Here is a 61,981-nt window from a genome sequence, read left to right on the forward strand (position 1 = left end):
TAACTGGTGATAATAATGAAATTACCCTGACAGCAGAGGCATTTTTTCACTATTCTCAAAATTATCTGCAGTTACAGAGTTTGTTTCAGTGACAGGAAATATCAGCCAAGACTGGAGGCGTTTGCTTTCATGTGTGTAGATCTGCGCATGCACCATTGCTTTAGCTTCTACATTCTCTCTGTCCCTTTTGCACTGCTTTCCTTTAAGGTGTAATAAGATCTTCACTTTCTCCTTAGGTAGCCACGAGCACTGCAGTAAACCTTCAAGTAAACATACAATGCTGCAGTGAAATGTTGGTGACTCTTCAGAAAAAAATACATGCTTTTTCATCAATTGTGTATACTTAGAGCACCGTCTTCCTCCCTGTCATCTGTTGACACAGTGTTCCTGCCAAAAAAAGATTAAAAAGTAGTGTTTTCAGCAAGCCAGAAACCCCAGTAGGCAGTGTCTGCTGTCTCATCCTGCCTTTCTGACCACAAAATGTGGCTTTTTTGGAGAACATGACCTCTGACACAGCGAGGAGTAATGCTTCGCTGGTGAGCAGATGTCTCCGCTGAGATGCCACTCCACAGCTTTTCAGTGTGGACAAGATGGGAGTGTTTTGGGAGTTCTTAAGGAGAAAATTTTGTGCCCAGAAAGGATAGCCTCAGTCCTGGCTTGTGGTGCTGGAAGAGGGAAGTTTTAAGGCTGGGGAAGGCATCCTGACTGTGCTTCCCAGCTGTGTTCTCTCTCAGTGGAAAGGCAGAGGAAGCCCAGAGCAGCTGCGTGTGCGTATGTGTGTGCGTGAGTGTGCAACACCTACTCCCACTGTTTTGCATCATGCTAAAAATGTTTTCCTCCCCTTGCCTTTGCCTGCGGTGACTCTTGCCGACTGTCTCCTCTGTCTTCTCACCGTATCAGCCCTGGCACATGCTGATTTTCTTCCTTGGTTCAGATACCTCTCTACTGTTTGAGCTTTTATCTTCCTCCCTTCCTAGCTGGATGGAAAGAGCTGAGGCTATAAAAATCTCCTGTGAGCAGAAAAGATACTAAATTGAAGAGCTTATGGTCATACTCTTAATCAATTTTGCCAGAGTTAACTTTTAAAGATATTTGTGTTACATGAACGTGATAACAGTTTTGTGGTGAACTGGTGAAAGAAATGGAGAGGAAGTGCTCCTTTATAGCTATTACATCAGTCGAAGTCTTTTGTACCACTGAGGCAGTAGTGATGTGAGTTTACAGCGATTAAGGATATCTAATCTGGCTGCCACTCCCTTAGCTAAATTGTCCAAAGTGGAATGTTTCACTGACAGTTCCCCACTCACCAAGAAGCTATTCAGAATTATTTTATTTCTAGCTTGGAGAAGAGGAGACTGAGGGGTGACCTCATTAATGTTTATAAATTTGTAAAGGGCGAGTGTCAGGAGGAAGGAGCCAGGCTTTGCTCAGTGTTAGCCAATGACAGGACAAGGGGCAGTGGTCACAAGCTGGAGCATAGGAGGTTCAATCTGAACATGAGGAAAAACTTCTTTACTGTGAGGGTGCCAGAGCATGGCCCAGGCTGCCCAGAGAGGTTGTGGAGTCTCCTTCTCTGCAGACATTCAAAACCCGCCTGGCTGTGTTCCTGTGTGACCTGGTCTGGGTGATCCTGCTCTGGCAGGGGTTGGACTGGATGAGCTTTTGAGGTCCCTTCTAACTCTTAATGTTCTGTGATTCTGTGAAAAGAAAAATAGTTTGACTTTTATATTATTAAAAAAAAAAGTCTCAAGCAGATATGGAAGTCAGGTAAACTTAAGTGCTTATCCTTGATTTTAATTCTTTTTTCCAGTGGGTCTCGAATCCTGGGATGCCTGTACATCAAGCTGTTTAAGGTGGATCGTAGCAACTCACACTGTGCTGTTCTATCTCGTGTGTAAAGCTTAAGCCCAGACATGTATCAGCTTCTCTGCATGGCAGTGCCCCTACCTTTCCTTTTCCCCTAGAGACTTCTGGATCTATTGACCGATCCCAAAAACTGCTGCCTAGCTCTGCATTCTCAAAGCTGGGGCTGGTAAGGGTCATGCTGAGCCCCCTCGCACCCGCATTGAGGCAGCCAAGATGGCTGGGCTTCTCACTGCTGGCATGCAGTTGTTGGAGGGGTTTGCTCATTAATCATAGAAGACTTGAACCTGGAGAGGTGCTGGATGTCCTCAATTCCTTCTGAGTCAATGAGAGTTCATGGCACTCAGTTTCTTGAAAAATTAGACCATCTGGAAGTCGGGGCATGTAAAATGTTTGTGCTTTTACCTCATAAAGCCACAAAACTCTTCAGAAAAGGGCATGGAGCATACTATAAATGAAGTATTCCAAGGGGAAAACAAAAATTTCCTGACTTATTCTTGGCACCAAATATTTAATCATGACATTTGGTCTAAGAAAATGTACAAACTCTCAACATTGCCAATTTATTTTACCCACAAACCAACAACAGACTGATGATGTGCACACAAAGGTTATTTATTTTGAGTGCAGCCAGGGAATGTGAGTATTCCACATGCTTCCTTGTATCTCCCCATGGGATCTCCTTAATAATTGCATAATATTTTCCTGTATTAGAGGATTGTAAGATAGACATGGTAGGTCTCTTCTTTGCTTAAATACACTGGTTATGTTTTCTCTTTCCTCCTTCGAAGGAAAAGTAAGCAGAGAATAAATAGTTTGTGAACAGTGTTAAATTAAAAAGCCCAACTTCAAAGGCCTTTCTAACAATTTATTCTGAAACTATCAAGCCAGCAGATGATGTTCCAAGTGAAATAACTAATTATGTGGGAGATTAGGCAAGTGCTGATTTAGTTTTTGATTTCTTGGACTGGTAGATAATTCTTAATAGCAAGAAAAAGAATATATGACTTAAATCTCTGGACATAAGTCCAGGTAGACCTTCTTCTGAGGACAAGTTTATACATAACCTGTAAAAAGTTTCTTGGAAAATGCGAAAGCCACTTGGATATTTTTTGTGGACCTTGGCTGACTCTAAGATGCTCCCCATTAGAGACTGAAAGCAAGGCTAAAGAAGGATAAGGGAGTGCCGCAATGAAAGTATTTTAGTTCTTGCAAACTTATTTTAATTGAGATTAGCATTGCTCTTCCAGAATGTAAGGGTATTTATCTGGAATATCAGACAGAGTTTGACAGTAATCATGTTACCAGGAAAGACCAATGGGGCTTAGTTGACCAAACATCATTACTGTATATCATCAGCACATGACAAGGTAAGACTCCAAATGCCCGACTTCAGCATTTAACATGTGGAGACGTGGAGATAAAATTCCTTTCTGTGCACTAAAGCACCGAACCCTTTCTCATTTTGGCAAAAAAGTTAGAAAATGGAGAGCTCTCTGTGGTTACTTGTTTTCTGTTTCTTCAGACCTAGTGTAGCTTTGTGATAATGTTTCTGCTTTGCCTGTTTTGTGCATTTGCTTGTGGCAAGTGATTGTGCCAATTCTAAATTTCTTCGGCTAAGCTGTGCTTTTGGCTCTAGCCTGTGCCATGGGAGAATAGTCCCTCGAATAGTGTTGACTTTTGGCTGCAGGTTTCTAAAAATTCTTAAGACCAAAACGTTACCAGAGGTGTACTTGCTGTGTCACAAAATTCTGCTTGGGAAAAGTGTCTGGACGTTTGGGTTTTCTTCATGTGTTATCTAGCACATGTCTGTCTTCCTGTGTATCTGTCAGGCTCTCGGTGAAACTGGTTGTTTTTGAAGCAGTAGGCTTGAGTTTGTAGGGTTTTTATGACAGTCTTTGTGAAGTATATGTCATGACAGCACAAGTATGTTATGTTTACTTGTAGCACTTATCTTGGATGCCACTACTAACTTTTTGTACCTGGTTATGCAGTTGCCATATGCTGTGTTTTTATGTTCATATTGGATATAAAGTTTGTGGGTTTAATTCTGTTAGGCAGAACCTACTTTAACATGACCCGTGTTTGCCTTTTCTAGGAATAACATGCTTTGAAGTACTTGGTAGTGTTGATCACCTGTACCCCAGCACAAGAGCTCCAGCCTAATCTTTTTCAAACACGTCTGTCAGAACATGGGGGAAAACGATGATGAAAAATACGGTCAAGCTGGCCAGATATTTGAAAACTTTGTACAAGCATCAACATGCAAAGGTACCATTCAGGCCTTTAATATTCTCACTCGCCAACTTGAATTAGATCCTTTGGACAATAGAAACTTTTACACCAAATTGAAGTCAAGAGTGACCACGTGGAAGGCCAAAGCTTTGTGGAACAAGCTTGATAAAAGAGCAAGTCACAAAGAGTATAAACGTGGAAAATCTTGTATGAACACTAAGGTAAGTGAAGAAGTTCAGTTTTGGATTTCATAGTTTAGAATCTATTAAACTTGCTGTTCTACAAAAGCAAGGTTTAAACCATGACTTGCAATGTGTCTGTTCATTTAACCCTCCCTTTAATGTACTTTTTGAAATTGACCGATACCAACTGATTTTGACAATTTTTCAGGTATTTTTTTTCTGCAAGTTTTGTGGGAATTCACAGCATGTAAGTGGTCCTAAAAGCACCCTGCTTTACAGTCTGCCTCAGTTGTGACAGAAGGGTTTTCTGCCCTCTTTAGACATCAGTGTCTATCAGGCATAAGATGTAAACTCCTGAGGCAATGGGCTTCATTCATTCCAGGCTTACAAGAACTACTTGCTTTATTAGAAAGGGTTTTGCAAGGTGCAAATCATAGTGTATTCAGCAGGCTCCTCTGTTTGCTGCTTGGTGCACGCTTTAAGAGAACAAGGCTGGCCAAATGTGTTTCAACAGCAGTTCCTACACTGCTCTCTGGAAGGTGCTCCTTGGAGGCCTGAGGATCTGTCTTTGTCACATAGCATTGGCTCTAGTGGCTAAATGACAGCAAAAGAAAATCCTGCACTATTTGGGGATTTAAATACTTTCCTAGAACCACGTTTTTGCAAGCAGAATGTGGGTAATTGCTATGTAGACATTACTGAAGGAGTCTGCTTGTTTGTGGAAAGGACAAGGAATTTTCTCTTCAGCAGAGCATGCGGTAACGTATTTTGGTAGAACCACTGAACATTCGTGTAAGTCTTAATGATAAAACAATACAAAATACAAAGTTCACGCCACGTGTTTCATCTAGCTATCACAGAATATTTGTAATAGCTTTGTCTGAGAGCAATTAACTTCTTTACTGCAAGTGATACCTTAAAGTTGCCCCAAGAAGGGTAAATTTTAAGAAGCTACTTGACTTGTACAGAAGTAGAACAGAGAGGAGGGGCACCCTGAGGATTAACTAGACACCAAACTGTGGGAAGACTTCTTAGTTAAACCTATCACTGAAGTATTATTTTATGGGCTAAGTAGACGGTCAGTGTTGAAGGGCTCTTCCTTCTCATTTGTATCATTGCGTTGGAACTCCTTAAAAGTGCCAGAGAGAAGAACACCATGTTACCTTCAATACATATAGAGGCCTCTTCTATTATTTATTAATTTTTAATAAGCTTCCAATTATTATTAACTTTTCCTACAATAATAAATGCACTTATTACGATTTTCTTTAGAAAATGGAGGAGTGCCATTACAGCTATTTGCACTGCTTTCCTGACAGCCTCTGTTTTTCTCCTTTCCTTTTTCCCGTCATTTCCCTCTTTGACCTGTGCTTCCATTCTCCTCTTTTTTCTTTTGAAAAAGCCTTGAACATACGTCATTGAGCATCTTTGTGATGAAAACAGACAGGAAAGGGAAGGAATGAGAACGTGTCTGATGATTAACAAATTGCAGGAGATATTCCACATACACCTCACCTACACACACAGCCTCGGGTCCAATCTCCATGTTTGTTTGAGGAAGGATTTGCAACACAAAAAAGCAGTTTTAAGAGCCATGTGAAATGTAAAAATGAAGTACTTCTCTCTCAATTGTGACATAACAAAGCAAAAGCCTGGTTCTGCAAAGTTCTTAAGGAAAGTGATTAACTTTTATATATGATGAAAAAACTCATGGAAATCAGTTGGTACATAAAATACAGCCTGTGTATGCTTTACAAGGTTGCTAAGAGGAGGCAAATCCACACCTTCTGCAGTGTTAAAGGTATGGTATTACTGCTCTTTGAGAGTAAAGACTTATTTTTAGTGGCATGGTGTAAGTATTTGAGAAATTAATGGAGGAGGGGCACAAAGTTGATTGGAGGGCTGGAGCACCTCTTCTGTGAAGCGAGGTTGAGAGTGTTGGGGTTGTTCAGCCTGGAGAAGAGAAAGCTTCAGGAGACCTTATAGCAACCTTCCAGTACCTGAAGGGGGCCTATGAGAAAGCTGGAGAGGGACTTCTTACAAGGGCAGGTAGTGATAGGACAAAGGGTAATGGTTTCAAACTGTAAGGGAGTAGATTTAGATTAGACATTAGGAAGAAATTGTTTACTCTAAGAATAATGAGACTCTGGCACAGGTTGCCCAGGGAAGTTGTGGATGCCCCCTCCCTGGAAGTGTTCAAGGCCAAGTTGGATGGGGCTTTGAGCAACCTGGTCTGGTGGGAGGTGTCCCTGCCCATGGCAGGGGGGTTAGAAAAAGATGGTCTTTAAGGTCCCTTCCAACCCAAACCATTCTGTGATTCTGTATCTATGAGGGGCATATGATCAAATTGCAAATGAATATAGAATGTCTGTATATGATCAGTGTGTGTATAGATATACTGTGAAATACTTGCAGATTCTTATTATGAACCTGGACCATGTTCAGACCTGCACTTCACTGTGTCATCACTGATTTAATGAGAGAAACATGAATCTTCAGATTGCTGCAAATGAAAGCAGTAACCACAGTCTGCAGGGATATCTACCAAACATTCCTCACACGTGAATCACAGTCTGCTGTGAAAGCCTATCTTTGCAACATGAATGAGAGAAGACACTTTGCGAGAAGGCTGCAGGCTCCCTGGTCGTTTCGGTGGTGCACTCTGGCAGCCCCACTTACTGATAAGGAATTCTCAGAAATCTTGTCAGTCCAACCAAAATGCCAATACAGAGAGATGAGGCTACAGTATACGTACCACAATATTCCTTCTGTGCAACTTGTGATTTTAAGTTTGTCTTTCTTGCATGTTATGCCAGCTGCTGTTTTTAGTAGTGAAGCAGGCAAACAGCAGTTAGCAGGCTAAATCCTGGCAGCAGTGCCCAGCACTCACCTCTGGAGTTACCTGAGGACTGCTTGAAGTAGATCAGCCTGGAGTAAAAATCTTACTTGTTAAAGCAGGATCAGAAAATGAGCTAATTGGCTTTTTGCAATTGCAGATCTGTGAACAGAGCCAAGGTTGCTAGTAGGCATCACTAAAAAAATACATGACTTGAAGGCTTTATATGAGGTTGCGGCCATGAGCTCTGTAGCTGAGCTTGCAGCTCACAGTACTCAGATACAGCTTTGCAATCTGTCTGGCTTCTTGCAATCATCTCCATCTTTGAAGGAGATAAAGGAGATAAAACACAAGCAGGATCTAAACTACTTATGTTTATTTTTTTTTCTTTCAAACCAAGAACCTGCTGGCTCACCCAAAAGCTGTACTTTTTTTGCAGTGTATTTAAAAGCTGAATGCTGTAGTTGTTGATTATTGTGCTTGTAAACTCTTCAGCCATGTAAGTTACTCATTACAATATACACAAGTTTTATGCATACAAAACATTCCACTCCAACTAAATAACAATAATCCTGTGTCTTAGCTGCTCTTGAAGAACATTGCCAAATATGGCTTTCAGAGTTTCTTCTATGATATGATTTTAAGCTGGATGAATAAAACCAGTTGAACAATTTTCAAGAAGTTCAAACCCACTGCTATTTTGGAGTTGCCTTACTGTGGACTTTGTTTTTCCTTTAATGCTTTGTAGAAGGAAAAAAAAACAAAAAAACCCCAAACAACAAATGAACCCAAACCAAAACCAAAGTGCTGCAGAAAAACATGAACAAACTTGGGGCAGAAGTGAACTTTTTTTTGAAACTGGAGGAGTCCATCTGTATGTATGTTAAATCTGTATCAAACATACTTCCTTTCAACACAAACTTGTAAAATGGGAATGCATACTGCTCAGAATAGCTGTTTCTGGAGCTGGCATTTGCTCAGCTCACAGTATTAGAGAAAAACAGAAGTCTGTCCTAAGTAGCCAAAACTCTAGAAATCATACTGTGATTTCTTGCAAATATGTCTAGAAGAAGAGCACAACTTTATTATCCTGGCAGTTTCTCCTTAATTTTCATCTTTTACTAATCAGTGCAGAGTAGCATGCTTGGAATCTGTGATGATCATTTGTTTCTTCATGGAATGAGAGATAGCTAGACAATTGGAGAGGATTAAAGGTTTAACATATGCTGTTCACCATACTAGGGTTTTGAATGTCTCTTTAAGTTTTTGAACATGCAAAACATAATACGATGATGAACAATAATTCATCCAGCTAATTGCAGAGTGTTTTCAAAGCCCTTTTAAGACATGTGAGTGTTATCTAAACATTTATTTTAACCTCTCTGTATGGAGTAGGTGCTTCACTTGCCCTTTATTTACTGGCAGTTTACCTGTGTAAATAATGCAGATATGTACATGCACATATAAATAAGGCTCCCACTGATGTTTGAGGTATTTATGTATATGTATTAGAGGGCAGGACTGGCTCATGCCATGCAGCTGAAATTCTGGCTCTACCATGACTGCAGGTTGATGCTGGAGGAGAGCAGATGTTGCTGCACATGAAAACATCCCAGGCTTACTCTGAAGGGAGATGTTGATTCTCTAAAGCGTGCAAATGTGGTGGAGTCTTCCCCCTCAAAACATGTATGCTGTTTTTTCAAAGCACACATTTACACCTGAGGAAAGCTAAGGAAGCTTTTTTAAAGTGTTAATGTGTAATTATCAGCTGCCTTGGTAGACTCTGGCATTTCGCTCTGGATGCTGGATGTTGTGTATTGTGGGGAGGACAGTGGCAAATTCCAGTGCACAGCTTTGGTCATCTACCGTAGACCCCACCTTGGGCACGGTTCCTGGGCAGAGGACTTGTACAGTCTGAGCTGGGGTTTTAAGGCCTAACTGGACAGCATTAGCATAAAGCAAGTAAAGGTGAGCTAAGAATTTTTGAGTGCTGTGTATATAAATGCATACATATATGCATTTGTAGGTATATGTGCGTGTGTGTGTGCGTGTGAAACAAATGAAATGAACTTTGATCCCTGTTAGCCTCTCTAGTTTTCCTCATTCTGGGACTTGGTCTTTGAAAGGTTAGGTTGCTTTGCGTAAACTCCTGTGGGGAAACTTACTGCAAGAGAATGACTAAAATTTATGTCCACATTTCCAGGGCTTGCATAAAAACACGATGGCTCATTTCTGTAGCATCATACTCTGTCAGTCCTATCTGGACTCAGTGGCATTGGCGTCTCTGCTGTTGGGCAGGCTCCACGGGCATCTCTGGTGGGGTTCTGCTTTAGCTGAGGCAGCATTACAGAGAGCGTGTGGCTTGAGAGGGGATGGGAGCAGAGGAGAGACAGGGGCCAGGGTGTGAGTCAGCCAAAGAGGAGCCCTGGGTCAGAAATGGGGATGGAGGCTGGAGGCTTTGTGGCTGGCTCAGCACTGGCTCTGGGCCTTGTCTGCCACTATTAACCACACTGGTGTACCCACGAATGATAAAGCAAGATGGTCTCTATCTGCCAAACCCTTTCCGTTCCTTTTAATTTTTTCTGCTTCTAATGACTGTCAAATGAATGCTTTGAAAGTTAGTAAAACTTACTTCATCTTCTGCTCTCCTTTCCACAGACTTGAGAAAGGGAGAGGTACTCCTGGGCCGTGCTGTGCGCTGGCATGTTACGTAGTCGTAAGGTAATCAGGAAGATGAGTGATGGATACCAGGTCTCTATCCTTGTTATTAGGTAGAAATTGGCTTCCTACCAGTCCTCAGTTGTTTACAAACATCCTGATCTGCAGTCTTGCCCCTCATAGTAAATGAGGCAAGTTGGCTTCTAGCTTCCTCTCCCCTCTCTCCACCTTTCTCTGTAGCACTAAACAAATACTTCTCTTAATTAAGCAAATAATCCAGCATGTATAAACCTGCTGGTATTGTGGCTAAATTTCTTCTGAAGCGCTGGCATTTGTTGATCCTTCACAGGCAACTTGGGTTTTCAGCCAGTTTCTTATGCTGTATATACTAGCATAAAAGTCAGTGAGTTCATGAATTCAGGTGTTGTGAGAGACAAATATTTTTTTGGAACAGAGTAATTGAATTGTAAGATGAAAGAAGGGAATGCCAGTTGTGCTCCAACTCAGAAATATCCTTATTATAACGAAAAACATTAACCTGTTTCTTCTATAAAAAGTGAATATCCAGATGACATGTCCCTTTTGCTGGACATACTAATTTCTTCAAAATAATAATTGAAATGGGGAGATTTCCAAACCTGATTATCGGGGTTTATAATGAACACGCCAAACTTATCTTAGATGTATTAGATAGCATTGCTGACTCTCTTATTGTGATAAAAATGCATTTCTGTGAAGGTCATAAAACTTGAAGCTAGAAGGTGCCTACCATATTTATAGCAAGTTGAGTGAATGAAAGTGTTTGACTTTTCACAAAAAGAGATTCAGCTGCTTTTTATTTTTTTTTCTTTAATCGAATCACGTAGGGCTTGGACAGCAGAATCCAGGAGCTATAGAGGTACTGGGGGTATTAAGGGCCACCACATGTTCTGCTGACTTTTTAAAGTGGCACCTAGATGTGTTTGGTGCAGTTGAAAGATAAGCTGTTTATTTTGGTATCCATGCTGCTTTGCTTTTGTCTTTTAGGACAGAGCACCTAAAGCCTTGTAGTGGATTTCCATTGCAGATTTATTTTTAAGAATTTTAATTAGTAACTTCTACAGAGTTATTTCAAACTAGTAGAAGATATGAGACTAATAGGACTGAGTAGTAAGGAAGACTTGCTTGAGATGAGAGAAAAAGAAACAAGTCACCTATGAACGTTCAGTGAAACCGTTTCAGGGGCTTTAGATAGGGGATGGGAAGAAGCTCGGGTGGTGACAGGACACACAGCAGACGGGCTTCTTAGAAAAGAAAACAAAGTCTTTGACTCTTTGAGCAGTGTTTTAAACTGATTGGGCCAAATTACGTCAGCAAAAGCAAATGTTTGGCATGTGATTTGGTAATGAAATCACTTTATTTTTATTATCCTACGGACATTTCCACAAACACACAATTTTTCAGCTTTATCAGTCATGAAAAGCAATGATGCCCAGCCAAAGTAACATAATCAGACAGCCTAAATAAGACTTTCAGGCATTTGGGATTTTTAAAATTTTTGGTTTGCAAGATAACAGTAGCTTTACATCAGTACTTTTAGCAGAACTGTGCTGTTTCTCTGTCCCTTGCTTAATGACTTTGCAAGTAATGGACAGAAGGGAACTGTCCCACCCTGACCCGATTTCCTAGATATTTTGTAAAGATTCCCACAGGGAGTGATACCCAGTTACTTTCACACGAAACACTGCTATTGTCACCACGAGTGGCTTAATTAAGTCTGAATGAAACAAAAGGTTGTGACAGGACGTGTTGCCCCAACTCTGTAGTGCTTTTGGTTGGGACTGTGTGAAGCAGCAAGGCTGTGTCCATCCACTAGGCAGGATGGTGTGTGCATGGTGAGGGGTGCTCTCACCTGGCCCCTGCCACACCGCTTGGGTCAGGCCTTTCTCCTGGCCTCAGCCTGGCCTCGACAGTGCCAGATGTAGTTGTTACGGGTTTGTTGTTAGCTACGTTTCCAGCTCTGCTCTGGTAATGTTTGTGTACTGATAAGTGAGGAAGTACATAACTTTTGCTACCAAGAAGTGATTAAACACTTGGCTGCTAAAAAACAGATTTCAGACAATAAGGCAATTTCCTGTCTCCTACAGTTCAGGTCCTTCCCGAGGTTCCCATGTCTGTCCTGAGAACTGGGGATGTGGGGAAGTGTTTTGGGGATGTGGTTGCTCTCTTTTCTCTTTGTGCTGACATTGAATTTCTGGTTTAGGCATTGATGCAGATCACTTCTAATACATTTTCAGTAAAATGTAAAATATCACAGTTCTAAGAGATGCTGTGTGATAACTGGAAATGTAAAATGTTTTAGTAGATGCTGATTGTCTTAAACAAAGAACCGAATTTCTATTTGTATTTTCCCTTTTAAAAGCCTTAACCATGATGGAATTGTGGTAAGAAAAAAACGTTTAACTGGGATCTGTTGTCATGACAAAGTGGAAATTCACCTTTAATGCCCTTGAAATGGGGTTAATTTGCCTTGCTTTCTCTGCTATGGTGTTTAAAGGTGGCTTATTTTGTCAGTCAGTTCTCTAAACTCCCACATTCCCTAACATGTCTACATTTATGCACAAAATCTGTTTGTATCTGCAAACAGCCAGGTTTCTGCAAACTAGTGTAGACACCTGTTTGCCATTTCTAGGATACTTCTGTCTTAACCTGTGTATCTGACAAAGATTATTTCTCAATAAGCACTTTTGAGTTTATACCATAATGTGATGTTATTGCAGTTTTCTAATTCTCTGGTATTTTAACCTTCTCCTCAGATCAGGAATGTTTGGGTGAGTTTAAGCTGTATTTTGAAATAAACCTGGCGGTGGGAGAAAACCACGTATTTCTGTGGTGAAAAGGCCTTTGAAACACAACTGTTGTCCTGACAGCTGGCCGCGTTTTGCTTCAAATCTTCTTGACCTGTGAGAGTCTGGCACGTACCCAAGTGGGCCTTGGTTTTTTCTGGATCCTGGGTGATGGCAGAGAGAAGGACAAGCCTTGTGTAATTTCAGCTAACATAAGAGCTATACTTCATATCTACAGATGCTTTAAATTAAAAATACGTATGAGCTGTGGGCCTTGTTATACCATATACTGGGAGATGAGGCTTGAGGGATGAAGTGAGTAATGGTAATGTCTTGCATTGATCTTGAGCACTACAGCCAGATACCTGTATCTTCCTCCTTTATGGAGAAGTTGGCCCAGCATGTCTGAGGGAAGCAGAAGTTGCAATACTGACTTGACCCTCGTAGGGCACTTGCTTTAATGGGCAAACTTGTGAATACATTTTACATTAAATTATGTCACACAGGCAGCTAAAAACCTGTACTTACAGTGATGCTAGCAATAGTTTCTGCTGGACTGGAGAAATGTATTAAGTGAAATTTCAGTGATTCATATTGTAGGCTGGTACTTGTCATACTTATTAAAAATTTGGGTGCTGGATTGAGGAGGTGCGGATATAACTAAACTGGAATGAGCTGCAAGTGCTTTGAAATGCAGGGTTAGAATTTTTAAAGAATCTTTAAAAGATTAAGAAATAGTCTGAGATCAAGAGGATAAAATTTCTAAAAGCTACTAGAAAATTGTGATCCATCTAACAGAGGAGTGCAACACCTATAGAAAATTTGAAATATGCTACGGAAAATGATCTGGTGCTTATAATGGACCACACAGCAAGCTTGAGTCCATAGGGCGTAGTGCTGACGCAAGGTGAACCGATCTTGGGAGCCTGTCCGAGGAGGCCTGTGGTGTGTCGGGGATTGGGGTGGTTTCCTTCCCACCTACTTAGTGCAGGTGAAAACCCTGGTAAAGTCTTTTGCCCAGTTTGAAGTACATGTTATAGGCAAGGGGCAGATAAACTGGAGCAGAGCAGCAAGAATGGTCAGAACTTTAGAGAATGTGACCTGCAGGAGAGGCTGAAACACCTTTATCTAATCTATGTTAGAGAAGACCCAGAGGAGCACTACATCGTTGCTTGGAACACAACCAGAACTGTTATTCATTTCTCTTTCTCTGGCTAACACTGCTAGATCAAATTCTGATTAGCTTTTCAAAGTTTGCATTTTGCCTTGGACATTTGCTGCTCCTAAAGAGCTGAAGCTCTGAAGAACAGCCTGCATTTCCCAAGGTCATGCCTGTTTCTGCTTAGGAAACCAAGAGATGCTGCCTTGCTTGTCTTGCATCACTCTCTGGATTTGTACATTTGACTAAGATGCTAATTTGGGAAGAACCATGTGGTTATGCCACACTCTGGATTAGCCTTGTGTTGCTACTTCCACTGCCCCTTTGGGTGAGTTACAACAGCAGCTTTAACAGGACCTGTGCAACAGCAAAAACTCCCCTCTGGCTGGTGCTCGCCTTCCCATCCTTCCTGTACTCTCTGCCATCCTCCCTGGATTTATAATTCAGATAAAACAACTGCCCCAGGGTAGCTTGCAACTGAGATTAGCAAACATTGCAAGGGATGGCCGGGAGCTTCCTGCCAAGGACTCCACGCCCACATAATTAATAATGAGTTATGGTGATCAGCAAGTGCTCAGTGGAAGGCAAACGCATTTCTCTCAGATTTTCTTTTTACTTTTTTCTCTCATTTGTATGTTTTTTACTGACATAGGAAATAATTGCATAGGTAGGAAGCCTTTCCTGCCAGGTGAGGGCTGCTGTGGGGCTGCGCACTGCCTGCCTGGCTGACGGCCAGGCTGCAAGGGCTGGGCTGGGCTGGGTTGGGTTGGGCTGGCTCCTGCTTGACTGTAGGCACCTGGGGTAGGAAGTTCACTGCCTGTCAGCCCAGATACAGCCCTGATAGTGGCAGAACGAGCGCAGTCGGTGTTGTTCAGGCAGGTGCCTCCATCTTAATTTCACCCTGGCTGGAATGTCAAAACAGAGTCATTAACATGTGGCTGTGTAAATAAACACTGATCTTCTATGTGTGTTTATCTCCCTTGTGTTGCATCGGATGTTGGTGTAGAAGAGACTGTTACACCTCGTGATGTGCAATTTGCAGCCTAATTTTATGCCTTCAGCTCTCTTTGAAGCATGTTCCTGTTCATATCTTTTCACCTTTATTATATTTACTTTTATTTTTCAAGACTATTTCTTTCAGTAGTAAGGGCTGTTATGTACCTTTTTTGTTTTCAGCCAAAAAGGCTTTGGAAATAAGAACTAGAGGTGCTGAATTCTGATTTTTTGTTGTGTGACATGCTGCCAGCAGCCTGGTTTGTTGCTTCAGTATGAGTGCTGTCAACTTTCCCTGCTATCAGAAAGCTCCTAAAAAAAGTTACACTCAAGATACATTTTCTAATTCTAGTTGTCTGAACTGTTCATGTCCATCTTGCTGCTTGATGCTACCAGATGCTGTATAGCGAAGAGGTGCTGGTTGGTCAATTACTAGTGTTTTCAAATTCTAAATAAAAATGTAAAAAGTATTGTCTACCTATGGTAAACTGCTCTGTGCAAGTGACCAGTTAAATAAACTGGAAAAAAGTCAGGTTATTGCTCCTTGGAGTGATATCTGGTTTTACTAGTAAGTGGCTGTGAATGCTAACCCTGGAAAATGCAGTGGGTTTGAAGATTGCATGATGACCTGGAAGAAAACAGAAGCCCAAGAATTGCTGCCTGCTTGTATGGCATTGAATTTTGAGCTCAGCTGTAGCTGCCATACACTGCTGTACAGTCATTCTGCTTAGGAAAGTTAGAAATTATGGGATTAAATGATTCATTTCTTTAAAAATAAAGAAATAGTAAATTAAAAACCTGGATTCTGACTCAGACCTGATGGCTAGTTCTGTATAAATTTTTTTACTCAGTACTGGCTTCTAAAAGTCAAGTCTTACTTAATTGGGTGTTGGTTAATAATTCACCTAATATAAAATGTATTTTAGAACATATTTCAAAATATGTTCTGAAATGGCCTTGAAATAACTCATCAGCTACTTTAAAAAGCCAGTCTCTGAGTGGAAGCTTAACTGATTTATTAGGTTGTTGTAATTGTTGTTTAGCCAAAAATGTTAGCTTCAGTGTAGTAGTTCATCTCTGTAGACAGACCAGGCTGTAGCAACAGTGCTGTTGGGTGTTTTGGTTGGTTTTTTTGTTGGTTTTGTTTGTTTGTGATTTTTTTTATTTGTGTGTTGGTTTTTTATTGGCTTGTTTTAAAAGCATATTGCCAACTTCTTCCTGGAGCAAAGCTATGGTTGTTGACCAACTTGCCTGCATGCTCTGGATGCCATAAAGCTTGAGAAATCCCTTTCTCTGGATCTGTAGACAAGTCCTTTATTGGCTGGTCAACCCCTCACCCTGAAACCATGTAGAGGATTAATTATTTTCTTGCAATCTCATGAGTATCACTTACTCATAAGACTCCCAGTACTCAAGGCTTGGTCTCTGCTGTGCTTGGAGGCGAGGCTCTTGCTGCCTGTGTTTCTCCATCTCTGTTCACCAGTTCTCTGTTTCTGTATGAATTGGTTTGTTTCATGGGGTTTTTTTGCTAGATTTTTAAGGATAGCCTTAAAGCATTATCTTACTATGACAGGTGTAAGCCTGCAAAAAAAAAATTAAAGTACTTAAATGCTGCCAACCATATTCATGACCGGGATAGTCAGGCAACATTCTTTCTGCAAGGTTTATCTTATTTTCCTTTTGATTGTTTAAGCAACTGGCCCCAAAAAAAGAAAGCAATCTCTTCTGTGTTTTGGGTGTGGGTTTTTTTTCCATTTTGATTACAATGAGAGACAGGTAAGAAAACAGCAAACATGCTCTTAATTCCAAAGGCTCTTACAAGGTTTAATTTGTGGTTTATTTGATGAGATTTTTGGACTAAAGCACTTGCCTGATTTCTGGTGGATAATCTGTTTATTGAAAACAGTATGACATTTCTTGTCAGATGATGTGTAGATTTTCTTCAGATAACTGTAACTGGGGTGCAGGGGAACTGAAAGTCTCTGGAGATAGTTGTCTGTATTACGTCTACCAACTGCCATTTTAAAAAAAATTAGTTTTGCAAACTGTTACACAAGCTCTGAGATCAAGTCCACATATTTAAATATGGCCCATGCCTCCTGAAAGAGCTCTTCAGAAAAGCTTCAAATAACGAAGTGCATCAGTGAAGGATCTTTTGACCTTCTAGCACACTGAATGCATATAGCCTTTCTTTAATGTGCTGCATAGCAGACTATAAGTTTCAGATATCTTTCATTCCATTGTTTTAATTTCAAAAGATGGAAAGGGTTTTATACATAAATCTAATATTAGTACATGTATCTGCGAGACAGGGAGGATGGATGGACGAGTGTGTCCAAATTCATCCTGGAAAAATGAAGGCACGTGTCTTTTTCCATGCAGAAGCTTATCTTCCAAACAAGAGAAAAACATGCCAGTGAAGATGAGCCAAATGAATGCAATAAATGTACTAATATTTCACTTCTGGCATTTTGACCCAATAAAACAGGAGGTGAGTAAAGATAGATCCTCTGATCCCTGGATTGTGCCTCGTCCAGCTGCGAGTGCAGCAACTGCAGGGCGCAGTGCTGGGGAAAGAGCTCTGTCCAAAATCGGCCTAGATAAGGTACCCTCAAATCCACATTGCAGTGTTTTAAGAAGAAAAATAGCAATGTCTCTGTTTTAGCCAATTGCTGATATGGGTGCTTTTTGTAGGAGATGACAAAACTGTATATTTCTGAGGTGCTCAGCGGGGCTACAAAGGGTGAAATACCGGTGGGATCGAAAGCAGAAATGGACTCGGGTTGCGTTTCCTGCACTGGGACAGGGTTTTGTTGCTGTGGTTGGTGGCAATTAGGGGTACGTGAGCCTTGTTGTTGCTGCCTTTGAACTTCTCCAACAGTGGCATTTATGTGGTGTTCACTTTCCAAAAATGTCCATTCAGCAAGATCCAACTAGTCTTAATAATATTTTAAGGTAGATTTTGAAACTATCTGTAGTGCATTTAACTAGTGTTTGCATAACACTTTGGAGAGTTAGGACCTCTTATTAAGATATATCTAACTGAATATTATTTATGTCAAATGAAACAATTTTAACCTTACTATTTATAAAGAGCTCATAAAACATAGTATAATAGAGGAAAATACGTCTTTAAAGATTATAGAGTGAGTTTAATTAGCTCCTATAGCTTTTCCTCCCCCTTCCTTTGATGGAAGAATTAGTTTTGTTTATTTTATTTTAGTATTTGCATGTAGTATAGGTCTGTTAACCACAGAAATTTTGGATATATATGTTGTTATATGGCCACTTTCTGAAAATCAGGGAAAGAATTCTTGGTTTAGGTCAGCACTGTCCCTTTTCCATATATGTATGTAGTTGACTGGACATCTTCCAAATCATTGTCATATTTAGCTACAGTTGCCATCACTGTTCTTGCTAAGGTCATATTCTGTGGCCTTTTAGTGGAATAAGTTGTACAGGTGTGGCGGCATTCAACAAGTTGTGCGACAAGCAATGAGTGCAAGCATCTCGTGCGATGCAGGGCACGTTACTGTCAGGAGAGTGCTCTACTTGCATAGCTCTGGTGTGTCTGGTAGCCGAGCTATCTTACAGCTACACATACCTCATTGGTGCCAGTGGCTGGGCTGGTTTGGAGAAAAGGAGATGATGAGCACTTTGTATGGGGGCTTTATTTAGAGTGAGTGCTTGAATAGAGTTGTTGAGTTTAGGGGAGCAACCATATAGTGAAGTGCTTTGGTAAACCAGGACTGTAGCAAGACTAGACTCGCTTCTTGGATTGACAAAACATGTCATTCCTATTGTGAGCTTAGCCATTTTTTTCTTTTTCCTATTTTTTTAAAATAAAGCTTTAGCTCTTGGCATTTTTAATGTTGTCAGAAGTGGCATATGGAATCTCGTCGGTGATTTCAATTATAATGTTTCAAACTTTAGAAACTATTGGCTATTCAGCAGATTCAGGGTACATTTGACTGCACTGTTGTATCCAGTGGCTGTCAATGAATTTGTGGTAAAATCATAGACTACAAATGTGAGATGAACTGTAAGTCAGGAATGTCCCACTGAGCAGTCCTATTTTTGCCAGAAGCATTTTCATGTCTAGTAAAGGGGCTGAAGTAAAAAGCATTGTGGTGAAGAGAGCTTCCCGCTGCAGCTTCTGGTAGCAGTCTGCCTTAGCTGCTTGTGCAGCTGTTTCTCTTTGGAGCCTTTCCAGGGAAACTGTCATTGCCAATCCAGAAAATGTGTTGTTTCATTACATTTTGTGCGTATCTCGTGTTGCATCACATTTAGTTCTATCACGAATAAACACTTGCCCAAACCCATGTAGGATATAATCCTGTGGAGTCAGTCAGATTAATCTTTGGTGCACCCCTGTTGCTTCGGATGTTGTACAAAGGCCAGGTCTGCTGTGAAGTCTCAAATCTGGTGATTACGGAAATGAACAAACCTGAGGTCCACAGCAAATGATGGAAGAGAGTTTGCCATGGAAAGGCAAAGCGTTCTGTCTCTGTGTCCTAGGAGCTGTTTGGGCATGGGCATAGCCTCCTACCACTGTGTGGGGAGGCCCACAGCCACTGGGGTACCTGCAGCACCAGGCAACGGCTTTGAGGTACCTGGGGGAAGCCCATCCCTTGGTGCTCATTTCTAGCATCATGATCCATTCCTATAGTTTTTGATTTCCAATTGGTGATTTGGATAAATATTACATATAAGCTAAAGACAGTTAAATAATTTAGGCAGATGGTTTTCACTATTTTTTTCAGTAGTATATGTGTGCATTTCCCCTGAAGAGTGTAAGTGGTGCATGCCTTAGGACAGTGAAGGGTGTCCCTGTGTCTTTCCAGTTCCTGTTGAGCTGGAATCTAAAATCAATCTTTTTTTTACCTCTGAAACAACTGAAAGACAGAAATGATAAAATCTTGACTTTTTGGAGTGATTTTACTTTCTGTCTTCATGTCAAGAATACAGGGGGGTGGATCATAACTGAACACACTCTTATTTTCCAGGATTAATTTAATGATTGGATACCTTAGGCAGGAGAGGAGTGAGGGATTTGGACTCTGACAATAACAGTGTACTGCATCGAGCTACAGTGGGATTTGTTCATTCTTAACTGTGCCAAGAGATGCTGTTTGGTTGCATCCCCCACCCACATGCTACTACCAACTGGTAGATTCCTTGACTGTGAGCATGTGAATGCCAATAGCTGGTTTTTTTTCACATTGTTCAAGGTAAATTAGTAGATTCTGCCTTTCAGTTATTAAAGTGGATGTGATTTTTGTGACTTGGTCATTGTGGAGTGTTATTTTGGTTTTTGTTAAACATAGTGCTTGTATTCTTGCTCTCTCCCTCCTTTCTCTCAAAACCTCTGTTGTTTCTGTAAGCTTGCTTTACTATGTGAAAACTAGTGAAGGCATTCTGCAAATTCTCAGCTGTTAAACTGCATACGGTTTTTCCAGAATGGGATATAGGTGCCTGGATTCACAGGCTGCTGATTTAATAGTGGGGTACAAGAGGGGTTGCAAGAGGCCTCTACTTTGTATCTCTCTCTCCCTTTCCTCTCTTCTTATTTTGTAAGTCATATATTTGTACATGATATACAGGAGATCATATTAAAAAATCCATGCCTGGTACAAAAGTGGTTTTGCTTTTGAAGAGGTAACTTGTGCTGCCAATTAGCTCAGCACTAAGTGGTCTTATTCAGTGCAGAAATATTTACAAGAAGGGTAGATGAATGTAGCGCACTTAAAATTAATGAAAAGTACTTGTGGTGACCATTGCTTGTAGGAGTTAGTGTTTATGGGCAGTCTCTTCAGCACTACTAGTTACTGTGTAGCTGGAGTCTGGCGCAGGAAATGTCAAAGAATCATAGAATGCCAGGTTGGAAGGGACCACAAGGATCATCCAGTCCAACCTCTCAAAGTAAAAGTATCATTTAAATGAGATGCGTCAGCAACATGTCAAGCTGACTCCTAAAACTGACCAATGTAGGGGAATTTACCACTTCCCCTGGGAGATTGTTCCAATGTCTGATTGATCTCATGGTAGAAAAAATTCTTCTGGAGTTCAATCGAAATGTAGCTTTACTTGGCGCTGTTGCTGATGCAGTGATGGAGCAGAGGTGTGCCTGTGCCGGGCAAGCCTGTGTCTGGGTGTGTGCAGGGCATTTGCTGTGCCCAGCTTTTCTCCTCTTGGCTGTGGAGCTCATGGGCTCAGCGCTGGGCTATGGGGCCAGGACCAGGGAATGGCTGGGTGGGAGTCCTTGTCACAGCTCCCTTTCTCAGTGTCTGCATGTCCTTTTCTAGAGGAGGTGTGCTCAATATTTCAAGCATTTAGAAGATCTTTGGATGAAGTTTCTCCAGCCTGAACAAGAAACAGGCAAAAGCTCCTTGTCAGTCCTCTTCAGCAACTGTAACTTTGATTAATTTGTGGAAGATGCTTTGAAAAGTCAAGTTACCCTTTATGTTTTTAGGAGATGGTCTGGCACCATTAAGATAGTTGAGCTGTGAAAGGGAGTGTGGATGTCAAGAAATTGTTGGTGTTTGTCTGACTCTGTTTGTTAGATTTCAGGATTGATTATTCAAGACTTCCTCATGTGATGTCAGTTGTCACAATCTATGTTAAATTGCAAGAAATTAATTTCAAAAGCAGCCTCTGATGAGCCAAGAAACTGGGGTAACAGGAGGTGAAGCCATTCAGGGTTCATTCTAGGCTGACTGCAAGAAGGTTTCTCCTGTGACATTGTTTGCAAGCAGAGAGCTGGGGAGGAAGAGCAGGGACAGGACAGCGGTACGGTTCCTTTCCTTACTTAGTAAAGGTAGGAACATAATCACAGTAAGAATTACCTTTGCAAGCATTTTGACTGCAGAAGTTTTAGAGAAGATAACAAAGTGCCAAGAGCAAGCTCTACACCAGCAGGAAGTGTCCTTAATAAATCAAAGAACAAATGGTTCTGAGACATAGATAAATATGTTTATGGAAGGTAACCATGGATGATAGCAAATATACAACCATTTTTCACAGAGTCTCTAGGCAATTAGAAAGAAAGATATTTTGTCAATGGTGATAGGAGGATGAGAGAGGGCAGAATCCTCCTTAAAATTTTAACATAATGTGTTGCAGAGCATCAGGAGGAACTAACGGCATTTTCTGTGTGGGTTTTATTACTTGGCAGAATCCACTATGACTAAATCTCTAAAGACTGTTTTTTTAAAAAGCTGCATTAATTTATATATAATATGATTTGTTAGCCAAAAAACCAGCCCCACCTCATCAAACCATGTATGGTCTCTATTTGTAAGATGTTTCTAACTGTTTGCTAAACATTACTGGAAGACTGTGTAACTGTGAAGGCAGCCACTTACTTGTCAGAGCTCAGAGTTCCCATGTTAATCACAACAAGCATGTGCAGAAAAGAGCTGACCCAGACTCCGCCAGTGATCCTCTTCAGTTGGGATAACATCTGCACTCTATTTTCTTCCTTTATATAATTACATCTGTTGATCTTTTCTTAATATTTAGCATGCAGTGAGGAGCTTTATCTGAAATTATGAAATAAATATGTTCTTTCAGGAGGAAGAAAGCCAAGTGGGTAATGCAACAAACTTATTTAATATCTGTAGTTAACAAAACACTTGCCTAAAGCAAAGCAAAAGCACCTCACAGGAGCTCTTCTTTCAGTGGGAATGTATTTGAATTATTTATTCCATTTAAAAGAAATTTTTACACTTTTACAACTAGGTTGGACAAAAGTCATGGACAAAAGTCAGCACCAGATAATTTTTGCTTAAGTTGTTAAATTTGAAAACATACGATGAACAAACCAAAATAAATAAATGACTCTATTTTACGAAATTGAAATGTAATGGGAACCAGACTCGTATCCAACGGGCCTCCAGATACAGCCCATGCTTGCTTTGAAACTGTAATCACTGTCTAGCTATGTGTGCGGGACACACAGGAGCATGTCTGGCGGCTGAGATAATGGCTCTGGTTTTGCAACGCGGCACAGCTCGGCCTTGCAGCCAGAGCTCTCCCCGCCACACAGGCCCACCTCAGCCCTCCCTGCCTGAGCTCGGTGCTTGAACCCATGGCATAGATTTTGTGAAGCCTGTGTAGGTTTTGGGGGGGTCGGTATGGGTGGGTGGGTTTTGGGAGGAGGTGTGGAACAGCAGGGTTGTCCAGCTATATAAGACTGTTTCTAATCAGTTCTTAGTAATCAGGCAGGGAAATATATGCATTAGATATGTTTGCATTTTAATTAGTTTGCTTTCTGGAAATCCTTTGCCTGTTAGTCTGTGAAAACTTACAGCTGTCAGCTAAAGTTTGGATGAGAATTCTCTGTAATAATTTCTGAAGTGTTTTTTCTGAGGATGCCTAAACTTAGATTTAAGGTCCTAAAATGAGATTGTCCTGAAGATAAGGGTGTTGACCACTGGGTGAATTGGAATAGCACAGGCCAACTACCCTGAATCTGGTGAAGCAGGACACATTTGCTGATTTCTCCTGACGTGCCTTGCTTTACAGCAGTTGGTGAACTAGGCTGTTATATTCAGGATACTCCCTTGCTTGAAAGAGAGAGTAACTAATAGTGTCAAACTGCTGGCTTATCACAGACTTGTTTTAGAAGTCTAGCAAATCTACACCAATTTTCTCTTTAAAACAAAAAAAGCCTACACCAAGGTCAGTTATTGCCTTTCCTCTCCCTTTTATGTAGCTGTAATTCTGTTTACTGCAAGCACTCTTCAAATACTAAATGTGAGTTAGAAACGTACAAGCAGATGTTCAAAAGTGCTTGGCTTTTTGCTGTTTCTTCTGTTACATCTTTTTATCAGATGCTTCAATGTCTGCATGAAGCACAGTTTATCCTTGTGTTTAAATTGACTGAACACCACATGTGAACAAAATTTGAATTTTTATTGAACTAAATAGATTACTTGAATACTTTCAGTGACATCAGTCTGATTGAATATCAAGTCATACCAATACAGTAAGTAAGAAACCATGCAGAAGTCAATACAAAACCCTGTGTAAGACTCCTCCTTTTGTCTGCTAGTGTTTAATTATTGGAGGTGGCCCATGTGGCTTGCGGACTGCCATAGAACTTGCCTTCCTGGGAGCCAAAGTTGTCGTTGTGGAGAAGCGGGACACTTTTTCAAGAAATAATGTGTTGCATCTCTGGCCATTTACAATCCACGACCTTCGGGGACTGGGAGCAAAGAAATTTTATGGAAAATTCTGCGCAGGATCTATTGATCATATCAGTAAGTATCTGAGAGCATGGGCACTTTTTGGGTACGAGGTGTACTGGAAAGTCAGAAGATCTGCCTTAAACGTGCAGGAGTGCATGTGTGTGCACACATGGAGGAAAAAAAATGATCTCATTTAAGCAAAATGGTAATTGAAAAAATAGTCTTATGGAGCAGTATTTTTGTTAGTCTGGATTTGTTAAAAAATAGGTTTTTGTTATGAAGTATGAAGAATATTTATATTAATTCAGTTATGTTGAAGGTAGACACAACCCTTAATCTAATGAGAAAATACGCAAAAGTGGGATTTTTTTACAAGGAAATAGGCTGTAAAATTTTTTATCCTAAAATGGTCAACATATTAGTTAGGAGTTCCTGTAAATATCATTACAAAAGCTCTAAAAAAAGTAGTCTAAGAAACTCACTGAAACTCATTTTGTTGCCTACGAGATTGTGCAGCAAGGGGGAAGTGAGATGGAAGAGAACAACATCCTGTGGTGGTTGCTACATTTGCATTCATCGCAGTATGGGAAATGATAGCGCTAGATGCTTGTGTTAACAATGAGTATCAGTTATGTGGCGTGCTGCTTACATATTAAATACATCTTTGTTACTCACTGTCTACAGGTATTCGACAACTTCAACTTATCCTCTTCAAAGTTGCACTTATGCTAGGAGTTGAAATCCATGTGAATCTAGAATTTGTGAAAGTCCTGGAACCTCCTGAAGATCAAGAAAACCAAAGTATTGTTTATCATAATGTGGTTCTGTACACAGTAAATTCTTTTTATGTCAGGCCTTATATGTGAAATCATTCAAGGTAGTTCAATTCTGTTTAAAGAAATTGGAGTCTTTTCCCCTTCTTCTTTAGCTAGATTAACTTCATGCAGTCGTATTCATGATAAGTATCATTGTGACAGCACTGATAATTCTTAAAATATGACCCACTTTGAGAAGTTGAGGTTTTGCACTATGCTTTCTGGCATGCATTTGAGACTTTGTAGGGAGTCTGGTGTGGCTTTTTAGTATCTTCTTGCTAAAACAATTTTTGATTGATAATATAAATATTGAGGATGGATTAAGCTCTCTGGGCCTCATTTTGGTTTCACATTTTGTATAACTTCCACTGGCACACAGAGTCTAATCAGCCACCTTATGCAAGATTTTAAAAGAAAATAAAGAAATATTAATTTTTTTTTCCTTTTTTTTCCCTTTAAGATTAGTATTCAGGGTGTAGTAGCAATGGAATATTTCAAAATTTTAATTTAATTAAAATACTAGGCTAATCTCTCTTTAAATGTTCATACGGTGACAGTAGAATAGAAACATTGTTTTAAGGAGTTAAAGCATATATAGTTTTTAAACATGGACAATACAAACACTTCTACATAATCAGCTTTGTGTTAATGCAAAGATTGCATTTACTATATGAGTGCGTTTCTATTTAGAAGACAGTTAAAAGTATTGACAGTGGAATGCTATGTTTCTTCTTTAATTACCCAGCCCTTCCTTGCTGTAACCACATAGATGTCCTATCCTGATAAGATCATTGTGGGGCTGTTTTTGTGAGAGTGAAGTGCTTAAGCATATTGGTGTGATCGGCGTCTGAGGGGAAGTTTAGTGCATTAGGTGATCCAAATTAAGGCTTCCATTTTTTTGTATTGTCAGTTTACAAGCTTGACACCTTGCAAATACAACCTGAACGCAGCTTTGAGTGCAACAGAACTTCCCTCCACCAGACCAAGGCAGAATTCAGCTTTGTTTGAATGAGAAATGGACCATTTGTTTTTATGCCCTTTCTTGAGACTCTGAAAGCTCTTCTCTATTGTATTACTGAAGAATGAATAAATATTATTCTTCATGTTTTTAGAAATAGGTTGGAGGGCTGAATTTCTCCCCATGGATCACCCTTTGTCAGAGTATGAGTTTGATGTTATTATTGGTGCAGATGGCCGCAGGAACACATTAGAAGGTAGGTGAATGTGTTTTTAGCCTTATTAATACTCTTTAGCGTATTTTGGAAGGCATGAAAGTCAGAGGAGAACACAAAGCAAAAGGCTGCCTTTTCAGTCAACTGAAGTATGTGTGGAAACTAATTTTTTTTTATGTGATATCTTGCTTTTTTTTTTTTTAAAGCTGAAGCTCAGAATAAAGACATTTAATGTCATTACTGATTTCCAGAATGGTGTATTTGCATTGCCTACGAAATGCATCATAATGTCATTGGGCTTGCTTCAAGGTTAAGTAATTATATGATGATTTAACTTTAAGGAGGCTGACAAGATACATGTCAGGAATTGCATAGTCTTTGCTACTGTGCTGTAAATTTGCACTGTGTGTTTGAACTGATGACCAACATGTGACTGCTAGATACCTATTGGAGTCATCGGAGGTATCACTCTACAAAAGAGGCACTTTAATTTTGGAAGCAGTTACTTTGGAAACGATATCAAAAGATAATAAATAACTCTTAAGGTGGTAGAAGAGAGGGGGAAAATGCTTAATGAGCTTGAGCCACTGCTGAGAGTTCAGAGCACCTGAGCTGGCCTGTCTTTCCAAGACACTAAGTTGCTCCTGTATCACATGAACAGACTTTAATTGTATATTCTCCTTGTAGCTTTGATTATGTCCACGTTATTTTTAGTTCACTAAGTGCACTATTTCCTTTTTTTCTGGCTTCATAGTTTGTCTACTTATATCTACCAAGCACAATATTCTTACAGTTAATTCCTTATAATGCTCTATGAGAAATTTCCCTACGCTATTGTCTGGCTGTCCCCCATAAGAGACTATTTAAGTAGTCCGGTATCAGCAAAACAAAATTAATATTATTTATTATTGCAGTTACCTCTAATGGTTATCGTGCTCCCAGGATCTAAGGGAATATTTGGTGCATTGAAGATTGTTTACATACAGAAGCTGCTATTGTCATACTAAATTTATCTAAATGAAATAATGAGAGCATATTGAGAAGCACAGAGACAAAAATACATAGCCAATTTATTTCTTCTTACAAAATACATGTATTCACTGAAAGTCATCTGCCATTGGCTAAAAGTACTCTAAGGACTCTCTGTCCTACTTCAGAATTTACAGATAAGGGCAATATGCAGAGGGAAAAAATGAAGTGTGTGTGATTGCAAGATTGTGGCTTAGCAGGCTTTTTTGTGAAAGGAGGGAGCTAGGATGAAGCAAAAGAACAAGTAACTTTGCAGTCTGTCTCATCTTGGAAATAAAACAGCTAAGCCACTGCGTGTTTTCCAACCTTTAATATATTTGGAAAACCTCATTAGCAGGTATTGTGTGGACCTCACTGTTACAGAGGTTTTTATTTTTCGGATCTTTCTCTGCTGCTTTTGACCACTGATCTCTTGCATGTTTTTTCATAAGCTGTTTACCAACTATAAACAAAAATCTTATTTGCTATTTAGCATGGTAAAAATGTTTCCCTGCATTATATTTGATCTACTCTATTTCCAGTCTGTTTTTCTTCAGTCATCATTTGTCCTTAGCTTCTGCCCATGTTCAGCTTCATCACATAGTTCCCCTCCAGACCTTTTTTTTTTTAATGAGACTTTATCTTGAATGCCGTACAGCTCCAGTTTTGCAGCTGGGAATGGGAAGAAAAGACACTCTTAGTTCAAGGGATTTTTGAAGGAATGATGGAATCTGCTGATGTGTTGTTTGATGAAGTGTAGGACTTGACATAGGAAGGAAACTGAGCTGCTGTGTGCAGACCCTCCCTGAAAGTCCAATGTGAAGTTTCCAGTGGTTTTAATTCTTTTCTTTGCTTACCAGGTTTCAGGAGGAAGGAGTTTCGTGGAAAGCTGGCTATAGCAATCACTGCCAATTTTATAAACAGGAATACAACTGCAGAAGCCAAGGTAGAAGAAATTAGTGGTGTTGCTTTCATCTTCAATCAGAAGTTCTTCCAGGACCTTAAAGAGGAAACGGGTGGGTGGATCGTCATTTTTTTGCACAACCAATACGAGAGGCAGTAGAGTCACTCTTTATCTGCCAGACCACCCTCCTATTCCTATGAACATCAGTTTAGATATATTGTATAAAAAACCCAAGTGATAAAATGCTGTTGATGTCAGAATCCTGCAGATGGAAGTGTCCATTTATGGTATAGTGGGATTTTCTTTTAGCTTGGGTGTTGCCACAACATAGCTTGTTTTAATGTTTACATTTTTCTTGACTGTAAAAATGTCCGCTATGTTGAACAAATTTAGGAGAGCATTTTCAGTGCCCAGAGATTTCCCTTAAGACATGGTTTGTTTTGTTTGTATCCAGTCACATACTGAACAGCTAAAACCCTGTGAAAAAGGCTCTGCCCTTTTGGGAGGAGTTTATTCTTGCTTTTTTGATCTGTAGATCTGAAAAACTGGAAAGAACTAGAAAGGAATCTGCCATAAATACTTAAAAGATAAACTGTGAAAAACATCTGTGTGAAAAACATCTGTATGAGAAGGGGTTTTGGAATAGTTTCATCCACTGTCAGTACAACAATTCCAGTCTTGATTTACAGATTCTTAAACTTTGTTTTTCATTATAATAGAACCCAAAACTCCTGTTAGACTTAATGCCAGAGCCCTAGTAACCTAAAAAGCACTTTGTTTCCTTGGCTCCCCTTTTCTACCTCTGAAGATTGTTAAGGATTGTTAAGATTTAACTGGCTGCTCCTTAAAAGGATGTTAAATAGCTTTAAATTATGCTGAGACAAACTCCTGTGGGTAAGGCCAATCTCCTCTCTTGTTTTGTTTTATAGCATCTTATCCACTAATGCTTCATCCCAGCTGGGGAAGTGAACATAGACCAGGAAGGAAATGCATCTCTGGGGATCAGTCACGCATTGTCAGTAAACGACACAGCCAATGCACTGTACTTCGTAACAAATGTATTATCTCTTTTCAGGAATTGACCTGGAGAATATTGTTTACTATAAAGATAGCACTCATTATTTTGTGATGACAGCAAAAAAGCAGAGTCTTCTGGACAAAAGAGTGATTATTAATGTATGTAAAAATGCTGGAACCCTATTTTATTTATGGGGCTCATAATAAGTGTGAACATCTGCATAAATGTTGTTACACATTATAGATAGTGTTTATAGACTTATTAGATCACTTCATTAAATCTCAGGTCACTTAGATCTTACTCTGACTCTTTTTTGTTTGGTTGTTTTTTTTGTGCCAGTCAGCACCAAGTTTCTGTAGGGAACCGAAAACAATACTTCCTAAATTTGTCTGTTCTGAAAGTGGCTGAAATGGGATCTTGACTTACCTTGGAAATACGTAGTGTGGTCATCACACCAGAAAATAAAAACCTCGTTTATTTAAAGGAGAACTTAGCACAGCTATGTCCAGTTTTATCAGACAAATAAGGAAGTGTTAAATCCAGGCTAAATTGCAAGTTCTCTAAAGTGGTGAAACATAATAGAAGGAGGTTATAAACATGATGGCCTGAACTTTCAAAGGTACTTGAGACTTCAGGGCCTTTTTTAAATTTTTTTTTTCTTCTTCTGTAAAGTATGAGGGTTTGCTTTCTTTGTTTCTAGAAAGTCTTTTGGCACCATTTAAATTTCTCTTCCTGGAAACCCTAGAGAGGTAATTTTTTTCTTGCAAAGTAAGACAGTGCCAAAATAGTTGAGTATAATTTCCCGAAGGAAGTACTTGTGGTGAGCTATCAGAAGGTTTCTTTGCTCTCTGATGGGACCTCTCAGCTTGGTGCCATGATTTCCTGCCTTTTGGAGGACAGGGGCTCCCAGGGCAGAGCAGGGGGCCTTGCCTCACTGGAGCGGGAGAGGGGAAGGGTGTCAGCCCCCAGCAGTGTGTGACAGGAGCTGGGGGTGGGCCCTGGGGTTGAGGGATGGTGTTTGTAGGTGGGGGCAGTTCGAGGGGACCTGTGGGGAGTTTGGAGAAGAGGAGCAGCAGTTGTGGCCCATCAGAGCTGTTTTCCTGACCTACTTGGGTCTGAGTGGAAAAAACAAACAGTCTGTCTAAAACAATAGGGCTAATAGCGGTTCTGTGGTATCGTCCCTGTGATTAGGGGTCTCATCCATGATTAAGCTGTAAATAGAAACTGCCTTATTAATAATCACTGGCTTTAAGTAGGATGACCTATAAAGGCAAGGTCCTTCACCACACTGGCCAAAAAAAATACCCAACCCAGTCCAAAACAGAACAACAGAAAAGCTTCAATGATCCACGTTTGAATGTGTTGTTACTGAGATGTTAAATCAAACCTTCGGGCTGAGATCCACGTGTTACATCACCAATACATCGGTATTTCTGCTCTTCTGTGGTTCAGATGTGGGGTGCACACATGCAGAAAAGCATTGCAGTGATGATAATAATGTCTTTTGATGGGATGGAAGTATTGTTATGAAAATAACACATAACTGAGGAACTCGGAGGCACTGTAATATTCTATTGCAAATAGGCTGCTTATTCAGTGTTAGCACAGAGGGTTCCTGTTTGGGGCAGTGCAGTATCCTATGTTTGTGTATTAACTTTTTGGAGGAGATGACAGATCTCACTTGCTTCTTTGTGCTGTGAGATGTGTAGTTGCTACTGATGTTACGAGACTGCAATGCTCCAGGATAGTTGGAGTCTAAGCCTGCATGCTTCTCTCCTTGCAGGACTATATTGATACTGAGTTGCTCCTCTGTGGAGAAAATGTGAACCAGAGCAATTTGCTGTCCTATGCCAGAGAAGCTGCTGATTTTGCAACCAATTACCAGCTGCCTTCCTTGGATTTTGCAATTAATCACTATGGGCAACCAGATGTAGCAATGTTTGACTTTACTTCCATGTATGCATCTGAAAATGCTGCACTGGTGAGAGAGAGGCACAGACATCAGCTCCTGGTGGCGCTTGTTGGAGACAGTTTGCTTGAGGTATATCTTGGAATATATATATTTTTTCTTTTCTTTTTTTTTTTCTCTCCTTCTTAATCCTGCCATTCAGTCGACCCTCTAAAAAAAACTGTTTTCTCTTACATGTCCTGAAACAATGATACCTTCTTTGGAATAGTCTTTTTTTCTTTTCCCTTTTTTTTTAGTGACATAGTTTATGTCATAACTAATGCTTGGCTGGTAGTTTCTGGCTGAGATACTGTTTTGCTTTATGCAATTTGTATTTCTGTCTGAAAACTGTGAGCTGTGTGTCCTCAGCTTGGGTGCATGGCATGATCTTCCTGACTTCTATCACAGGGAAAAACTTGGTCTAAATTTTTATTGCAGTCTCTTTCCCTTAGTATGTTTTAATTTTCTCTTTCTGCAGTGAAACGTGTATGTTGCAACTAATATTAAATCAAACAAACAAGCAAACCCCAACAAAAACTCATGCTGACAGCCTGAAGTGTTTGAAAAGATCAGTCTGAAGCAAAATGAGGAGATGAGAAGAAAGGCATCTTCCCCCTTTTTTTCCTTGACTAATTCTTGAGCATTGAGTCCTTTTTTTTTTTTCCTCTGTCATTACCTTTTGAGGTTAAGAAATTAGTTTTTCAATATAGACGTTTAAAAAAAGAAAAAGTGAAAGCAGTCTTTTTCACTGCGTAAGACTTGGAGGAAAGAAACACCTAAAAACTACAAGAGTTAGTTATGATTTATTTTAACTCTTTCTGGGCTACTTTTCTAAGACAGTATGAAACCCGAGACTCCAAATTCACATTGCAAATTACTTTTGTAATAAGGCCTTTATTAAGAAATGCAAGGCATTAAAATGTTAATGCTTCTTACAGCCCTTCTGGCCAATGGGTACTGGCTGTGCGAGAGGCTTCTTAGCTGCTTTTGATACTGCATGGATGGTGCGGAGCTGGGCTCAAGGAAAACCCCCATTAGAAATCCTTGCTGAACGGTGAGTGCTGCTTTTGTCTTCTCCATCGTTTCCAGTGTATCAAAGCATTGTAGTATTGGTGGAAGGCAGTGGAATTCAGAATCACAACAGGAGAAATATTTTTCCTTACTGTGTTGGGTTGAAATTACCCATTCCTTCAGGTTACTGAACAGTTTACAATTGCAATAGACTGTTGCTCTAAGCTCCTGTGTGCTAATACAGAGATGTACATGACGTTGGTTTAATTCACTAATGACTAGGATTAAGTGTGATCCTTAAGGAAATAAACCAAGGATACCTTATGTCAAAAGACTAACCCTTCAACCATCTCAGCTCCTGGTTTGTTTGGTTTGGTTTTTTTTTATTAAATATATTCCTTAAACAAGTCTAAATAAATATTTTAACACTAACAGCTTTCATAGTTGGTGTCTGTGATTTTAAGTCTGTATTTTAGCTTAGTAACCCTGATGCCCTCTTTACTTAGACTAATAAATGAGTGGCAATGGAGAATTGTTATAATGCTGCATTGTAAGATTCCCTATGTAATCTCTTTTTGACCAGACCAAAAAAATCTGTGAAGTGCACCAGCAGTCCCAGTGTCACATGGTGTGATGGTCGAAGTTGCTGACTTTGGTCCTGATGGCAACTGCTCTGCTCAGCTACAGCTGCCCAGGCTGTTGTGGGGCAGATACATAATAGAAATAGTCATCATTGTGGTAATGCAAGTAGAAGGACCAAGTATAGTGCTTTGAGATGTTTTAAGATAGAATCCCTTGGGATGACTCAAACATGGCATAGTCCCAGATGGAAAATTGAGCAGCATAATAAAAAAGGCCGTGGTGGTTATAGGAATTGCAGAATGTCGGGATTTAGAGTTGTTATGTGGTAAAGAAGTTACTCCTTGGGTGGAGGTTAAAGCAAAACCAGATGACTGAATGAGGTAACCTCCTTTTTATTTTTTTTTCTTCTTTTTCTTGCTCACTTCCTGCCTCAGGAAAATACAGGCATAAGTTCTAAGAGTCTGTCTTTTTGTTGTCCTTTTTCTGCCTGGTACCCTTCTCCTGCTGCGTGGGGGTAAGAAATGAGATGGATGCATTATGCATTTAGTGCATAACACTTGTCCTGGCAGAATCAAAGTAAGGTGCAGGTATCTGCAAAAAAACACAAACTAACAAAAAACCAAAACCAAACCAAAACAAAAACCAACTCTTTATATAATAAATATTATTTTAATCAATGTCTTTTGCATCTATTTTTCTTTATAAGGGAGAGCATTTATCGACTCTTGCCTCAGACTACCCCTGAAAATATAAACAAAAACTTTGACCAGTATACCATTGACCCAGGAACAAGATACCCCAACTTGAACTCAAGCTGTGTTCGACCTCACCAGGTCAGTATTTAAAAGGCTTCCTTGTGAAATCACAGTTGATATTTTGTCCAGGAGAAATAGGGCCACAAGTAGTGCATAAACAAAATCTTCAGGAGGCTTCTTAATTAAGATTCAGCTGTTGATAAAGTTAACATAAGAAGGAAACTTTTCTTCTCCAAGCAATTCTAACATTATTCTGCCAATTGCTTTTCCTTGTAGGTGAGACAGTTATATGTTACCAATGAGTTACAACAGTGTCCTCTTGAAAGAGTAAGCTCCATTAGAAGATCAGTGAATCTCTCAAGACGTGGTATGTGACATCTCATGCTTGCTGTGGCTTAATATTTGGAGTCTTCTCAGCATACAAAAACGATCAAAATGTTTACTTTCCACTGTAACTGCAGAGTCAGATATTCGACCTAACAAGCTTTTGACCTGGTGTCAGAAACAGACAGAAGGGTACCGTAATGTTAGCGTCACAGACCTGACTGCCTCCTGGAAAAGTGGCCTTGCATTATGTGCAATTATTCATCGCTTCAGACCTGACCTCATGTAAGTGACATCTGTAGATCTTGTTGAGTGCAGCATTTATGAAAGTATAGTGTAAGACCAACCAGAACAACACTGGTAGTCTACAGTCCCTTTCTATTGCTGGTTTTTACAATGAGGTGCATACCATTGCCAGGTTTGGGGGGTGAAGAGGGTGGGGTTGGTTTTGCTTTGTTTTTTCTGTATGTCCTTGCATGCTTTTTAAAATGAAATATATATGCTTTCAAAGAGCTAAGAAGGCTTTGAACCTTGTAACTTACGATCATGTTTGTGGGAGTCACATGGCTATTTAAAACAAAAATTGCAGTGCTTGGATAATGTGAGAATTGTGTTCCCAGGTCCCTGGAGACAAGTTTTTAGTGTATGTTTAAAACCATAGCCATAATGGCGCTGTCGTGAGTTACAGAAATACCTGGATGAGCCTTAAATGAGCCATCCTCGGTGTGCTGTAGTGGCTGCACACCTTGTAGGGGAAGACTGGGCCACAGAGGTGCACAGGAGGTGGTCGTTTTGCACAAGTCTTTGTCCAGAAGAGTGCGGTGCCCTTGTAACAAGGGCTGGCCCTTGAAAATTTACTGCTTTACAGGTTGAATGTAAGCCAGCATTCCCCTTTTGACAATGTTTCTGGTGTCCTAACACTACAAGAGCCAACTTTTTATGTATTAATGTTTTGTGAGGTTTCAGGGTTAGATACAAGAGGGTCAGTGTGTAATAGCTGTCAGGAAATGGGTTACTGGGCGAGCACTGGGTTACTGGACCTGCTTGATGTGTTCTGTGATGGGGCGACTCTTCTGTCCTCTCTCCGGTCTCCAAAATGCAGCAGATGCAATCTCTTGCTTTCCTACACGGATTAGGAGTAACGAATGAATTACTGTCAGCCTCACTTTATTGTAGATAAGTTAAATGCTTGAGCTCTTTTATGAGGTGTGATAAATTGGAAAAAATAGGAGTGATACCCAGGGTGCTTGTTTGTACAGCTTTGCCAGAGGAAGAGCTGTAAGAATAAGATATGTTTTGCCTTGGGTTAGTTTAAAAAAAAATGGAATTATGGATGGTTTTGTGGATCTGAAGTGAGGAGAGAGAGTATAGAAAGCAAAGTAATCTTTGCTGTCTGTGGAAAGCATGTCTCTTAAGCACTACTCTCTCAAGAAGGTTGATAGATTTATCTTCCTGAGCTAACAGACCTCCTGCTGTTTAATTAACATTGTGTTTGGATCTTGTTGGATTTTTGCAGTAAACGGGACTGCTGAAAGACTTGGCCAGATGAAACCCGGGCAGGCAGGAGAGGCGGCTGCCTGTGTGCTGCAGACAGGGCTGAGGCAGAGCACTGCCTGCAGCCCCCTGGCTCCAGAAATAGGCAATATGTGGGTGAGGGGAGAGAGAGAAATTGTTTGGGGGTTCAAAAACTCACAATCCTTATGAGGAGAAAGAGACTACTCTGCCTGGAGCTTTGTAATTTATTCACGTGTTTATTTTAATCTTAAATTTTGGAAGCTGTTCAAGGGATCAGAGTCTTAGAATAGGTCCCATATAAAAGGGATTAGAGAATGGATAGTGCAGTTCCAGATGTGTGATGTACTTATTTAGTGCGCTTCTAAATCCAGTTATGACAAGGACAAGAGGTCCTCATTCAAACTGTGTCTGTAACATTTTAAAATGAAAGGTAGTGCCTGTGCCATGTGTGTTTGCACACATAAAACATGCTTGTTTCATAAAATGCTAGCCTAAATTTACTCCTCTTGGCTTTGATGATTTTATAGGACTAATGGAAACTAAAAAGTCAATGGCTAACAGGTGAAATTTGTAGTACCACAGCCGTATTTGGAGAGGAAAAAGGATTCTTAGCACTTCTGAGGAGGAATTGCATTTCTTCATAAATAAGGGAATCCTTTTCCATGGAAATATATCAAATTCAGTGAAATAGCTTTTAAATAACGTTTCTGGCAAAGCCAGGATTTGTAATAATGGTATTTGTATGAGACTTTTACCTTTGGCATTGTGTAGACTCTGTAGCTTCGACCCAGTGAAATGTGGTGCTGTTCTGCACCCCTGCAATGCCAAGGGAGCACCCTGTGTTTCCAAGGGGAAACCACCACTGATGCCAGTGCCTTGTACCCACAGTGACTTCGATGCTTTGAACGAAGAGGACGTTGTCAAAAACAACCAGCTGGCCTTCGATGTTGCTGAGCAGGAGTTTGGGATCCCCCCTGTGACCACGGGGAAGGAGGTGGGGTCGGCCGGGGAGCCCGACAAGCTCAGCATGGTCATGTACCTCTCCAAGTTTTACGAACTGTTCAGGGGCACACCTCTGCAGGCAGTAGGTAAGCCAGATCCACTGCTCCTAATTCTTACAAGTTTGGAGAGCACTTTATCCATGCTGCTTATGAGCACAGCTCCTGAGCCAAGAGTCCTTTCCCAGCTGAGCTGTTTGGCATGAGAGCATGCCTGCTTCTGTCTGCAATAGTTACCTTGTGCTTAAAAAAAGGAACGAGGGGGAAACTTGATCGAAGACCAAGGTTTTGTGGGTCCTTGGTGGTTTCAGGGAACAGGAGCAGCTGGATAACTGCTGCTTGACATCATGAAGTTCATATATCAGGTCATTAGTGATTCTATGGTAAGGATGACTGCATACAGCATGTCTATTCCTGAGTGCTTTCTCCTCCTTTTTTAAAAAGTCACCCTATATTGCATGTATTTACTGTTCTTTGCCTGGATTTCTTATATGTAATTGTTACCAGCACTCAACTGGCAAGTTCTGGCTTAGTCAAAATATTTAAAAACCGAATCTGAATAGATATCCTAAGCAGTCATTTATTTTTTAACAGATGCTGGGGACAAGCAAAATGGAGAAAATAATGATCTTTGTTCAGCAAAATCATCAAATTTCATCTTTAATAGTTACAATTTAACTTTACCAAGGAAACGAGTACCAAAGGTAAGTTGTGAAGGAAGACTTACCTTATAAATCTTTCTCTTTTAAAAATATGAAAATAACCCATCAGACTCAGAAATAAGGGTTTGGTGTATATCCTACTATTAAAAGACCTGTAGAAGGAGATTTTTTGACAATAGTAAAAAAGTAAAATAAGATTTCACAGAAAACAAAGGTCACACACATGTACACTTGATCATTATGACATTTGTAATGATGAAACTGAACCACTGTCAAATTGCTGAAGCATTACTACTAGTCCCAGTTTAGGTGTTCTGTGTAATTGCAAAATTTCAAATCACAGTGAGAATTTGTGTGTACTTGGGAAATATGCATGTCCATTGTCCACGTCAGTTGTCTTCAGTGTAGGTGAAAGTGAGGTAAGGAAAATGGTTTTTTTGGTAAGTTCTTAAGTTGCAGTTTTCAAATTGAAATATTTGAGATCCTGACTCCATTACCTATATTGTCTTCTATGATTTGTTTTTGGAAATTTTCTGAAAAAGTGTTTTTAGGAGGTTTTTTGCAATGCTAGATGATGAGTTTTTTTGGTTTTTGAGAGAAAAAGATGGGAAAGTTTGGAATTTTTCTGGGCTATTTTTGCCTCTAAGGAAAATAGTACTATAGTTCTGTTCTCCTACAGTTAAATACGCAGCTGTAATACTACATATCAGTATGCTAGAATGCTGCTTTTTCGGGCAAGGGTTGCTGTTTTTTAACTAAAGGGGTGATTTGAACAGTTTATGGATGCTGTCAAGGTTCTGGAGGGAAGCTTTCAAACCCTTATAGATGTATAAAGCCTGAAATGGTGACAAACAGTGGGCAGTCTGACTAACATGACTCTGCAATGATGATCTTTTAGTCATACCCATATACTTTTCTCTCTTGTTCACTTATTAATGAAAACTTATTGACATGCCCTGTTTATGTCCCTGTATAATACACATCCATGCCCATACATGCCCATAAAGACTCCAGAGCCTGTAAGGGTATGTCCATCTGACTTAGGATTGTCTGCAGTGAGAGTATTGTCTATGTCTTTCTGAATGGATTAGAACTTGAAAAGTTTTATATAATTTAATTTTAAAGTTACTTTGAAATTATTCGGTAATGAACTGTTTAACTTTCTGCCTATTCATTAACTTGGTCCTCTTTTGAAAGAAGACCTTGAGGAGACACTTTGCTTTCACAGCCAAGCCTACCTTCATTTTAATTTCAATTTAAATGGAGAGTATCTGCACAGCCTGGCTCAGAGGCAACAGTCTCTAGTACAGCTGTTGCAGATTAACCAGCACAAGTTAGACAGCAGCGTGTACTCCTCCACCAAAATGAATTTCATTTCTGCATTTTCTGAAACAGCTTAATGCAAAACTGTTCGAGGTTTTGAGTATCCTGGGCTAGCCAGATACTTAATGCTTAACTGTATTGCTTCATTTACACCTATGCAAGTTTTGCCTGCAAAAGTACAGATTTCCTGCTTCTCTTGGAGTTCAGTGTTCTTAACAAAAGTTCAAGTGTATGTATGTACTGTATTTCTCAGTATTTTAATATATTACTTTTAAAATTTGTTGCTATCTTACCTTCTCAGCTTTGGTAGAAATGTAATTTTTTTTCACCTGAAGAATTACTCCAGAATTTCCAATGTTTCCTAGACTGACTTACATCTTGAGTATTTTTTATCCACAAACATATTTTTGAAACCTGTAGACAGTCAGTTGCCCACTAACCTCATATGTCCTTGTTAGGAAATAACTTTTCCCTGCCACCCACATATACACAAAACCAAGTGACATGGATCCCAGCTAAACAAGCAGTGGGAAACCAAATAGGCAAAATAAACATTGCTTTTTCTTGTGGGTGACTACTTCAGAAGAAAACCCTTTTTCATAACCACAATGTTGTTGTTTTTCCATGAGTTATTTGCAGAAGTAAATAGACTTTTAGTAGTGGAGACATTTCCACTGCGAAGCTGTATAGCCCTCTGACTAACCTCCTGTCATGAAATAAGCCTTCTGTCAAAATAGGAGGTATATTTCTTGGCGCTACATGAAAGCATGAGGTGATTTGCTTGATGGGCACCTTTGGTTTCACACTACAGGGGCTTGTTTGAAAGGAGAAGCGAAAGTGATGTTTTCCAAATCAGCTTGGGGAGCGGGACTGTCAAGACTTTCTTTTGTATGAGGCTCTGTGGCCTTGTCATGGCTGGGACATGAAACTTAGCAAGAAACAGTAATCTGGTTAGGACAGAGAGACTTGTGAGTGTCGTAACTGTCTGAAACTAGCTGGGAAATTAAGCTATTTGGAAAGCAACTGCTTGAGTTAAGGGTTTGGCCATAGTTTTATGGTGCTTTCCCCTGCAAAACGTGGTGCTAAGCATTATCCCGGTATGACTGTAGGAGAACAGTTGCACATCAGAGTCAAAAACCAGCCAGGGTAACAGTGTGCCACTTATTAAACCTTCCATATCGTCTAGTTTGTCCTTTTCTTTGGCTGGAAGAGGGATCCTTATCTGGGCACAGGTTGTGAGAGACCAGGAAGTGGGGGCCGGGTGCTGGTGTGGTGGTGGCTGTTCTGGCAGCATGTGCTGCGCTGGGTCATGTTTTCCATTCTCCTACGGGCTGGAGAGGAACTGAGATTTCCTGTGCTCCAGACTAATGAGTGAATGGAGGTGTTTACACAATAAAGGGCACAGTCGTTTTTCTTGGAGTTTTGCTAGGCAATTAAATTGCTTTGTCTATCACTTCTTTGTAAATATGTTAATGAAAGTCCTTTATGTAAGATTTTTGAAAGGCAACATCTTGTTTTCTCCTCCAGTCACTTAGGCAAATTCTGCTTTTATGTGGTACCTATTATTATGCAGAGTACCTTGTGCTGTTACTTGTTCACTCTTCCTTGGTATATTACTGGTAGTGTAAAGCTAGGTTACTGAGAGCTGGGACTTGAGATACAATGTACCAAAGCACACAGAGTAATCAGAGTATTGTCATCTGATTCTTTTGGTGTTTGCCCAGAAGTTGTTTGGGATTACTTCTATTCACTGCATAATGATTTATTATAAACAGTGTATATGTAAAAAGGAAGCCTGTATTCTTTGATCTTTCTCTCATTATTCTTTTTTTTTTGAGTTGGCTGAGCAATCACTAAGTTACAGCGTAAGCAAATGCAAATAAGTGAAATGTAGTTTATTGTTCATAAAATAACATGACATCAAATTAAAAAAAACAACTCAGTTTTATCAGTTCTTCAAGACTGAACTTAATAAGAACTGAAAAAATTTTTAAGCTTTGACTATTTTGCAAGTTTGTGCAGACTGAGTATGAAGTACTAATTATTGTTTCTGTAGTCTCTAGTTGAGTAAAATAATTAAACGTGTACATAGCTTGAGCGCAAAATAGGCAATTTGGTTCCTTAAGTATTGTCATTTAAAGCTGTAGTCTGGGAGATGAACCTTAAAATGGAGGCAGACCTTTAAGGCAGGCAATAATTGCTCCAAAAAGGGAGATATATCTGCACCTTGAACACATAATCTGCATGCAGATATCTAGGTTGAGAGTTGTGGAGCCTATAGTGAAAGAGTGAGGAGGTTTCGATTTTGTTATCTATATGGAAACCAGTGTAGTCTAGATGAAAATTCACAGAGGAACTGGTGTTGTAATACCTTTTTCTCAAGGATGCACTGGTGCTTTGTGAACTATAAACTCTTCAGTACTGAAAGAGGAAAAGGTAAACACCAACACTGTAGGGTCTGTATTCAACAAAGTGTACAAGCCGGTATTTTCACCTGTCAGAGTTCAGTGGCAGCTCCCATTCGGGGATTACAGGGCACCTTTCACATACATGATGACTGCCACGAGGGCCACCAGGCTCCTCATGCCAAGGAGGATCCTGCTGAGCTGGGAAGGCCTAATGAGGTGCACCAGTGCAGTCGGGACCACCTTGCACTGGTGCTGCTCACCTGTGTTTGCCTTCTTTAACACAGGCCAGACCACACTTTCCTGGTTATGAAAGTTAATATCCTGGGAGGAACTGCTTGGGTAAATTTGGTAACTGCTGCAGGTATCCATAGAATTTCTTTTGGCTTTACCGTTTCAGGTTGAAGGGAAACCGGAAGAAAATGAGACTAACAAAAGACGTCGAAAAGGTCTTTTTGGTGTCTTCGAGGAGGTTGGTGTTCAGTGGTGTCCACACGTATCCAGATCCTTGATGAGCACCAGAGCTGAGGAAGCAGTGGGAGTCAGGGAGCCACAGCTTGTTCTCTTGTGCTTGGCAAGAACAAAAAGCCTCTTCCCTTAAAACTGTGAATTTACTGTGGTGTGCTCTAAAGAGCTAAATTTATTTCAGTCATTTGGTAGGGAAGAAAGTGTTACCTAAATGGCACTGATTTTCTGACCCAAGGACATTTAAGTCTGAGGTTTTTTATTTAAACAAATTTTTGTTTCAAGAGTTTGTATTGCAGCTTGGTTTCTTAGACCTTCTCTGATTAGTTACCTTTGTGACTCTGCTTTATCATCACCAGCACCAGTTTGTGTTCCCTATTTTACTGTGCTCTGGGACCAAAGAAAATATTTTTTGGTGACTTCTGCACGCTAAACAGTGTCACTTTTACTACACTGTAGACCCTTTCACCCTTTGCTGATAAGGATGTTCTCTCTCTCTTCATGAGTGTCATAGGTGAACTCAAGAAAAACATAGTTTGTTGTTTCCTTGCAGGCTTCAGGCTTTTCAAGCCAAGGAACAAACGCCGGGAAAGACCAAAGTGATAGCAGAGAAGGAATGAACCAGAATAAAGTTAAATCAATGGCAACTCAACTGTTGGCAAAGATGGAAGAGAATGCTCCAAATACAATTTTGCGGAGGCAGGTAGGTCATAGATGAACATAAAAGTAATCTCTGAAATTAAACTGTAGTCCCTCTGTGTGAATGTGATGCAGATTTCCAAGGGAAAAATGGATCTGCTATGTGTTTGCAGTGTTGTCTTTTTTACACCTTATGCAAATTAAAGGTACTCCTCTCAATACTTAGCAAGCAAATATGACTATTATGTAGACTGACCAATGCATATTAATACAATGTATTAATATATGTTATAATAATAAAGTGTTGTGGAATTGCAATATCTAGAAATCTCTTGTAACCCAGTCTGTTTTGCTTTGAGTGGAAGTCTAAGCTGGCTGCGTATGGTATTGCGAAAGGTAAGTATTTCTGTAAATAAAGGATAGTACATATCCAGTGGAATCTTTCTTTGCGGAAGATTTAGAAAGCATAAGAAGGGAACCTAATCTTTTGAAGATGTGTCCAGCTGCCGTTTCCCTTCCTAAAGTAGGCATAATGGAATATATTTGTACATTCCACAGCATTTTCGCAGTTTGTTGTCAGTGGGACTGGTGGTGTTTTAAAAATAATCTTGTGCTGTCAAGGTAGGGACGAGAAGATCAAAACTTTAGCCAGTGAGAGTTTTGAGTCAGCTGAGTTCAGATCTGTCACCTAAGAGATCTGAAGCAAGGATGAGTAAGGTGTCGAGGTTCTGTCGAAGGTGGTGGCTTTCTTAATTCTTTGTATTTGTATCCACTTGTTTATTTACGTATTCAAATTCTCCAGAAGTGTAAGCTTTATAGATGTCGAGTGACTCAGTCCATCATTGTCATTTGCACTCTACCTGGCTACTTGTCAATGCCCTGAGCTTTCTGCATGTGATACCTGTGCAGAGGTTTGCTTGGCTGTGTGGAAGGAAGCCTCGATGTGTTACCTTGTGATCATAACCTCTCTTGAACAATACTGAACGTGCTGAATTTCAAGCATATGTTTGATGGCAGAAGGGGTTAATAAAATCAGTAGGTGTCAAAAATACGCAAAACATGTTGTTAAGCTCCATAGTAATGTGTCTTTAGAAGCAGCTTTCTGCCTCAAAAGAGCTTTGAATCCTATTTACTGTCTTCTTTTTTTTTTCCACTCTGTCTTTATAATTTTAAAAACCCTTTACAAGGAGCTAATAGATAGACCAGCCCTGCTCTCTTCTGACCCTCCTGTTAATCCTCGCTTTGCTAAACCTAAGGATCCAAGTCTTCTTCCACCTCAACCAAAAAGGCAGGTAGGTACTCATAAGGGTGACGTCTGACAAGCACGCCATTTCTCTTACTGCTGGAACTCAATGTTATTGTGTAACTGCAGAATATATAAAATGATGTCTGGATGTAATCTGCGGAGTTAACAGATACATATTTAGATGATAATTGTGAAAACCACATTGAGGTTTAAGTTTACTTTATACCTGCTTGACCGGATGAGAAAACTATTTGAAAGAATTAGTGACTGTGTGGAAAAAAAATGAAAAACATAGGTGTTGCTTTCTGCGTTATCACATACAAAATCCAAATGGTATAAATATCATTACATAGCTGCATTTATCATATGAGGAAACTACAGCAGTACCTGAAAATTTGTCTGTGTATGTACTTGATACTTTGGGTTGTTGTAATGATAAAGCAAAGGGAGTTTTCCACCCTGAGAAACTTGCCAAAAATGTCTAAGATAAAAGACTGAGCATTGAAAAGCTGATATTGATGCCTAGGGTTTTTTAATCTCTTTAAGTAGAATTTCTGGTAAGAATTTCTGCTGGAAGCTCTTTTGCAGCACCATATATATAGGGCAACATTTTTTAATAGATTGTCTAAACTTTAGTACTTCCAATGAAAGCAATTTCGTATCAAATAATACTGACTTTTACTTTACATTAGTTTTAAATGAAAGTAAAAATCCTATTGTGGCATTTCAAGAGTAGTCTGCAGTGAAATGAGATCTGCATTGCATGTGGAAATATGCAGATCAGCTTAATGAAAAATGCAGATTCATAAACCAGTTGAGAACTGTTGTTTTAAAGGCAGCTATGCTACCCTGAAACATCAGGAGCACACTGCAAGTTGATTAGGTTTTTAAATTTTAATTCCAAGAAATTTGGAACATTTGTGTATTTATTTGAATTGGACAGATAGGATGAAGTAGAAAACTGTCACAAAAAGGCCATTTGGAAACTAATTTTTAAGACTAAATTTGAATAAAGTGGAACTGGTTCAAATGTTTCATTTACTTCAAAAGCTATTTTATATGAAGATTCAAATTCAGAGACCTATTGTGAAGTCCTCAGAAAATACTTTAAATCTGAAATACATTATAGCTTGACTTGGGTCAGACTAGATCTAGATTTATACCAAGAACTGCTGTTGACATTCGTACAATTTGATTGTAAGCTAAGTTTCAGACAGATGTGATGCTTAAAAAATCCACAATGCAAAACTTTTGTGAAAAACCCTAGAAGATGTAGTGTCATGTTCTGCACTGATACTATCTGGGATTATTCACAAAACCTGAGACAAACCTTGAGAATGATGTTAAGAACCTGCATAAGTTACGTAGGACTATTTTCTTTCAGTTCATGGACACAAGCGTCAGAAGTGCAGTAGACAGTGTGCAAGGAATGCTGCGAGAACATTTTATTCCTAGTTACGTGCATGACTGTGCTGCGCTTTTGGAAGCACCTTTAAAAGCTGCATATACTGCATGGTAGCGCAGAAAGCGGATTTTTTCACTTCAAGTGTTTCCCAGTTTCAGGTGGTAGCTAGGAGTGAACACGAGGTCAGGGAACCCAAACAGTCTTTAAATGGTTCTGATCATGTGGCCAGGAGAGCAAGGACTGTACAAAAACCAGATACTCAGCCCAGTCTGTCAGAAACCTCTGAAAATCTCTCATCTGCCTGTTCTGCTGCATTTGTACTTTCTGGAGTGCTTGAGCGTCTTCAGCACCTGGAGGAAAAAATGAAACAGGTGACAAGCAATTTCTTTTCCTTTCTTCTCTCTGAACTGCATATATTAACTTGTATACTGTATTTTCCCTGGATATGCTGGCTTTGTATCTGTTGGCTTTAGGTTATGTTAAGACAACAAAAAGACTTTCTACAAACTTGCTGTATTCTGATAACGCACATGACACTAACTGAAATCTCTCTCTTTTTCTTTCTTTTCTTGGCTTTCCTTCCCTGGCCCTTATTGCAGAAAAAAGCTCAGAGCATAGCCAATAGGGAATTCCATAAAAAGAATATTAAAGAGAAAGCAGCACATCTTGCCTCAATGTTTGGATACAGGGAGTTTCCAAAGGTGAATATTATGTTTTGCACCTGAAGAAGTGCTGAGTTAGAAGACATAAAAAAATCATGGTGGGGGGGGAATTGCAGTGGTTTTGTTTTTAACTTTCATCCTGGGTGGATCTGAGAAGTAATTTAGATTCCACTGAAACTGGTAAAAGCCTTTGTTTAAATATTATGGTGTAATTTAATTGAGGCATACACAGTCTGAATCATAAAGCCTAGAAGTAGTACTTCAGCACGAGATGTCTTAGAAGAAACCCTATCTTGTGCTTAAGTATGCACTGGTAGCTCACAGTTTCTAATGAACTGGTGAGCGGTAGCAATCAGTCAGTGCAATCTGATATTTCTTATGTTTCATTATGCTTTATCCCAGTGCTATCTTACCTTACTGTGCACTGTAAATACTTTTTAAGAAGAAAACTGAGTACAAAAATCTCATTTGACGTGAAGGTTTTGCCATGATGATTTCCAGGGTGCCTCACCGTGTGGAAATAGTGAATAGAGCAGAATTGTAGTTAATATCTTTCTATGGTTTGGGGTTGGTTTTTTTGATGCATGACTGCGAAATTATTTTCTTAACCTGTGCTAATGTCACTGTCTCTTGAATAACTCTCCTGTTTCTGCTCTACACAGAATAAGCTACCTACTAAAGGCTTATCCCATTCTCAGCCCCCAACTCCTTCTTGCCCTCCACCTCATGATTCAGCTGCTGCCTCTTCTGCATCATCTGTTGTTTCAACTTCCCCTGCTGTTCCTTCTAGACAGGTACTCTATTAACAGATTTTTTTTTTTTTCCTGTAAAATCCAAACTTGCACTAAAGCTGCTTGAGAAATGGCTGGGATGGAAGGCACTGCCAGCAGATCTGTTGTATGGGTCGTATTTCACATTGAATCAAACTTTACTTTGCTCACTGTTGTTAATTCTGCATGTTTGTAAGAGGAAAGTTGTCTTTAAAAAAAGGTTAAGTATAAAGCTGAAGAAAAGAGCAAATAGTTCACCAAGTTTTTGCTTCAATTCTGAAAGTCTGCATTGCTGCTTATTTAATCATTCCATTATTGGATAATTCCACAGACATGCATAGCAGAGAGAGCTTCCCATTGTATGGCTAACCAGTTGGTACAGGATCGGTTCTTCTTGGGTGGCATTTGTTCTTCCTTTCATGAGAATATCCATCAGGACTGGAGGGAAGAACCTGCGCAATAATAGTTATTTTAACTGGAGGATAAGTCTTAGAATTGTATGAGCACTTGTTCATGCAGAGAGATTTTATTGCTGTTTTGTTTGTTTACTTATTTGTACTTTACACTTTCTTCTGCACATTAATTGCTAGAATACAGTTGTATTCTGTATAATTACAGTTTGTAACAGCAAAGAGATAACAGCAGACACAGAGAAAACTATCATCAATGTAAGCAATTAGATACCCTTTAATTGGAGATTTTCAGCTCTTACTACTGATGCTGATGTTACAATGGGCTGTGCTTTTACCTGTGGAAGATAAGATGAGATTATTTTCTAACTCTCCTTGTTTTAGAAGGATTTTAATTGAGGGAATTTTGATACTTTTCGGGGCAGGTAAAGGCCTGGGTTCCCTTTCTTATACCCACAGATTATGTAGTAGCAGTCTGGGAACACTGCAGTATTGAATAGGGCTGGTGTGGAATTAAAGGTGGAAAAATCAAGTTTCTAAAAGTACTGATTGCTACTGCTGTGACCTAAGGCAGATGCTGCTGGAGCTGGTGGCCCTGCTGCCTGACGTGTGAAAGAAGTGCTATTCAACAAAATTGGGTATTGTCTCCTTTTACTGTAAGGAGGGGCAAAGCATTCTGCCTGATTTTCTTTATTTAGATAACAGTAGATTTAATAAATACTCATGAGTATTGCCCAACTTCAGGTAAGCCATGGCTGAAGGTAATTTCCCATCTGGTGGATGTTCAGCAGGATCATTTAGTGGAATTGGGCTAGATCTTTTTAGGTTATTGTGCACCATATTGTTGATGCTGGTTGGGAAGTGGCCTCACAGCCTCAGCAGTAACTGTACAGGTAGATGCTGAGCTAACCTGCAGTTTGCTAGTCATGTTCCTTGGTTGAGGTAGAGCTGTGTCGAAAAGATGCCCTTCCTCTCGTTGCCCAGGAAAATACAGGCTACGCAGCCCTTCAGGGACACTGCAAGCCCAGCATGCGCTTTACTGCAGTAATCTCCTAATTCCCTTCACCTTCAAAATAATTCCTTTGCCTGGATTTATCTCTTACATTATGTGACCTAGGAGGTAGGGCAAGTGATGGGTTTTAAGCTAAGTAATGATTTCCAAAATACTTGCTTATTTTATTTGGAGAACTATTACAGAATCACAGAATCATTAAGGTTGGAAGAGACCTCTATGATCATCAAGTCCAGCCATGACAGTATTATCAGAAAGCAGAAAAGCTTTGTGGAGTAGGGGAGGGTGCCTGCCCCCTGTCAGCACAGTAAGGGGTGATAGATGGTCACTGTGAAAATGGAGACTCAGGTCAAGCCTTGGGAATGGGGATAAGGGACCCTTGAATGGTAAGAAGTAGGGTGCTGCGAGAGGCCTGCAGCCTGTAGCACCGGGTGCCTTTTGGAGCTGATTATGCTAGTGTGCACTTCACACAAGTAAAGTGGATCCTGCCCTTAGGATAGGGAATGGACTTAGTTGCCCACTGGACCTGTTCCCAGAATGGTTACTTGCATTGGTGATGTACCAGTAAGTTGTTAATGGGTGTGCAAGACCTTTGTTCTTCATACTATTTATGTGCTACGAGGTCAGATCAGTCCTGTGATACCCCTGTTACTTTATCTTTACCTCTCTTTGACAACTTAAGTTCTGTTCATCTTCAAGCTACACAGGCCATGTTTTGGCTTACCTTTGGTAATTTGTCAAGCAATATTTTTCCAAGAAGCAGATTTCTTACTGGTTTTTTTACTGTAAGAGTAAACAGCGAACACCTGCAGCAGCCTTGATTTCATAACAGGAAATCTGTCCATACCCTTCCATGGTTAAATTGTTGTCCCTGTGTTTTAAGATTGCACACTTTTCAGAACACAAAAATTTTACCATATTCTATAAAACACTGGCTAAATGTGCAGCACTATATAAATTTCTGTGGGCATAAGATGCACAGTGGGCATTTCCATGTACTGTGCATGATAATTTAAGACTATGGACCTCTCTGCTGTGAATGTAGAATCATAGAATCATTAAGGTTGGAAAAGACCTCCAAGATCATCAAGTCCAACCATCAACCCAACACCACCATGCCCACTAAATCATGTCCTGAGGTGCCACATCTACATTTTTTTAACACCTCCAGGTATGGTGACTCCACTGCTTCCCTGGGCAGCCTGTTCCAATGCTTGACACATGTACTGGGAATTAGGCGCCTGTTTGTGTTATCTTGAGGATGGGGTTATAGGACTCTGTGCTCTATGTTTTGAGAGGTATCAGTAGGTAAGTCTAGACTTCAGTATGAAAAAGGGCTTCAGCACTGGTAAACCAACAGAAAGAGCTCCCTCATGTTGCTCTCAGTGTCTCTGCTTTTTGCCAGCAGAAAAACAGAAGATGAGTGTCTGAGTTTTGTAAGACTTAATGTGACCTATAAATATTAGCACTCTCCTATCCTTTAAATAGTACTGTCACTTAAACTTCTAGTGAGTACTAAGAGTGTTATCAGACATGACGATCCTTTACATCTGTTAAATTTACAGTATTAGTTGTGGTGGCATATCTCTTGAAAATGGTGGCTAAGAAGTCTTACTGTCTTATTACAGAAACCAGTTATTAAGACTCAGTCCTGGAAGAAGCACTTGAAAGGAAGGCTATGGGAGCATATTCTTTCTTTTAAAGACATGCATTCATTACAAGTAATTAAGAATTAACTTCTATATGACACTACGTGCAAGTTGCCAGTAATGATAAAAATTACCTTCTAGCTTTAATCAGCTGTCAAAATTCACATAGGTAGAATTATGAATTAACAATTATTATATTACAGGTTGGGCTGTGGTTATTCTTGCTTTCTGTTTAAAGTTGGATTGACCTTCAGAAAGTTGTGTTCCTCTGAGCATTGCATGCCTGAATCCACATAATACATCATAGAACTATGAAGGTGTTGCAATCAGTAGGCTTTGCTGCCTGCACAGCTTGGACCAACTACTTCCCTTCAGTGATGTGACTTTAATTGCCAGCAGTAAGCAGGGCTTGGGTGTTTCCTACACACAGTAACTTATTACTCAAGTGTTGTTTATATCAGAGGTAAAGTATATGCGGCAAGTGATATAAAAAAGAAATAAATATCCCTCAAAGCACAATAAGACCAGGAAAATCATTAAGGATGTGAAACAACAGAGGGGAAGCATTGTATGCTTTTGGAGGCAGAGAACATATTTCCTTTATTTTAAGAAAATACTACTGAGGCTTACTTGACAGTTGGCTGTGGTGTTAGAAATAATAGCACAGGGAAACACAGAAGTCAGCTTTCTCTTCCCGCGTTAATAACCACCCTGATCAACCTGCTGAAAACTTTGGCAATGCGTCATTGACAGGTTAATAGTATTAGTAAATCACGAACACTTGGGGGATTTTAAAGTGTTTTCTTGGTTGTTTCCTGAAATTCACCGTGTAAGGTAACTTTTTAAGATTCCTTTCCAACAAAGGCTTTAAAGTTGCTGGTATACGCCTGCCTGAATTGCGAGCAGTAGCCTATTACATATTGATAGTGGCCCCAGAATAAAATTGCATGCGTGTGGAACATCACATACACCAGTAGCCTCAAGGGTAGTAAGTGCATGAGTGAAATACAAAACCTATTGTGTGTATACTGAGTTTCTAGGGTACCTGAGCAGCATCAGGCAGAGAGATATCTATGTACTGTTGACCAAAGCTAAGCTGTGTAAGAGCTGACAGGTTTTCTAAAGGAATGTGTGTAGATCTGGGGTCAGACTCTCTCCTGCAACTGGAGTTTATTACACTTACATGATTAAATGTGTGGATATGTTACTGAAGTCCTTGTCTCCATAAGGTTTAGAGAAGACATGGCGTTGCTTGGTTGTTGTGCTGTTGCTGTACAAGGGCAGAAGTCACAAGTCTTGCAGGGCAGCACTGCTCTTGTACACCCCATCCCTCCCATTCTCTGTAGGTTTCTGAAGGTGGCAGGTGTTCATGATACCCCCAGATCCCTTTCTGCGGGGCTGCTCTCCACCCATTCCTCTCCTGCTTTATACTTGTGCCCAGGGTTACTCCATCCTAGATGCAGAATCCAGCATTTGAATTTGTTAAATTTCATACCATTAGTCATTGCCCAATGCTCCAATCTATCTGTAGATCCCTGTGCAAGGCATCTTGTAAGGTGCAGTTCTGAGGCTGCAGCAAAATCATCAGTAGAGAACGTCCCACGGTAATACGTCCTTATTAAATGGTTTCTCTAAAATGAGCTCTTATCAGTCCTCAAATCCACTTGCTTCCTGCCCTCCCTGCTGGCCAGCTGCAACAATGTTTGTGTTGGTGGTTGTTGAGGAGACCAGAGCAGTCTTTTTGTTGTTAGATTAAATTGAAATCCCATTTGCTTTTACATGGAATGTGAATTCACACTCATTACAAGAACACTTCCTTTTAATAACATTTTTTAAAGTATGTATAAACATGCAGTTTTCTTGTTTTGACTGTTTTCATTTTGGCACAGATTGCTCCAATGGGTGGAGAACACAAATCAACCCACCTGATGAATTGAAGGTGTAGTTCAGGCTCAATGATACTTTTCCTGAAATTCAACTACTTGCACTTTAAGCATAGCCTTCTGGTTTATCTGATCGTTCCAGCCTTTAACTAGTGCACGGTAAACTTTCTGCTTCAACTGACTGAATTCTTGCTTTTACGTAGGACCTCTTGGGTAATAAGTTGTATGTGGCCTAAAAGTTGCTCAGCATATTCAGAGGTGCAGAATTCGAGGAGGAAAATTTTATCTTCTGTGATCTTAAACAACACAAAGGAACATAGTTTTCCTGTAGTAGCAAGTAATCTCTCTTCTAGTACTGGTTCAGAGTTTAATGTACCATTGCAGTATGTAATTAACAGTTTATTTTGTTATTGTTACCCTGCAAGTTGTGCAGATAATGATTATTTAAAAGTCTTTTTATATTAAACAAAACCAACCGGTAAAGGATTTATCCCTTGAATGGCCTTTGTCATCGTAACATAGATATTTTGTATCTGCCTGGATATTAAGTTATTAGTGGGGTAACTCTCAAAAGATAAGGGGAGTTGTAAGGGACTGGACATGTACCCAAGTTCCTGAGCTTGATTTATTTTTATAAGCAAGAATATTTTTAACCATCATAATTTTTGAAAACACACTCACAGTGCATTACAGTTGCTTTAAACTTGATAGAAAATGCTTTTACATGATTTTAAAGTATCGTGGATACCATTGCATTTATATTTTTCTCCTTTTATTCATAGTAACCTTCTGATATTTTAAATCCTTTCTGTTAGCAAGACTAAGGTGTGGTGCCATTAGAAAATTCATTTCACTGAGACTTGCATGGCTTAAAACTTGGGCTCTGTGGGAGGCAAATGGAGCATAGGATGTGAGATCATGAATCCTCTGGGGAAAAAAAAAAGGCATGGCTTCAGAAGCAGAGTATCAGATCCCTGGCCATACCAAGATGGCCCTTTCTGCCTTTGTCACCAGAGAGGTTGTGGGATCTTATATTGACTATAAAACTAATATCAAAATAACTACAATAAATTTTGTTTAGGGTAGAAAATATTTCTGTAATTCTATGAAGTCTTCACAGTCTTTTTTCCAGGACCAGAGAACTATACCTACGTGCCTGCCACTCACACACGTGTGCACACCCACCTTCCGTCTTTTCCAGTCCCCAGGCATGTGTTTTGGCAAGGAAACCTGGACTCTGCAGTCAGTGGTCTGTCTGCAGTGCGTTTGGAGCCACAGCCTAAGGAACTGCAGTGTCCTTGCAGTCCTGTCTGATAAATTCAGTTAGAAACAGCCTAACATTAGTGGCTGCAATAGTGTGATGAAGACGTCTTCCTTTCACAAATGTAGTTTCTCCAGTTTTCCCCAGTGTTGAGTCACTGGGGAGAGGGAGAATGGTTGCTCTGTATGCATCAAGAAAACATTTCTGTGTGGGACTTCGAATACCTTTTCTTAGAATGTTTCCTGAAATGTCACAGTTTATGGTCTGTTAATGTGAAATCTAGTCCTCACCCTCGTTCTGAAATGTAACGACAAAGTCCCAGGAAGTCAAAGTGAACAATAGAGATTCTTTTAATCTTATCAGAATGATCAAACTCTGATAGCCAGGCAGTAGGTTCCAGCTACATGGCAGGAGGCCTTGTGTTGTGGGAGCTGCAGTTGTTTCTCCATCATCTGCAGGGAGAAGAGGCCTGGAAACCTTCTGTGGCCACCAGCTGGGCCACACTGATCATGCATGAACATGCTTGTGCTCTGTTAGACTTTGCCTCTGCTCTTTCTCCTAGCCTCTCTTTATCATTTTTTGCATGCTTTCAAATCATTCTTGTCCTTTTCTCATTAAAGTCTTTTTCAAGAATAACTAAATCTTTTCCTTCTATTCTTCATCTTTTCTGGTTAGATGACTGTAGGAAAGGTCTCACGTGCAATTGGAGCTGTGGCTGAAGTTCTTGTCAATCTTTATGTGAATGATCACAGACCCAAGCCACAGCTTCCCCCCCTTGAACTGGTAAGACTAAACCCACAAAGAAAAAATAAACTGACTTTAAAAGAGTGGTGTTTTCACAATGTCATCCTGACTTACAACCCTGATTTTAGAGCACTTTGAAGCGTTATGAAAGGTCTTAGTCTAACACTTAATAAGGAATTGAGCGCATATTGGCAAAAGATGCTGATGTGTGGATGTGCTGGAAATGTTGCTCACCTTGTCTTCTATTTATATTTTTATTACTTGTCTGCATGAACTAAAACTTCAGGAGGCTTTTATTAAATGTAATTACTAGTACAATTATAACAGAAGACAATTATTAATCAGGGTGGCTTCTAAAGAAAGTTTTGTACAGTACATGTTTATGCAGTTATTTTTAACGCACAAATGCTGAATCACCGTGCCTCATTTTGAAGAGCTGTTTTTAAACTCTGACGCTGTTCTGTGTTGAATTCAGAAGCGGTCCCTGGACAGAGCTACAGATTCTTGCCCCATTCCTCATTCTCCATCTCCTGCCTCCACTGCTCAGAGCTGTCAGGTATTGGGAAGTGAAGTAAGGTGTTGTGTTGTGGTGGTGACACTCACTTGTTAGCCAGCGCTGAACTCTGATTGCTTCCACTTCTTTGTAACCATCTGACCTGTTCTATTAACATTGTGTTTTTAAAAATGCATTTGTACGCTTTTCTATTTGCATGGTTGTTCGTCTGGAAAGTAACATAGTTCATACTCTGAAATGATCCATCACTGCAAAATGGATTACTAATGGCAGATTTGGAGTAGGATTCTCAACTTCTAAGCACAAGAGTGTGAATTGTGACAATTGTGACTTACAGTTAACGTTAAAAAATTGTTCCGAGGATGCCTTTTGCTGGCAAATTAAAGATGAGTTGTGTCAACTGTGTGCTGCTCTCTGTATGAGCCTGGACTGTGCCAAGCCTGCGCCGCCTCTGTCCCCTGTGTGGTACCTCTGTGGCAGCGGGGGTGGTGGATGGGGGAGGGAGATGGTGGCGGCAGCTGTGGTAGTGACAGGATGCTCAGCTGGACCAACCTGTAACTAAGCAGAATGCAGTAGTGCAAAGTAATGTCATGATACCTGCCTCTAACAAGAAAAGGGAAGCCCAGTGGCGTCTAATCTGTTTATAATTTATTTTTCTGTACCTTTTGCATGTATATCCAGAAAGGAAGAGATATGTGGCAATTAAAAACTGTTAATTCCCAGCCCAAACTCAACAAAAGCTTTCAGAATAGTTTTGTGTTGATAAAATGGATCACATTCTGAAGTCCACTGAGTTAAAAATATTCTGTATGTACATGGTAGGAGTGGGATCGATTTCTTTTAAAACAAGCCAAACCCAGTAACGAGCCAGCTGATGTTGGTGTCTGAAATACCATTTGCATCAAAGACTGTCAGGTTTTGTTCCTGAACCTTAAAGCATGAGCCTACATTTTGCTCAGGAGTGTGTATAAACTGAGACTTCAGGGTGTGCTTTCTGAACTCCAAATTTGTGTCTGTAGTTCGAAGCTGGCAAGGTCTCCTTTGCCCCCTTCTGAGAAACACCGATACCCACAGCTGTGAGGTGTGAGTGCCTGAGTGGGCGCGGTGCAGGGTGGTGAATGGGCATTTGGGGCTGATGCTGCTCTTGTACCTGAGTAAACAGAAAGTATCAGTGAACTCCCAGAGGGAAGCTGAATGCAAGTCCAGCTGAAAACTCACCTCTTAAAGTCCTTGTGGTGTCTGATTTATTATGAATTGTGGCATAAATCTACAGAATTGCAGCATATGAGTAATATAAAAGCTGACTGATGCTTATTCTAATTGTGCGTGGAGGGGCTGTGTGAAACTTCAAGCAGCTAAAGCTGCCGCTCACTTAAGAATTTATATCTGGGTGTAATGCAATGGCTTTACATGCATTTCTGGTTTTATCTTTTGACAGGGATCTCTGCGAAAAGAATTTCCTCAGTCTATCGGAGGGAGTGACATTTGTTACTTCTGCAAAAAACGAGTGTATGTCATGGAGCGGCTGAGTGCAGAAGGCCACTTCTTTCATAGGGAGTGCTTCAAGTGTGAAATATGTTTTACAACACTCCGTTTAGGAATTTATGCCTTTGATGTTGAAGAAGGTATGAAGTAGGAACTATTTATGAATATTTTACAATGTCCAAGTATTGATGCATTTAATGGAACTAGGGAAAAAGACCTGGCCAAGCAGCTCGGTCAGCAGGAGGTCTGCCAAGTATGTTGTTTGTGTCCATGCCGATCTTTGAGTCCTTGTACTTGTAGTTCTACTCTTTCAAAAGCATTCCATTAGGACAGACCTGAGCTTTGAGTGAAGAAATCCTCAGTGGAAAATAAGTCAAGTGACCAAGATACAGTTTGTTCAATCACTGCTCGAAGCGGGGCGGGGGGGGAAACGTGGTTTTTCTCCAACAATACAGTATTACTCTTATCTCTCACTTATAGTTGGTCATTAAATAATGTGATCTATAGGGATAAGCCAAGACAGTGGCAGATTTATATGCTTGGGGGTGAGTGTAGGTTACTTCTTTCAAGTTGTTACAACTCAGGAGTTGAAAGCAATAATATTGGCCAAGCAGCAGTGTAATTCATTCCAGTTTGCTGCAGAACAGGAGGTTCAGACCTGGGGCGCTCAGTCCCACCTACAGCATGGGGCTTGGGGATGGAGAATTATTTCTTCATCTTTTTTGAAGTTTAGAGGGAGATTATTAAACTGAATTGAAATTCCCTTGCCACCTCCAAAATTATTTGAGTAGATCCAAGTGATCTCCTTCTACGAGAGGATTAATAACTTAAGGCTAAAGGTAGTTCTTTTGTAGTCCAGAGAATCTTCTAGGAAGAACTTTTAAAGTTATTTTCTGACTCTTTGCTGCTTGATGTATTGTGCTTGATGTATTTATAGAATCTTGTTTTTCTGCTATTTATTGATCTTAAACCTCAATGATAAATACAGCAATAGCATTTATGTAACAAATGTGTAAATCTATGTACTGTAAAAGAAACCCATTCAGAGTTGTGAGCTATTCAGATTCAGTGGCAAGTTTCCCATTCCTGTTGCTGCCCAACCATTCATTATCCTGATTTCATCTTTTTATAGATGCAACAGTCATATCTGTATAGGTAAAATATCATACAATTTATTTTTTCTCTTGTAGGTAAATTTTACTGTAAACCTCATTTTACACACTGCAAAATCAGTACTAAACACAGAAAGAGAAGAGCAACATTACAGCTCCAGGGAAAGGTATGTATTGATTATATCACGAATGCAGGAAATGTTGAGGCAGCTTTATCTGGAACAGAGTGCAGTACTTGTTTACATATGTGTATGTATGAGGTGTTTTCTACCTGATGTCCAGAAGCAGTAAAACCAATACTAAAAGATGACCTCCTGGTTCTGTGAATTTGGCATATTTATAGTCTGGTTCTCAATGGAAATTAGCTTTTCCTATACGAAGTAAAGTTGAACTTAAGAGCAATTGAAAGTTAAAAATAGATATAAAAGCTTGAAGACAGTAACAGAAACTGGACTTTCCGTTTTCAGAAGTATATTTAACTTTTTTTTTAATGCTTTATATAAGGAGGCAACAGAAGCATGGAAGAAAGAGGAACCTAAACCCACAGAGACCACCACAGAAAGCACTTTGTCTGCTGCTAGCAGTCCAGAGGACAGGTCCCCAGGTATCCTGACTTCCTTCTTTAGGCGCACGCTAAGCTGGCCCCTTCGGGTGACAAGGGATCTGCTTGACATTCCCAGACGCCTGTCTAACTGGATGCATGGTTTTCTGCACGCTACCAATCTTCATTTCAGGGACAATGCATATAACTATACCTACTTGTATGAACTCTTGAGCCTTGGTGTGCCATTCCTCTGTGCTCTTCTAGAGGTACTTGCTCATATGTACCGGGAAGCAGAGCTATCACTTGAAAATGTGCTTGAATGGGTGAAAAAATTCTACAGGGTTTAAATTCTTCTATGTGTCTTGCTCAGTTGTGCCTTTCAGATTTTCAAAATGAACAACCTCACAATTTTCTTGAGGTTTTTTGTCTAGTCGGTTTTTTACTTTTCATGAAATTTAACATGTGACTGAAGCAGTAGAGTCCTTCTGATATAAATGAGGTGCAATCAGAATTTTCAGTATGAAATGTACTGTATGTTAAAGCATGAAGGGCAGTGTCCAGACACATTTCCAGAACATGGAGACAGATGAAGGATATTTTGTAGATGCCTCCTCACCCCATTTTATCCTATGATCAGACCACTGCGAGGATGGTACATCGTAAAACCATTTTTCTCTGTCTGTCCCCCTGCTTTGTGTGTGGGTTTTTGGTTTGGTTTTGGTTTTGGTTTGGTTTTTGGTTTTTTTTGGTTGTTTATTTGTTGTTGTTAAACCAAGAATGAATGTGTGTTCTTCCAGATATTTGGGGAATATTTATGACAAATGACTGAGTTTTGAAACCTGAATATGGCGCATACTTTGTTTTTTTCTTGCATTCATCTTTGATCTGGGTTATGAGGTTTATAACTTGCATGAATATGTTAAAAAAAAAATAATGTACTTAATTCACATTGCTTCTAGTCATGCCTTTTACATTTCTTACATGTGATAGCTACCCTTTGTTGATAGTGGGTATAATCTTTACTACTAATTTATTTAAAGTTTTGAAATAAATTTGAAGAGCAAATCTTAGTTGAGTGAAGGCTTGATTGAAGCTCTAAGTCAGAGGAACTGGTAGTGAAATTAGACCTGACTTATTCCACAAGTTGACGCTTCCTCATTAGGTGGCTGGTTTGAGGAATAGCAGTTACATGTAACTGAAATCACTGCTGTTGTGCCTCTGGGTTGGCACTGCTCCTATTGTCTTTTGGAACTTTTTTAAAAATACAAGTTCAGACCTAACAACAAAAACGTACAAACGTATTCTAACAAAATTACTTCTTAGTTGGGTATTTCATTCATTTCTGTGTGTGAAGCTGTTGGCAGAAAGGTGAAACTGTATTAATCTGGAGCAGCCATTAAGGAAATTTCAGATTAAATGAGCTATTTAACAGCAAGGAGACACCAACATCCCAAATTCTGATTTACTTTCAGACTAATTAGCCAGTGAGAGAAGCATGCTCCCTGCCTCTCAAATACTTAAATTTTAAATTCAGGAGTTAACCAGGAAATAGGTAAATACATAAACATGGTAATATGTATAGCCTAAAATTAAAAGCATCTGTAGCATTTATTTCTGGCCAAAGGAATGGGGCTTAAATAATAGGAAATAAGGTTGCATTCTCAGTAACTGAAGTTGAGGATCACCTTCCAGTGGTCTTAAATGACTGTGCTGTTTATGGGCTGGCAGGTTTTCTTTATTTACTTTTTAAAATTTTTTTAACATAATGTGGGAAAAGATTATTTGAATTGTTTTGGTTTTTAGGTGTTAAAAGGAAATGTGTCTTCTGTTTAAAATAAATTACAAACTGGATTTTTCTTCTAAATAGTTTGACTTTCTTTAAACTATGAGGAGAAAGCATTTAACATTTTAGAGTGCTTATGTATTTTGGGAAACAATTGTTAATTATATGCATAGAACTTGAAAAAATGCTTGAAGAAAATCGTTTCGATATAAGGTAGCATTTGTTTGAAATAAATTGCCAATAATGCTCAAACATGTATTCAGCAAAACTCTGCTAGAATATTGACTGGACACAGCAAGAGTTATATGGTGGACATATATATATATTTTATTTTTTTAAAAAAAAATCTATCTGTACCTCTTTTATAGCATTTTTTAAAAAAATATTTTAGAACACTGTATACTTTTAAAAATATTTGCTAATGATAATAATTGTTTCACTCTAAAAACAATCTGCAGTGCGATTCACTATGTTACTCTTGCAATGCAGCAAACTGCTAAGTGGTAAAGTTTTAAAATCTGGCTTGCCATCAGTTTGGATTTCAGTTTGTCAACAGCACAGTCTTTAGGAACATTTTTTCCTGAAATTCTCTCTTGCTGTTTACTACAGGAAATTTTCAGCAGAGTGAGCATAGTGGTAAACTTACAGAAAGTAGTGACAGAGTAAGGAACTTGGAAATCTCTGAAGTCAGATGAATTTATAGCAAATTAATCTTATTAGCAGAAATCTTTAGAATAAAATAAAATAATTAAAAGCGGATATTTGCTTTATATAGATTTGTATAATGAGGAATAGAATCCCTACATTCCCACAACAGAATTCAGGAACTTAGATAATGAAAACATTTTCCTGAGGAATCTTAATCTTGTGGAATATTCTACTGTGAGTTTGCTGGTGATTCTCTTGGGAAGGCTTTTTATTGGTATCAATCTAATTGGTTGGGGTTTTCTGATCACTTCATCGTAATATTCTGCTAATAAGATTAATAGCTATTGGTCCTCATTCATGATTTAATGAAAAAAGGCAGTTTCATCTTGGCCAATTCTTCTTTGTGCCTATGTAATCTTTCTGATGCTTTCATACATAACCAAGTTAAGTTCTGTGTGGTTTTTTTTTTTTCTCCTGTCTTCTCTGTAAATCTCCCTCATTGCTTTTAGTCCAATTCGTCATTCCAGTGCTGCACCCACTCACTGGCTGAAGCCTTTCTGCTCTCAGGTGATTTTTTTTTTTCTGCTTGCCAGTTCCAAAATTGTGTGACTAACACTGTTGTTTGACAACATTTCATGGTGTGTTTTTTTAAGACTTTTGGAGCAAGCTGTGTGTCTGGTATATTTATGGATGCAAGCTTTGGCATGATCATTTAACCTGTTGCTGAGTTCGTTGTTCTAGAAAAGGTAACGTCTGTGCTCTCTGTAGAGAATGTTTTTCTCTCTCTGTCTTTGCATGTACCCTTCTTGTGCCTTTAAGGTAAAGTTAGGCAAGTAAATTGTGTCTTGAAAGAGCTAGTTAAAGCCTTATTTCTTTCAAAATACTTAAGAAAAGATTTAAAATAAGTCAAGATGAGGTTAGCTAGCTGATTCTCCTGGTTAGCTCAACGACCTCTTTCCATTGAGCTCCAATATGCAGTGAATAAGCACTACTTTGCTTTTGTATTAGAGAAGTATGATATAAAGGGACTCTGAAAAAGTAGCCAAAGCAATGCACGTTCCAGTCTTCCAGCTCAAATGACGTAGTAGGCAGGCCTAACAGCAATAGATGTGCGTGCTGTTTTTAGTCTGTAATATCAAAATGCCAAGTTTATACACTCACAGTGGTTTGGTTTGAATTGTTTTGCTAACTGATTAACTAGGTCCCATTTGCCACTCTGGTGAATGAATTTGTCTTACTGCATGAGACATGGCCACTGTTCTCTGTGACAATTTTCTGTTATAATTTTGTGTGTATTTTTTATATATGTTCCAGTATGTGTAATCACATATTGATAAGCTGGAAGGGGAAATTAATCCAAACAAGAAGCTAAGGCTCAATCTGACAAGCAAGCGTGCTGAGGTTTTGGTTGATATGGCCATGACCCAGCCTTCCCTGCTGAGGATCCCTGTTAAAGGGCAATTGCTCTAAGCAGCCATTTTCAGGAGGGCCAAACACCATCTACTGCTTGCCCCATTGCATACGCTGTAGCAAGGAATACAGAAGGGCTGCAGGGTCAGAGGCCCACACCTTATTTTGCTCTCTTCTATGTTTGCATGTCTAAAGCAATAGTATGTACTCATGTGGGTATCCTAAATTGTCTTGATGGCTCTGAAAGTCCCCACACTGTGGTGTTTTAAGCGTCACTTCCTGCACAAATGATTAGGACATAGAGTCCTATGTATTTCAGGGCTATGGTGGTTTGTTAGCATGCTTTGAGATGAAGGTCGTGATGTAAAGGTCTGCCATTTCAAATGACTTCCCATTGCTGTGTTTTTCACCCTCTGTTGCAGAGTCTTCCTAGCTCTTCCTGACCGGTGAGGATTCTGTCTTTCTCCTCCTAAATCTTCTGTCTGTCTTCATTTTACTTTATAATCTTAACTGAATATTTTTATTAAATAGTTTTTAACGCTGTATTTAAATTTTCACATGGAAATTCTGTATTTTGCACACAGTGAAAATTGTTTTAGCTTTATTTATGGTATCTGCTGTAAACAAAAATAAATGTAGTTCTTTATAAGTCTCCTTGTTTCATCTTTTCCTTTTAAAAATATTTCCTAAGGACAGAGACTTAATGGTGATTTCACACTTGTTTCACAAATTCCTCTTCTTGCTGGATGCTGTTGTGTTATATTTGTTGTGGCCTGACCCAAGAGTCAGAGAGTTTCACTATGGTGAAACTCACATGGTGGCATGTATCTCCCTTTTGAAAGGGATATACGTCAGGCTCCTTGACAAGCTGTCCCATCTGCTGCAGATCAGGAGGTGACTGGTGTTGGGATTCATCCTTCCTGGGAATAATAAACTGGTGTTGGTGAGCATGGGGGTTGCTTGTATTGCATACACACATGGCACTTGTCCACTTCTCTTTGACTTGTTACCTTTCCTTATGTTTTTGTTTTACATATGAACAAATGTCATAAAGGTCATGCTAAGTTACATGTGTTTGGGATCTTATATTGTGTGTCGGAAGAGAAGGTAATAACTGTGGGTACCTCTGCTGCTGTCTCTGGGGTGTTCTTTACCGGCTCCCTATATCTTCTGGACCCCTGGAAGCTGCAGCTAATGGTGACCTATTATCTGTTAACAGTGGCATTGTTTTATTTATTTATTTAGCCTTCCTTTGCTCTCTCATGGCTTATTTTAATGTTCATTTTTGTTTTTAAAGCTGGTATTGTGGTTCTTTTTAAACAGCAGGTTCTCCAAGAACTTTCCTAAGTCTTCTTCCCCTTTCTCTTTTCTTTTGCTTGCTCTGCAATTCTTCAGCTATAGTCTCTTCCTTCATGTTTCAAGACAAAGACAAATCCCAGAAAGAATAGTCCCAGTAACTGAATGGAAATATTGTGTGATATATATATTTTTAAGTTCATTCAAACTGATCCTCACCAGGGTTGACTGAATGACAGAAATGAATTTTTGTTGCTAAAGACAACATTGCTAAAGAACAACAAATGTTATTCCCAATGAACTATTCCATCTTCCCTGCCAAGAAAAAGCCAGCATGCACTGTAGAAAGTTTGCTGTCTGAGGAGGAGGTGATTTGCATAATGAATATATAGAGCAACAAATACCATTTAAGACAATGCTTGGCACTTCGTTAATTGCAATGGACAAAACAATTTGGGTAAAACTAAATTTACTCTTTGCACAATTTACAGTTTTGGAGCAGGCCCATTTCTGCCGTATTTACTTGATCATTTTTGGCAGTGGCATGGAAACATCAGAAGAGGCTTTTGTGTCTGCAGAAGGTGATGATTTGTTTGGCACTGAGGCTTTGAGAGGCATCAGCTGTTCATGCTGTTCTCATAAAGTTTCACTTATTCCTGCT

At 39.6% G+C, this 61,981-nt stretch overlaps 1 protein-coding gene across 1 annotated transcript; it reads left to right on the top strand.

Annotated features, from left to right (window-relative positions):
• Positions 1-4,055: 4,055 nt before the first annotated feature.
• Positions 4,056-60,656, top strand: MICAL2 (microtubule associated monooxygenase, calponin and LIM domain containing 2). The gene is made up of 26 exons (XM_010189812.1): positions 4,056-4,319; positions 23,807-24,014; positions 24,627-24,743; positions 25,870-25,971; positions 27,798-27,953; positions 28,917-29,017; positions 30,643-30,900; positions 31,746-31,861; positions 33,107-33,233; positions 33,432-33,522; positions 33,617-33,764; positions 35,883-36,082; positions 36,587-36,696; positions 40,783-40,854; positions 41,401-41,550; positions 42,674-42,778; positions 44,290-44,508; positions 44,737-44,838; positions 45,462-45,593; positions 52,460-52,567; positions 53,004-53,099; positions 54,481-54,667; positions 55,718-55,806; positions 56,144-56,243; positions 59,124-59,181; positions 60,447-60,656. The coding sequence occupies exons 1-25, from the start codon at positions 4,056-4,058 to the stop codon at positions 59,162-59,164; spliced, it is 3,399 nt and encodes a 1,132-aa protein (XP_010188114.1). The 3' UTR covers positions 59,165-59,181; positions 60,447-60,656.
• The last annotated feature ends 1,325 nt before the right edge of the window (positions 60,657-61,981 follow it).

This window comes from Mesitornis unicolor, unplaced genomic scaffold (genome assembly GCF_000695765.1).
Source record: "Mesitornis unicolor isolate BGI_N332 unplaced genomic scaffold, ASM69576v1 scaffold40988, whole genome shotgun sequence".
In the NCBI taxonomy this organism is placed as follows: domain Eukaryota; kingdom Metazoa; phylum Chordata; class Aves; order Mesitornithiformes; family Mesitornithidae; genus Mesitornis; species Mesitornis unicolor.

What these genes read in the sequence shown, in the direction of transcription:
- MICAL2 (XM_010189812.1), top strand. Translation starts at nt 4,056, where the DNA reads ATGGGGGAAAACGATGATGAAAAATACGGTCAAGCTGGCCAGATATTT. An exon ending in CACACCTCTGCAGGCAGTAG is followed by an intron (nt 36,083 to 36,586) that starts GTAAGCCAGATC and finishes ATTTTTTAACAG; the next exon opens with ATGCTGGGGACAAGCAAAAT. An exon ending in TCCAGAGGACAGGTCCCCAG is followed by an intron (nt 56,244 to 59,123) that starts GTATCCTGACTT and finishes CATTGCTTTTAG; the next exon opens with TCCAATTCGTCATTCCAGTG.